Source organism: Pistacia vera, unplaced genomic scaffold, assembly GCF_008641045.1.
Source record: "Pistacia vera cultivar Batoury unplaced genomic scaffold, PisVer_v2 Contig944, whole genome shotgun sequence".
NCBI lineage: Eukaryota > Viridiplantae > Streptophyta > Magnoliopsida > Sapindales > Anacardiaceae > Pistacia > Pistacia vera.
The window spans coordinates 366-72,454 of record NW_022196828.1 but is presented as its reverse complement, the minus strand read 5'-3'; the positions used below and the strand labels follow the sequence as shown (position 1 = coordinate 72,454).

Below are 72,089 nucleotides of genomic sequence, written 5' to 3'. Positions count from 1 at the left end.
TTGCTTCAAGTTTAGGTTGGTTGACTTGATTTAACTTGAGGTTCGTTGAGTGGTTCAACCACCATTTTCATTCTTTCGGCATGCTTAGAAACATTTTATGTGGTTAGGTGAAGTCTTGATAGTGTTGGTGGACTCTAGAACCTAGTTGAGAAGTGCTTGAGGTGAAATTCTAGGATTAGACATTGTTGAGGAAATGATTTAGGCATTTTTCGGAACGTTTGACCCTTTCTAGCCAACCCATAAATGAATCTTTCCCTAGTCACCCATTTGAGCCCTATGAGATTATCATTGCCTTATTTTTTATTGCAAACCAAAAATTGTCCAATCCCTATACCCTAAACACTTTATCATACCCTTTAAGAGAATTCTGGACCTAATGTATGACACAAAAGAGCTTTGAGAGGTGTGTGAATAAGTGATGGACCAAAATCTTAAGTTTGGGGGTTGCAAAAAAAGGGCAGGAAGAAAGGGAAATTGACCTCATAGATGTTGTTTTAAAAAAATAATAATAATAAAAATAGAAATTTTTAGTTCAATTCAAAATCAAAATAAGAAACGCATTCGTTTGAGGGTTATAAAATGGTTGACACCTTGATTGGTGGTTGAGAAAGAAAGCGGAGATTGATGTAGCTCTTAGTGTTTGCATGAGGAAAACCGAGTTCTCTTACTTTGATTATCCTATCCTTTTCCTTGGAGCCCACTACCCAAGCCTAACGTTACAAGCTTACAGAGACCTTTTGATCCTTGGTGATGTCTAGTCCACATTAGTGGAGAGTAGTTCGATACTTAGGCTTATGAAGTCTACCACCATTTGATAAACTTTGCATTTCTGCATAAAATAATTTAGGAAAGTCGAAAAGTGGATTGAAGTGGGGATTACCTACTTAGGGGACCGATACAGAAAGATAGTAAATCAATTTATAACTTCTTGGAGTGTTAAGCATTTTCTTGTAATAATGTTTCAACAATTTTTGAGACTTGCATTGGCAATCAATTCTACGCATCTCTTTTGTTTTTTGTTTTAATTTTTTGTTTTTTTGTTGTTTTTCTTTAGTCTAATTTTGTGCCTTTTCCTCGAGAACGAGCGTACCTTAAGTTTGGGGGTATTTGATAATCCTAGGATTATACTATTTTTCTGTACTTTTTTGTAGGATTTTGGATACTTCTTAAGTCATTTTGTGCCTGAATTGCAACTTAAATTCATATATTTTACGTTTCAGGCCAAAACATGCAATTGGAGCAAAACTGAGCAAAATTGAGTTTCTGGACCCGGAATCAAGAGAAATTTAGGAATCAGGGAAATTCTGATGCGGAGTGGAAGCACTATGAAGCTTGTTCCTATCGAGGATCACGAAGATCAAAGATTCAAGTGAAGAAGCAAGCAAAGGGAAGTTTTGTAATTTCATAATAAATGAGCAAAGTTCATTGCGGCGAAGATAATTCTCTACCACTGCAAGCTAGCCTCGGGTCAGATGGTTTAGCAAGATTTCAATTCGATGCTACGGCGAAGTTTATTCTTTGCCGTGGCAAAAAATGCAATTCTTTTGTTTATTAAAACGTTGCATTTTAAATGTATTGCATTAGAATCCTAGGTTTTTGGCCGACTATTTAAGAGAGCCTTAGCTCATTTTAGAGAGTTCGGATTTTTAAAGAAGAAGATGAAGAAATTTAAGTTTGGAGCATTTTGAGTCTTCATTTAGGGAAGATTTCATTCTCTTCTTACTGTTTTAGCATGTTGATTTCCTTTCTTACAGTTTATTGTCTGAATTTCTTTAATTTAAATATGAACTAACCCACTTTTGGGTTAGGGTTTTAACCTAACTTTGATTACAATGGTAATCTATATTAGATGTTGTTTTTATGTTCTATTGCATCAGATTTTGTATTTATTCTTGTTCTTAATGAAATTGAGGTTGAGTTTTTCTTACTTCAATTAAATGTTAAGCATGATGAGACTCAGAAGTGATTCATGTATTAGCCTCTTAGAGTAAATACCATAGTTTAATGAACGCTAAAGATAGGTTCAGAGATCTATGAAATCACTTTAAGGTTCCATTTAGCTAAAAAGACTTTGAATTATTAATCTTAATTTTGTTGGGTGCAGAAGCTTAATAGGGATAAGTAGGAACATATAGCCTGAGAAGGTATGTTTTACAACATAGGGAATTCGATTTTCAATCAAGGAATTAGAACTTGTATCAACCTCAGATATCCTGGACATGTTTGTATTTAGTCACTGGACCAATGACAGGAATATTAAATTGGATTGAGCATCAACTTAATCCCATTGTGGCCACAGATTTAGTGTCATTGCCATTTACTAAATTACCCAGTGAGATAACTTCTCCCATACCTAGGAGTGATGAATCCTTTGTCGATCCACCATAGTCTCGATACACTTTGCAATGTAGCCAATCATTGCTGTATTGATAACTTTGAATAGAACTATGTTGGGCTAGTGTCAAACTATACCAATTGGTGCACAAAGTGCTCCGATGATCTCAAGTCTAAGGATCACATGCACTACCATTCGTTAGAGGATTTATTCTATAGACACTAGGGTTACCATCCATATGGAATCCTCTGGTGGGTCTGTCCAGTGAACTTGCCTCTAGCAAGCACCCATGTGTTACACCAGTTGTCGACAAACAACCTTAACAAGTAAGATCAGTCACTGCCTTTCGACATGGTCATTCAATACTATGATAGTCTTACCATATTATCTATGTCCTTGGTCAGAATAATATTGGGGCTACGGACATTTTTAGAATGGCCACCATATGTGATCATAGGGTTCTCACTATCAAGATTTGAAACACTTGATGCCCTCATCACGGTTCTACCATCTTAAAGACATATATCATTACATACACGGTATAGAAGAATATGTCTTTTATTGATAAATAAACATTTATTACAGAATCAATTTTACAATAATTGATTAGCTCTAGGGCACCTACTCTAACAATCTCCCACTTGCACTATAGCCAATCATTCATGTATTTAATACCGAATGACCTTAACTATTTTTCATGCTTCTACTGTGACAGAGGCTTCATCAATGGATCGACAAGATTGTCATCAGTATGCACTTTACTAATCTGTACATCTTTCCTCTCAACCATTTCTCTGATGAGATGAAAATGTCTAAGTATGCGTTTGGACTTTTGGTGAGACCATGGTTCCTTTGCTTAAGCTATTGCTCTATTGTTATCGCAATAGACATCTATTGGATCAACAATCATGGAGACCACACCAAGTTCGATGATGAATTTCTTAATCCAAATTGCCTCGTTGGCCACATCGAATAATGCGATATACTCAAACTCCATTGTAGAGTCTGCTACAGTGGTTTGCTTGGAGCTCTTCCAACTCACTGCACCCCTATTGAGACAAAATACAAACCCGGATTGTGAGCGATAATCATCTTTATTTGTTTGAAAACTAGCATCATTGTATCCTCTTATAATTAGCTCATCTTCCCCTCCATAAATTAAGAATATGTCCTTAGTCATTTTCAAGGTACTTAAGAATGTTCTTAATAGCTATCCAGTACGCTTACCTGGATCTGAATGATATCTACTACAAGTGCTTAATGTACATGAGACATCGATTCGAGTACATAACATGGCATACATGATGGATCCAAATTCTGACACATATAAGATCCTCTTCATTCTATCTCTCTCATCATGTGTTTTAGGACACATATCCTTAGAGAGGAAGACACCATGTGACATTGGAAGAAATCTCTTCTTGGATTCTTCCATACTAAATCTTTTTAATACCTTGTCTATATACGTACTTTGATTTAGGTCAAGCAATCTACGCGATCTATCACTATAGATCTTTATTCCGAGGATATAGGCTGCTTCTCCTAAGTCTTTCATGGAGAAGCACTTGGATAACCAAGTCTTTACCGACTGCAAGTTTGGTATATCAATCCCGATCAAAAGTATGTCATCGACATACAACACCAAGAATGCCATTGTGCTCCCACTTACTTTCTTGTAAACACAGGGCTATCTTTGTTCTTAATGAAACTGAATACTTTTACGGCTTCATCAAAATGAATGTTCCAACTCCTTGAAGCTTGCTTGAGTCTATAAATGGACCTCTGTAACTTGCATATCTTATCAGCTTGTTCATCAAGAAAGAAACCATCGGGTTGTGTCATATACACATCCTCTTCAAGGTTTATGTTCAGCAAAGCTGTTTTGACATCCATCTGCTAAATCTCATAGTCGTGATATGCAGCAATCATAAGCATAATCCGGATGGACTTAATCATGGCAACTGGCAAAAAGGTTTCTTCATAGTCAATACCGTGAATTTGTTTGAAACCTTTGGCACCAGTCGTGCCTTATAGGTTTGCACATTGCCATCCATGTCAGTCTTCTTCTTGAAAACCCATTTTACCCTTTCAAGTGGATCTGCCAGAGACCATACTTGCTTTTGGTACAAGGAGTCCGTCTCAAATTTCATGGCTTCAAGCCATTTAATGAAATCTGGATCCGATATAGCGTCTTTGTAGGTTTTGGGTTCATTGTCTTGGTAGACTAGAATGTCACCGTGTTGAGTTATGAGAAAACCATATCTCTCGGGCTCACGATGTCTTCTTCCAAACCTACATAGCTCATGTGCTACTTGAGGAGGTTTACTTTGATCCACAAATTATGGGGTAACCTCCTCATGATGTTCAACCATTTCTTGTGGCATATCTTCCTGTCTTTCGTCTAATGTATCTTGTAGTTCTAGAACTTCATCGAGTTCTACTTTTCTCCCACTAGTACTTCTTAAGAAAAATTCTTTTTCTAAGAAGACACCAGTACGAGTAACAAAGATTTTGCGCTCTTCTGGGTGGTAGAAATAATATCCTTTTGTCTCCTTAGGATACCTTACAAATATACATTTGTTAGATTTCGAGTCTAGCTTGTTCGAAGTCAATTTCTTCACAACCCCAAATCCTTAGATAAGACAAGTTGGGTTTTCGCCCACTTCATAATTCATATGGAGTATTATCTATAGACTTTGATGGCACATGGTTCAGTACGTGAGTCGCAGTCTCTAGGGCATACATCACTATGGATAATACCTAATGGTTCAGTGGCCCTTCCACTTTGTCTTGTAAAAGGTGACTTGGTCATCTTGCCTAAAAGGCATGACTCGCATACCTCAAATGATTGAAAGTCAAAAGGGTCCAAAACTCTATCCCTTCGAAGTTTTGCAAAGCAAGTCTGATTAACATGACCTAATCTACAATGCCAGAGTTACGTTTGGATTTGATCGTTATGTTTAGCTTTCTTAGTTTTTGTTAGTAAATGACCCATTTCCACAACGGAAAACAAAAACATAAACAACATGGATCATTCCTTAGAACCAAGATCCGGGTACAAATTTACAGTTTATACAATATATATTAAATCTGTAGAAAAATTAGTTCAAGGTTTAAGAAATCATACGCACGTTTGGAGGCTCCTCCAAGTTGTCTCTGAATGTATTTTGCTACCAACCCAAGTGTAGGATCGAACCGACGTAGTCCACATAAAGATAATCGCAAGGAACTAAAAAGGGATTTGCTAGATCGTCTTTAGTCTTAAGAAACAAAGAAGAAGATGAAGAATATTTTGATTTTCAATCAGAACCCAAAACTGGCGTGTGAGAGTGAAAAATGGTTGTGTGTTTTCTTTCTTTCAATGAATGAATGAAATGAATTTCTTAACTTGTTTCTCAATTAAACTTTTGTTTAAATAGTCAAGTTTAATTGCCTTATTCCCATATGGAATAGGCTTGGGCTCCAACCCAAACACCCCTTGTTTCCAAACACTCCCAATTAGATATTTATTTTAATTCATCATTATCTCAATTAAAATCAATTAATATATATTTAATATATATATTAACATTTAACAATAATGATGATTTATTTAAATATATGCGAGCACATATTTAAACGTAATTTCATTTATTTAATTTTTCTAACAAATTAAATAAAGGCTACGACCTTAGCAAATTTAATTGCACTGTGAAATTACCAAAATACCCTTTTGCCTAAAAAGACGAAAACGCCTTTCTAACTTCCTGACTCTTAAATTATCTTCTATATGTGTGACCCATAGGCTCCTCATCATACTGACAGTGTATAGTATCGCGATTAAGACCAATTAATCCTCTCACTATACACAGACCAAGATTGGCCCCTAGCAAGGCATCATAGTCACCCAATAGATTCAGATTCAGCAAAGTAGCTACCTGTCAACGATATGGTTACCGTACAAAACGATCATTTCATCATACGTTATCTCGACAAGACGAAGGCATAGAAATACTGTCAACCTCCAGTTACTCACGATATTATGTATTGAGTTACTGGACCAATAACCTGTATTATAAACTAGATAGAACAATAACTCAATCTCACTGTGGCCACAGTTTTAATGTCATTGCCATATACTGAATTGTGCTATGAGATAACTTCTCCCGTACCCGGGAGTGATGAATCCTCTATCTATCCACCATAGTCTTGATACACTCCTTGATGCAGCCAATCACCACCGTATTGACAGCTCTGAATAGAACCACATTAGGCTAGTATCAAACTGCACCAATCGGTGCACAAGGCGCTCCAGTGATCTCAAGTCTAAGGATCACATGCACCACCATTGATTAGAGGATTTGTTCCATAGACACTAGGGTTACCATCCATATAGAATCCTCTAGTGGGTCAGTCTAGTGAACTTGCTACGGTGTATTTGCCTACAGCAAGCACCCATGTGTTACATCAGGCTGTCACCAAACAACCTTGACAAGTGAGATCAGTCACTGCCTTTCGACAGGGTCGTTCAACACTATGATAGCCTTACCGTATTATCTGTGCCATTTCTTTAGAATAATACTGGGCCTACAGATGTTTCTAGAATGGTCACCATATGTGCTCATAGGGTTCTCACTATCAAGATTTGAAATACTTGATACCCTCGTCATGGTTCTACCATTCTAAGGACATATATCAATACATATTGCAATAATAATGATTTACGCGATATAGAATAAAATGCATTTTATTGATTAATGAATATTATTATAAAGAGTCAATTCTACAATAATTGATTGGCTTTAGGGCATCTACTCTAACAATCTCCCACTTGCACTATAGCCAATCATTCATGTATTTAATACCAAATGATCTCAAGTGTCTTTCATGCTTCTGCTACAACAGAGGCTTTGTCAGTGGATCTGTGAGATTGTCGTCAGTATCCATTTTACTAATCTGCACATCTTTCCTCTCAACTATGTCTCTGATGAGATGGAATCATCTGAGTATGTGTCTAGACTTCTAATGAGATCGTCGTTCCTTGGCTTTAGCAATTGCTCCATTGTTGTCACAATAGACGTTTACAAAATCAACAATCGTGGGAACCATACCAAGTTTAGTAATGAACTTCTTAATCTAGACTGCCTCCTTGGCCGCATCTGACAATGCAATATACTCAGCCTCTATTATAGAGTCCGCTATAGTGCTTTGCTTGGAGCTCTTCCAGCTCACTGCACCCCCATTGAGACAAAATACAAAACCTAATTGTGATCAATAATCATCCTTGTTCGTTTGGAAACTAGCGTCACTATATTCTTTTACAGTGAGCTCATCTTCCCCTTCATAAACCAAGAACATATCCTTAGTCTTCTTCAGGTACTTAAGAATATTCTTGACAGCCATCTAGTAGCGCTCACCTGGATCCGATTAATATCTACTACAAGTGCTCAAAGCACATGAGACATCAATCCGAGTACATAACATGGCATACACGATGGATCCAATTGCTAATGCATATGGGATCCTTTTATCCTATCTCTCTGATTTTGTGTTCTAGGACACAATTACTTAGAGAGATAAACACCATGTGACATCGAAAGAAATCCTTTCTTGGATTCTTCCATACTGAATCTTTTCAGTATCTTGTCAATATATGCACTCTGACTTAGGCTAAGCAACCTACGCGATTTATCGCAATAGATCATTATACCAAGGATGTAGGCTGCTTCCCCTAAGTACTTCATGGAGAAGCACTTGGATAACCAAGTCTTTACCGACTGCAAGTTCGGTATATCATTCCCGATCAGAAGTATGTCATCGACATATAACACTAGGAATACTACTGCGCTCCCACTCACTTTCTTGTAAACACAGGGCTCATCTTCATTCCAGCTCCTTGAAGCTTGCTTGAGTCCATAAATGGATCTCTGCAACTTGCATACCCTATTAGTTTGTCCATCAGGAACGAAACCATCAGGTTGTGTCATATACACATCCTCCACAAGGTTTCCATTCAGGAAAGTTGTTTTGACATCCATTTGCCAAATCTCATAGTCATGATATGCAGCAATCGCAAGCATAATCCGGATGGATTTAACCAAGGCAACCGGCAAAAAGGTTTTTTCATAGTCTATGCCATGAATTTGTTTGAAACCTTTGGCAACCAGTCGTGCTTTATAAGTATGCATGTTGTCATCCATGTTAGTCTTCTTCTTGAAGACCCATTTACACCCTATGGGTTTTACCCCTTCAGGTGGTTCCACCAGAGACCACACTTGGTTCTGGTATATGGAGTCCATCTCAGATTTCATGGCTTCAAGTCATTTAATGGAATCTGGATCTGATATAGCGTCTTTGTAGGTTCTGAGTTCATCGTCTTGGTAGACTAGTATGTCACCATGTTGAGTCACGAGATAACCGTATCTCTCAGGCTCATGGCGTACTCTCTCAGATCTACGTAGCTCTTGTGCTACCCGAGGTGGTTCACTTTGATCCACAAGTTGTGGAGTAACCTCCTCATGATGCTCAACCACTTCCTGTGGCACATCATCCCATCCTTCATCTAGTATATCTTGTGGTTCTAGAACTTCATCGAGTTCTACTTTTCTCCCACTAGTACTTCTTAGAAAATATTCCTTTTCTAGGAAGACACCAGATCAAGCAACAAAAATTTTGCACTCTTTTGGGTGGTAGAAGTAGTATCCTTTAGATACCCCACAAATATACATTTATAGGATTTTGGGCTCAACTTGTTCGAAGTTAATTTCTTAACATAAGCTTTGCAACCCCAAATCCTTAGATAAGACAAGTTGGGCTTTCGTCCACTCCATAGCTCATATAGAGTCTTATCTACAGACTTTGATGGCACACGGTTCAAAACGCGAGTCGCAATCTCTAGGGCATAACCCCAGAATGATGCAAGTAAATCACTAAAACTCATCATGGACCTAACCATGTCAAGTAAGGTCATGCTTCTTCTTTCTGACACTCCATTGTGTTAGGGTGTATAAGAAGGGGTGAGTTGTGATACTACCCCACATTCCTTCAGGTATTCTGAAAACCCTGAGTTTAAGTATTCACCTCCTTGATCTAACCGAAGAGCTTTAATAGGTTTGCCCAACATATTCTGTACTTCATTCATGAATTCCTTGAATTATCAAAGGCTTCAAATTTATATCTCATAAGGTAGACATAACCATATCTACTGAAATCATCAGTAAATGTGATGAAGTATGAATATCCACCTCTGGCCTCAACTGTTAGTGGACCACATACATCACTATGGATGATGCCTAACAGCTTAGTAGCCCTTTCACCTTGTCCTGTGAAAGGAGACCTGGTCATCTTGCCTAAAAGGCATGACTCGCACACATCAAATGATTGAAAGTCAAAAGGGTCCAAAACTCTATCCCTTTGAAGTTTTGCAATGCGAGTCTTATTAACATGACACAATCTACAATGCCAGAGATATGTTTGGTTTTGATCGCTATGTTTAGCTTTCTTGGTTTCAATATTGAGAATATCTTTATTGTTTAAATCAAGAACATATAATCCATTATATAACCTTGCAATTCCAAATAGAATACCATTCAAACTAAAGGACAACAATCCATTAGATATCTCAAAATGATACCCCATATTATCCAAAACGGATACTGAAATAATATTTCTAGAAATAGAAGGTACGTGATAACAGTTATGTAGTTCCAACAATAAGCCCGTAGGCAAAGATAAACAATAAGTCCCTACAGCTAATGCAGCCACATGTGCTCCATTTCCAACTCGTAGGTCCACCTCTCCCTTGGCGAGCACTCTACTCTGCCTTAGTCCCTGCACATCAGTACAAATGTGAGTACCACATCCTGTGTCCATGACCCAAGATGTTGAGGGAGAGAAGTTAATCTCAATCATGAAAGTACCTGAAGTCGTAGCCTCTGACTTCTTCTTACTTGCGAGGAAAGCCTTGCAGTGTTTCCTCCAGTGGCCAGGCTTGCCACAAAAGAAGCAGACTACCTTGCCCTTTCCTATGCCACTCTCAGGCCCAAGAGCAACCTGTCCTTTGGGCTTAGGCTTGGGTTTGGCCTTGGCCTTACCCTTGCCGTTACCCTTTGCTTTACTGGCAGCAACCAGTAAAACAGGCTTGGACTTTTTCAAGTCCTGCTCTGCAGTCCTCAGCATGTTCAGAAGTTCTGACAGGGTTTTCTCCATCGTGTTCATATTGAAATTCATTATGAACGGAGCATAAGAGTCAGGCAAGGATTGCAGAATTAAATCCATTTGTAATTCTGCATCCAAGCCACATCCCAAAGTCTCAAGCCTCTCTATGTGCTCGATCATCTTGAGCACATGAGGACCAACTTGGGCACCCTCAGTCAGACGACTCCCAAACAGTGCTTTCGACACCTTGTACCTCTCATGTCGAGCATTTGTTTCGTAAAGCTCCTTGAGGTGTAGAATTATGGAAGAAGCATCCATATTCTCATGCTGCTTTTGCAGCATAGGTGTCATCGATGCTAACATCAAGCATTGTACGCTATCAGCATCATCAAGGAACTTTTGATAAGTATCCTTAACTTCCTGAGTGGCATCAGGATCAGGCTCAGCCATGTATGGCTTTTCAAGGATATACAATTTCTTTTCTAACTTAAGTATAATCCGAAGATTACGATACCAGTCTGAGAAATTGGATCCATCCAACCTGTTTTCTTTCTTGATTATCGATCGCAGGTTCATAATGCTCATTTTGGTGAATCTACAATTGTAGAAAAATAAAGTCATTATAAAGTTCATTATTATTTAATATGGTCTTTTATTAAATGATGCTCCCACTATTTTACTCAAGTCAATAGCCCTTACTATTAACTCGGGAAAGCCCGTTGACTTTCCTAGTGGACTGAGATCCCATCCGGCCCATTGCAAACCTTCGCTTTGGTGAACAAGCCAAAATGAGTTGATCAGGTAGGCCAACAAACTTAATCCATACCAGTTGATAGCTCCTACTATCAACCTCAAATGTGAAAAAGCCAACAAGCCAATCACACAATCCAATGGCTCCAACCATTGTCCTCAAGTGTGATTCTCAGTATCAGTAAAGTAGACACTACATGTCACCACGTACACACAATATGTGTACTTCTCTACTATGCCTATGACATGTTTATCAAACTTCGCTTTGACAAACAAGCAAAACCGTCATTTTAAGTCGACCCATCACCATTAAGGAAAACTCTAATGCATTTTAACCTCTCACTAGTAGAAGTGTACCCTTCGCTTTGGCAAACAAGGTTTCGACGAACAATGGTTTGATTAAAACCATGGTGATGGAAGTCTCACGTGACTTAATATCCTTTAATTGAGGGTTTGTTATTTAATGTCTCACTAGATTATTATCTTTGTTAGAATGACATTGTTTGACATGTTATTCAACATTCAACCTTAGCATGCATTCTAAACACAACATTAAAACGTGCTAGTACATGGCCCAACTAAAACCGATTTCCTCGAGCCTAGAGGAATTGGTGGGTCACCTAGGGGTCCTGTAATAAACATCTTGAGTCTTTAAGTATAGTTGCCTCGTCCTTTGCTCCGTCTTTAAGTACATTACAAATACATCATTCTAAATTTACAATAAGAATAATTATACAAAATTCTTTACATCAATAAATTTAGAAACCTCGATTTACATTCGAGGGGAATGAGATGAGAAGAGAGTGTACATTGAGAAGAGGAGAAAGGCAGGACACGCAGGCCCTATTTAATAAATTATACAACCATACATACCCAAAAATATTTTAAAACATTCACCATAGGTCTAAGGCTCATGAACCGGGCACCATGCAATATACAAACAAGTACATAGCATACATTTAAAAAACAATCAATTTTTGAATCGGGTGGGTTATTTATTAATTACCCTCTTAAATGTGTAGAATGATCATTGGCTTTATAGGTTATTAAAACTGTAGTTCGGTCCCTTCGCAAAAAACACAAAATTGGGGCAGCAGCCACATCGCCGCGGCGAAAATTTCCAGGGAGCACGTTGCCGAAACCTGGAAATCCCCAATATGAACAGTTCAAGTTTTTTGCAGTTTTTGTGTAATAACACGAATCCAAATCAAATCAAATGCACACACGTTCAACCAGGACATCAACTAACCAATATAACATCCATCAACACATTATTAAACCAATTTATCATTTGAATCATTCATCCATAAGCAGATTCTTCAGATTTTGCAGATTTCTCAAAAATAACATGTTATCAACCAAATACATGTTATAGTTCATTATATAAACTATAAAAAATTGATACCTGAGGCTCTGATACCACTGTTAGTAAACGAACCATTTGCGTAGCGGAAAACAAAAACATAAACAACATGGATTGTTCCTTAGAACCAAGATCCGGGTACAAATTTACAGCTTATACAATATATATTAAATCTGCAGAAAAATCGGTTCATGGTTTAAGAAATCATACGCACATTTGGAGGCTTCTCCAAGTTGTCTCTGAACGTATTTTGCTACCGACCCAAGTGTAGGATCGAATCGACGTGGTCCACACGAAGATAATCGCAAGGAACTAAAGAGGGATTTGCTAGATCCTCTTTAGTCTTAAGAAACAAAGAAGAAGAATGAAGAATATTTTGATTTTCAATCAGAACGCAAAATTGGCGTGTGAGAGTGAAAAAGGGCTATGTGTTTTCTTTCTTTCAATGAATGAATGAAATGAATTTCTTAACTTGTTTCTCAATTAAACTTTTGTTTAAATAGTCAAGTTTAATTGCCCTATTCCCATATGGAATAGGTTTGGGCTCCAACCCAAAAATCCCTTGTTTCCAAACACTCCCAATTGGATATTTATTTTAATTCATCATTATCTCAATTAAAAATCAATTAATATATATTTAATATATATATATTAACATTTAACAATAATGATGATTTATTTAAATATATGCGAACACATATTTAAACGTAATTTCACTTATTTAATTTTTCTAACAAATTAAATAAAGGCTACGACCTCAGCAAATTTAATTGCACTATGAAATTACCAAAATACCCTTTTGCCCAAAAAGACGAAAACGCCATTCTAACTTCCTGGCTCTTAAATTATCTTCTATATGTGTGACCCATAGACTCCTCATCATACCGGCAGTGTATAGTATCGCGATTAACACCAATTAATCCTCTCACTATACACAGACTAAGATTGGCCCCTAGCAAGGCATCATAGTCACCCGATAGATTCGGATTCAGCAAAGTAGCTACCTGTCAACGATATGGTTACCGTACAAAACGATTATTTCATCATATGTTATCTCGACGAGACGAAGGCATAGAAATACTGTCAACCTCCGGTTACTCACGATATTATATTCAGTTACTATACCAATGACCTGTATTATAAACTAGATAGAACAACAACTCAATCCCACTGTGGCATTGCCATATACTGAATTGCGCCGTGAGATAACTTCTCCCGTATCCGGGAGTGATGAATCCTCTATTTATCCACCATAGTCTTGATACACTCCTTGATGCAGCCAATCACCCCCGTATTGATAGCTCTGAATAGAACTGTATTAGGCTAGTGTCAAACTGCACCAATTGGTGCACAAGGTGCTCCGGTGATCTCAAGTCTAAGGATCACATGCACCACCATTCATTAGAGGATTTGTTCCATAGACACTAGGGTTACCATCCATATGGAATCCTCTAGTGGGTCAATCTAGTAAACTTGCTGCAGTGTATTCGCCTACAGCAAGCACCCATGTGTTGCACCAGGCTGTCACCAAACAACCTTTACCAGTGAGATCAGTCACTACCTTTCGACAGGGTCGTTTAACACTATGATAGCCTTACCATATTATCTGTGCCCTTTCTTTAGAATAATACTGGGCCTACAGACATTTCTAAAATGGCCACCATATGTGCTCATAGGGTTCTCACTATCAAGATTTGAAACACTTGATACCCTCATCACGGTTCTACCATTTTAAGGACATATATCAATACATATTGCAATAATAATGATTTACGCGATATAGAATAAAATGCCTTTTATTGATTAATGAACATTATTACAAAGAGTCAATTCTACAATAATTGATTGGCTCTAGGGCATCTACTCTAACAGCTTCAACATTGAAAATATCCTTATTGTTTAAATCAAGAACATATAATCCGTTATATAACCTTGCAATTCCAAATAGTATACCATTCAAACTAAAGGACAATAATCCATTACAAATTTCAAAATGATATCTTATATTATCTAAAGTGGATACTAAATAATATTTTTAGAAATTGAAGGTACGAAATAACAATCATTACGTTCCAATAATAAGCCTGTAGGCAAAGTTAAACAATAAGTCCCTACAGCTAATGCAACCACATGTGCTCCATTTCCAACTCGTCAGTCAACTTTTCCTTTGGTGAGCAATCTACTCTACCTTAGTCCTTACACATCAATACAAATGTGAGTATCACATCTTATGTCAATGATCTAAGATGTTGAAGGAGAGAAGTCAATCTCAATCATGTACATACTTGAAGTCGAAGTGTCTAACTTCTTCTTATTTACGAGGAAAGCCTTACAGTGCTTCCTGTAGTGGCCAGGCTTGCTACAATAGAAGCATACTATCTTCCTACCTTTCCTAACGCCACCCTCAAGCTTGAAAGCATCCTATTGTTTGGGCTTGGGATTGGGATTGGCCTTGGCCTTTCCCTTGGCCTTTCCCTTGCCCTTACCCTTTCCTTTACTGGTAGCAACCCGTAAAACAGGCTTGGACTTTCATGTCCTGCTCTACAATCCTAAGCATGTTTAGAAGCTCTGATAGGGACTTCACCATCATGTTCATATTGAAGTTAGTGGCTACAAAATTAAATCCACTTGTAAGTTTGCATCCATACCAAACCCCAAAGTCTCAAGCCTCTCTATGTACCCAATCATCTTGAGCACGTGAGGACCAAATTGGGCTCTGTCAGTCATACAACTCCTAAACAATGTGCTAGGCACCTTATACCTCTCATGACGAGCATTTCCTTGGAAAAGCTCATTGAGGTGCAGAATTATGGCACTTGCGTTCATATTCTCATGTTGCTTTTACAGCTCAGGTGTCATCGATGCTAGCATAATGCATTGAACACTATCAACATCATCAAGGAACTTTTGTAAGTATCCTTTGTTTCCTAAGTGGCATCAGGATCAAGCCCAGCAAGATAAGGCTTATCGAGGATATACAATTTCTTTTCGGACTTCAATACAATCTGAAGATTTCAATACCAGTCCGAGAAATTAGATTCGCCCAGCCTATTTTCTTTCTCGATTATCGATCACATGTTGGTATTGCTCATTCGGGTCCATCTACAAATTCAGAATTTAATAAGGTCTTTTATTAAAAATTGCTCCCATTATTTTCTTCAAGCCAGTAGCCCTCACTATTAACTTAGGAAAGCCCGTTGGCTTTCCTAATGGATTGAGATCCCATCTAGCCCATTTCAAACCTTCACTTTGGCGAACAAGCAAATGGGTTGATTAGGTAGGCCAACAAACTTAATTTACACCAATTGATAGCTCCAATTGCCAACCTCAAATACGAAGTAAGTCAACAAACCAATCACACAATACAATAACTGAAGTCATTGTCCTCAAGTGTGATTCTCAGTATCAGTAGAGTAAACACTACATGTCGCCACATACACACAACAAGTGTACTTCTCTATTAGGCCTATGATATACTTATCAACCTTCACTTTGGCAAACAAGAAAAACATATCATTTGAGTCGATGATGCGTGATTCAACAAACATGCATATGTAGCAAGTGCACTAGTCGCAAAAAGTAATACAATGGTGAAGTAGAGTATCGTTCCCATAAGGATTGCATGCTAAGTACTGAGTTTCCTAATTCTATTACTAATTGAAGAATACAACATTTTTGGAATTTTGGGGGAAAGTAAAGCTAGAATTAAAACACAAAATCAAACAACTAAGATTAACACTAAACTAATCAACACAAATTCAAATCCAGGCAAAAGAGGTTAGGGTTTGACTTCACTAGGACACTATAATTTAACCTACAATTTCTATAGCTTCCAAATTCACATGCAAGGATTATAAATTGAATTCCTTAAGTTGTAGACTATACCTTCTCAGGCTATATTCTCCTACTTATCCCTATTAAGCTTCTGCAGCCAACAAAATGAAGATTAATAGTTCAAAGTCTATTAAGCTAAATGGAATCCTATAAAGATTTCATAGATCATTAAACCTATCTCTAGCATTTGCTTAATCTACGGTGTTTGCTCTAAGAAGTTAACACATGAATCACTTCTCAGTCTCATTATGCTCAATATTCAATTGAATCAAAAACCTAACATCCAATTGCATTAAGAACAAGAATAAACACATAATTCAAGCAATAGAACTAAAAAACAACACAAATTTATAGACTAAACCATTGTAATCCAAGTTACATCAAAACCCTAACCCAAAAGTGAGTTAGTTCATGCTCAAAATAAAGAAAAACATCACATAAACTGTAAATGTGGAGTTCAACATATTAGAAATTGAAAAAGGAATGAATTCTTCCCTAATTTGGAGACCCAAATTCTTCAAATCTCCTTCTCCTCTTCCCCTTATCTAAAAATGTTGACCTCCCCTAAAAAATGAAGTAAGTCTCTTTTAAATAATTGGCCAAAACCCTAGGAACTAATACTATACAAGTAAAATGCAACGTTTTACAAAAACAGATTTTTGCAGTTTCGCCACGGCGAAGAAGATTCTTACCATGGCATTAATTTGAATTTTGTTGAACCATCCATCCAGAGGCTAGCTTGCCGCAGCGAAGAGAGAACCTTGTCGCAGCGAACTCTTGCTGATCTTTGCTGAAATTATGAAACTGCCCTCCGCTTACTTCTTCGCTTGAGTCTTCGATCTTCGTGATCCTTAATAGGAACAAACTTCACAATGCTTCCAATCAGTATCAGAATTTCCCCAATCCCTGAATTTCATTTGATTTTTGGTCCAAAAACTCATTTTTGCTCGGTTTTGCTCCAACTACATGTTTTGGCCGGAAACGTAAAATATACTTTTTTAAGTAGTAATTTAGGCACAAAACTTAATAAAAAGTATCCGAAATCCTACAAAAAGCATTAAGAAAATAGTATAATTCTAGGATTATCAAATACCCCTAAACTTAAGGTATGCTCGTCCTCAAGCATCAAGCACAAAATGAGACTAAAGAAGAACAACAGAAAAAAAAAAAAGATTGAAAAAGCAAGGGAAAATTTAAACCAAACACAAAAGAAATGCCTAGAATTGATTGCAAATGCAAGTCTCAAAAATTGTTGATACATTATTACAAGAAAATGCTTAACATTCCACGAAGTTATAAATTGATTTACTATCTTTCTCTATCGGTCCCCTAAGTAGGTAATCCCCACTTCAATCCACCTTCTGACTTCCCGGATTATTTTATGCAGAAATGTGAAGTTTATCAAAGGGGTGGTAGACTCCATGAGCCTAAGTATCGAACTACTCTCCACTAATGAGGACTAGACATCACTAAGGATCAAAAGGTCTTTGTTGGCTTGTAACATTAGGCTTTGGTGAGTGGCTCAAAAGAAGAGATAGGAAAAACAAAGCAAGAGAACTCGGTTTCCCTCATGTAAACACAAAGAGCAACATCGACAAAACCCATTCTTTCTCATTTTCCAACCAACTTCTACAATCTTTTTCACAACCCCCAAACTTATGCATTTCTTATTTTTTTTGTTAGAAATGCATAAGGAAATCTAAAAGCTTTAAATACCACTATATACATAGAGTTTTTTTTTTTTTTTTTTTTTTTTTGGTTTTTTGAACTAAAAAACAATTGAGGTTGCTTGCCCCCCCTTTTTATTGCCCTTTCTTACAACCCCCAAATTTGAACTTTTTAATCCATCGCTTCTTCACGCACCTCTCAACTCTTTTATGTTTATAGGCATTTTGGCTTTTAGGGTACATTTAGGGTGGCTAATTAAAATGTGTCCCATAGTTTATTATTATCTTGAATTCGACTTTGAAATTCTCTATCCTATGTGGCATCCAATGTAACCCTATATAAAGGGGTCTTCTCCTTCATTGTAATACAAGTTGAGAGTTAAATTTTTGGAAATGAAAATGTGAGAGCTCTTGAGAGAGTTTTATTATTTTTCCTTTATCCAAGTTCTTGCCATTCTTGGTGGTGGAATCCAAAACCGGTGGCCATGCTTTTACATTTTGGAGACCCTTTTGCCTTTAAGCCTTGGGAATTTGGCTTCTATCTTGTTAGTGATGTTCCATAGCCGGTGTTATAGCCTTTACTCTTTGGAGATCATTGGCACTTATCTTTACTTTATCTTGTTATTTGTTGTGTATTATCTTTAATTTATCCTTTACTTTATCTAGTTCATGTATTTTAGTGTGTTTTGTATGTTTATGTTGTTTAGAGGAATTACAACTCACTCTAAGCCTCTGCAAACGCATCAGGATGCAAAAACATTTTGATATGAATTCTGTGGCAATTAAACTCTCTACGACTTGCAATTTGCAGAACATTTGTGGTACTGCAAAAAGTTATTGGCATGATACTAAGCTATTTGGAGTTCTATGTTGAAATTATTTAACTCTGTTCCACATGATATAAACTTCACTGGAGGAGACAAGAATAATGGTCTAATTTTGATGTTCATGTTCATGTAAAATCAAATAGTTAGAAACTTGGTTTTATTTTCTACCTGCTACTTAAATTAAAGCACTACCTTCAATGTATTTATAAATGTGGCTCCAACAACATATGCGGTGGAAAACTGAAAATGGATATGTTGTTGATTTGTTTACTAGCTTCAATTGAACCTCACATTTTGACTGATCCATACTCCTTGCTTACAAAAGAGAAAATAACATGACGGATTGAAAGCGGGGGTCAATTTGCCGCTGCTGTTCTCTGTTGTGTTGGTAAGGAGTTTCCACCCCACGAATCAAGAACTGATTTCATTGAAGATATTGTCGGCCTTGTAGCACTTATTGGAAAAGCTTGGACCATCAAGCTTAGCAGGTCACCATTATGTTATTTTCTTCAAATTTCTTAACTGAAATGATTACTTGTCCATCAGTCTTCTGTGGTTTATAATCTCTGGTTTATCAATCTTTAGGATGTTAGCGGAGTACTTGGGTGAAGATGAAATACTTGCTTTGGTTTGTATATCCTTCAGAGCAGCTTGTGCTCTTGAAGAGTATGAACAAAATGGAGAAGTTAATTGTACACTTGGACTACATGGAAAAGCAACTGAACGTGGAAAGTCTATAGTTGGCGGATTTCTTGTTATATGCCTTGAGGATATGAGGTGCTATACACAGTGTGCTGGTTTCAATTTAGAAATGGTATATTGTTTTGATTGTTGATTTGAGTTAATATTGGTTGATTTTTTATATGTTGATGTCAACGATGGAGGTAGTTAGTAGATCTCACTGGAGTTGGAGCAGTGACTAGAGCCCGGCACGGAGAAGAAAAGGGGTTTAGAGAGGAGAGAGTAGATTTGAAGGAAGTAAATGGTATTTTCGTCTTTACAGTGATTGTACCTTGTCAATTAAGAGATTTCACGAACAGATCTTATCAGTGGGTTGGAATTTTTTTTTTTTTTTTTCAAACCTTTCAGGTGGGAAAACTTACTTATGCCAAACCTTGGTTGGGAAATTGTCATTCTCCCTTTAAAAACTTTTATAGTGACTGTTAATACGAATTTCCTTCCAAAGCTGTCAGAAATATTTATAAAAAAAAAAAAAAAAATAATGTTTTATGCCTTGGAACTTCTCTATATTATGACTCAATTTTCAAACATGATTATTTGTATAGTGCTATGAAAAAAAAAAAAAAACCTGTGTATCTGCTTATAACTAGTTCTTTATTCGCTTTTCAATTGGGTTGATATATGTGGTTGTTTCGATACATATATTCAGCTCACTCAATTGTCATAAGTTGCTATAGCCTGACTCAAATGTCCTTTTACATGTTAATGGTTGGTATGGGATAGTCATTTTAATATCTTTGCAGTGTGCATATTGCGGAGGATAGGATATCAATTTTTTACACTGGCTCAGGAATGGATAGTAGTGAAGAAAACTCTATAGTTAAGTGGTATGTTATAGATTTCAATATTTACTTACAAACTTCCCTTCTTCTTTTAGTGCCTGTGTGTGCTTGTTGGATATTTCAGAGGTTGGAACGGGGCTTAAGCTTCATTTTCGGACAATAAGGATAGGGAAAATTTGTGACTGCTACATTTTCAGCTTTGGCTTATTTATTTTACAATTTCATTGAATATTGATGTAGTTCCTTGAAAAAGTAGGAATGAAAAAATTTCCAAGGGTTTACTTTTTATAAATGATAAGAAGAGAAAAATTAGTTTGTTCGGAAAAAGGAACATAAGCTTACAGCCAGGTAGAGGAGCAACTTCCTATCTATCTCTCCACCCGAAACCAAAATTTTGGGAGAAAGGAGAAGGAGAGACTGACAAGAAAGAATAGCTGTTTAGTATATGCTATTTGTTTCATATATGAATTTATAAGAATATCTTACTAGGGTAGACTGCATAAGCATTCATCGATTTTCTTGCATGTTGTGTTCTATATTTATGTAATTTCTAAATGTTAGATATAATTGTTCTTTCCCCACCGTGCACATTTTTAACACAGCTCTGATTTACATGAGGTTTTTTCCTAATTACCATTTTATTCTGGCTGCCTCAGTCTTGGATTATATATTATTCACGGCTCATATGTTTAGGGGAAAGATGGGTGCAAACCTCCATACTTAAAGGTAAAGTGTAATCTTGTGAATATTTTTGCATCTTGCCTTTATAGTATATACATATATTTAGTAGTATTGTTTATTTTTATTGCAGATAAATATGCAGTCTTTCCTTCACTGTCTGTCCTGGTTTCCAATATTAACTTTGATATTAGTCATATTCTCTATTGGAAGCTGTCACTCTTTTTGTTTACAATATTCTTTGTTTCTTTTGGCGACAATACAACCTTTTTTTGGTATGTTTGGATATGGAGGACCTATTGTGTCTATGCATCTAGGAAGGTATTATCTCTCTTGAGCTCCTTTTTTTTCCTCTCTTCCCTTCTCTCTCAATGAATGAGTATTTTTTTTGTCAATGACGCAATGACTTGCGTGCTTTTTTTTAGCTTTTCTTAATTTTACTGCTTTCTTATAGTGTGCTCTAGTTTCTTCAAAGACAAAAGAATCTAATAAAGTCTTTACATTGCATCTTGAGAGAGAAGCTCTACTCCAGTGCTCAAATTCTGAACTTACTTGGCGGGTAATTAAGTCACCTTAAGCAAATTATTGTCTTACTAATGGACATTTGTTTCTTTTGCACAAGTTTTTCAACTCTTGACAATGTCATGTTTTTATTATTATTGTTATTATAATTATTATTTTTGGTTGTATTAAGGTTGTGTTACTCTTTTATTTTTAGACTGATGGTGGCATTAGGATTCCTTCAGAAGATGAAAGCACATAATCACCTCATGGATGTGATCTCTATTTCATTTTGCCTAGCACTTTGTATTTATTCTTTAGGGTCAAGTGTTGCTTACATTTCTGAGCTCTTCATTTTAAAGTTAGATCATGGTCCTATAATTGAATAAGTGATGCTGATCTTTGTAATTTTGAATTTTTATTTTTGCGACACTGATTGAATTAGTTTGATACTTGTTATGTTTCTCTCCAGTTTTTATGTCCAGCTGTTTTGGATTGTTCTCATTTTCCTTGATACAGTTTGCGTTTCAATTTGATTGATCGACAAAATGATCAAGTCCCTAAGGATAGCATAATCTTTCATATGAGTTTTGATAATAATCAGTCAAGCAAATATTTTGTTCAATTAATGTCTTGAATTATCCTTCATGTATGAAAATACTTTCTGAGCTATGTTTTTCTTTTTTTTTTGATAGGAAACACTGGTATATTGATGTATAAAACAAGATTTATGATTGTTCATGTAAAGCTCTAACTCTTTCCGAGCTATGTTTTAACAATTTTTTTGTCAAAAATTAAATATTTTTGTCTTACATACCTTTATTACCTATACTATTGTAGAACAATATGCATTTTATGAGTTCAATTAGACTGTATAGCTGCAAAACATCTGTAACACAAATATCCCTAATTTTTTTCTTTAATACTTTTCCTTTATAATCTGTTGTGTTGTCAGGTTTGTTTCATTGTTTGGAATACTTACTAGGACTTCGATCGGTGAAGGTTTAATGAGCTTATCACTTTGATTTATGAATTCCTTTTCTCCATTGGGAGATGGACGTCAGTGAAATATTCTGAGGCTTAGGACAATCAATGGACCTTGATTGATGTTCAATATAACTAACGTCAATTATCTTGCAATTTCACAAGCAAACAAAGATAATATTTTTGAGTGTCTAACAAGTATCATATGCCACAATTAAAGTTCCTGGAAGACTAATCCACTAACAAGCAGAATTGTCGAGTGAAGTTCTGCCAGCTCCTGTAAATGGTTAGATACTTGTACCCACCACTAAAGAAAAAAAGGAAACCCCGCGACCATTTTTAATTGAAGTTATGTTCTGCTTCTTCTTTTGAAAAAAAAAAAAAAAGTATGTGCTCTTAACGTAGATCTGGAAATGCATGTTGAAGAACCAAGATTGGACACAAAAAGTAAATTGGCTTGTTGGTTTATATAGTTACTACCTGATAAATATTTGAACACAAGTTCAATTCTTCCGACCATGTCTATGACATAGTGGCCCCGTGATCAATATATGTATTATAAGAAACAAAACATGTTACTAATTCATTAAAATGTTATTAGTAAAGGCAAACTAGAAGTTTAACTTATGAACAGAGATTTACAAGTCAAACCTTCTCATTAAACAAGGAAATGAAGAATAATCTGCGCAATACAACCTACCAAATCTCATGAATAAGAGAAAGAAGAATGCTGAATTGAAGGGTTCATCACTTATCTTTGTAGTTGTACAACTTCAATGCTAACTTTTGGTTGTTAATGTCATTTATAATTTTTTTTTTTTTTTTCAAAATGTAAATTTCTTCAAATCTTCACAATTTTTGCAGTATATTTTTCCAGAGTTTACATATTATCTCTCTTTGTTTTTTTAGATGGAATTTCTTCACTTATGCTACACATTAAATGCTTATTCATTTTGAATGTAACTGTAAGGAATATGGGTGATTTTTAGGAATAATGAAATGTTGACTTAGCCCGAGAAAGTCAAGTTTGCGATTGGACTCCTTCTTTCAATTCTTGGATGGTTTAACTATTAAGTAGTGGATGATAAAGCGGGTACAGTGGTAATTTTGATTGCCAGTATTATGTGCATACATGAGTAGGTAACTCTTTTTTTTTTGTTAGCATATGACTCATTGCATGCCTTGTTATTGAAACTTTAGCTAAGAGAATATTTGGTATCTTAGATCTTACCTGATGTTTTGATCATTAAAAGTTTTAGACACTTGACAATTCTGCTTGTTAGTGGATTAGTCTTTCAGGAACTTTAATTGTGGCATATGATACCTGTTAGACACTCAAAAATATTATCTGTGTTTGCTTGTGAAATTGCAAGATAATTGACGTTAGTTTGTAGCCATGGCCCTCATACTTCACTTTTTGAACAGCTGACCAAATACAACATAAATGTGTATGTATGCACAATGTATGCGTCACTATATCTACAAACTTGAGCATTGCTTTGTCTACAAACTAAAGAAGAATATATCTTACCGACAAAGAGATCCTAGGTGTTGTTAGTTGAGGCTTGTGTACTAGTGTTAGCAAAGTCACTCTTGAGTGTTGATGCAAGCCTCAAATTTGAACTATCCGAAAGAAGCTGCACAAACTTCCAGAATACTAGGCTCCGTTTAGTTCACTTTTTTACACTTTTTAGAAAAGTTTTTGGAAAAAAATTAAAAAAAGTTGAATTTGGCGGGTATTACGATGTAGGATTTGAAAATAAATAAAAATACCCTCTATATTTGTTTATTTACTAAACACTCCCCTATGTTTGTTTATTTACTAAAAACCCCTATAATAAAACATTAAAAGTTAACAAAAACACCCCCAATCCACCCATTAAATATGGACAGCTAGCCACCATCGCCGGAGGGTGGCCGGAGTCATCGTATTGGTGCATGACCGACTAAATCTTGCCAGTCTTGCACCGATATGGCCTTTTCCGGCCAGATCCACGGTAGATCTGGTCGACAAAGGCCAGATCTACGGCTAGATCTGGCCATTGATAGCTAGATCTGGCTATTAACAGCCAGATCTAGCCGTAGTTGCTCGTCAACGATGGCCAAAGATACGGCCATCGTTAATGGTCAATGACGACCATGTGTTGGCCGTCGTTGACGACTGACTACGGCAAAAGATCTGGCCGTCAATGACCAGATCTTTGGCCTTAGATCTGGCCTTTTCTGGCCAGATCCATCGTGGATCTAGCCAGAAAAGGCTAGATCGGCGCACTACCGACCAGATTCAGTCGGTAGTACGCCATTATACCAAATTCCGGCCATTTTCTGATGGTGGTGGCCGGAATCTGGTAAATATGGGTTGCTGGGTTTTTTTTGCAATTTCTAAAAAAATATTTAGGGTTATTTAATTAAATTAACAAATTTGGGGGGTTTAAAAAATTGAATAATATTGTGAGTTTTTGCAATTTTACTGTTTAACTTTATTGGGAATACTAATAGTAGTACTCCCAAATGTGAGCCAAACAAAGCCCTAGAAACTGACAGAGATTGGGAGAACTTTATTTTTGGAAGAGTATAAGCCAATATTTTATGGCTTTGTGGGCTGTTGAATTCTCTTTCTTTTTGGTGTTTATATTGCATAGTTTACACAAGATTTTGAGTTATTGTGAAGATCTAACTCTCTTGCAATGGACATCTAGTCCACCTCTGTATCTTTGTTCTCTTTTTTAGTATATTGGTGTTTCTACAAAAAAGCAAAAAAAAAGCGCCTCCAAAATAGTCTAAATTCATGGAATAATTTTCCCGTAGAAAACTTTATTTATTGTGTTTGCTTTTGAAAGTTGTTAAAACTTTGTTTATATTGTTGGGTGCCCTACCTATTAAATCTAGACTTTTGGGATTTTTTGAGTCTACAACATGGTATCAGTATCAATTTGACCTAGGGCTATAAGCGAGCCGAGCCGCGAGCTACTCGAACGAGCCAGGTTCGGCTCGACTTTTGTTGAGCCGAGCTTGAGCTCGAGCGGGTCGAGTACTCTCTCGAGCCGAGTTACGAACCACTCACTACTCGGCTCAATAGGCTCGTGAATGGCTCGAAAGGGTATAAGTGCTATTTTTTTAAGTATTAGGGGGTTATATGTAATTTACTCTATCCAATATAAATTATCCCACTTCCTAAACCCTATCTTCTTTGTCCAGCGCCTACACTTTCTCCTTCCCTTTTCTTCATCTTTCTTCTCCTCCTTTTTCCTTCTTCTTCACCTTTCTTCTTACTTCTCCTTCGCTCTTCCATCTCTTTCCTTCTCCCTCTTTGCTTTTCTTTTCTCTCCTCTTCTCTTTTCTTCTATCTCTCACAGTCGATGGAATTTTGAGTCATATATTTGTGGTATTTGGCTTTGGATCTGATGATGGTTGGTGATAATTAGTGGGTTAGCTTTGGATAGGGGTTATTTTGAAGGATTGTTGGTGGACTGCTTTGGATTGAGGACTCATAAACGAGCGATTCGCGAGTTGAATTCAAGCTCAAAATATTTAACGAACTCAAGCTTCAAGCCTGGTTTTCAGAGCTCGTCGAACCCAAGCTCGAGCTCGAGCTCGTTAAATTTTCACAAGCCAAGCTTCCAACACCGTCGTGTTCAGCTCGGCTCGGCTCGTATACAGCCTTAATTTGACCTGGATGTTTTACCTCATACTATAGATTAAAACCATGAGGAATGCGTTTGAACACAATCCATATATATATATAATATATCTATCTATATATATATATCAATTATTATATATATTATATTATAATATTTTATGTTTGGGAATTAATTCACTAGTACTTTTTATAACTAGTCTAACCTATGTTTATATATAAATCCGCTTCTGAGTTGAGTTGTTTATTCTGTATCGTTCATGTTAAATTTATTGAATGCTAGTGCAAACTGCAAATTTAGCAAATGAACATGTATATTAGCTCGAGTTGAGTTCTGTATTCTCTATCTTCAAAGTTAAATTTTCAGAATGCTTTGTGCTCATGAATTTAGCATAAACTTTAGGGGGCACCTGAACGCATGACGACAGAGGTGTTTATTGCCATGTCAAAGGCACTAAATTTTATTAACCCTAATGAATTGTCAATGCAATGTGTATTGATTGCTTTAAATCGATTTCTTCAGGTACAGTAATCCTCTTTCTTTTTTTCCTTGAATTTTTTTTAATCTCTTAATTGTCCACCAGAAACTTTATATTAACATCAATATCAAAATAATTTAAATGATCTTTGGTGAAGTCTGGCTAACGATCAAATGTTGAATTAGTGTATAGATGTAAAACTGAACATATCAAGTAACATATTATTTCTATTTTGTTTACCATGACCAAATTCACTCTCAAACATTTTTTGCTACTCTCTTTGTGTTTGAAAGGTTTTGGGGTATTTGGTGGCATTTTGCGGAAATGATTTCTTATTTTCAAAGTCTAGAACATGGATACAATGTGTTGATTAACAAATTTTAGGAAAATGTTTCATAAAACGCAAAACATTTTCTAACTTTTGTAAAGGAAATGACAAAACACTTATCTTGTTTTCACCATTTTCATGTTTTGTGAAAAACCAGAAAGCATTTTCGAGCTTTTGAATTCTTATTAATATGTTTAATATTTTTTTTTTTTAACTATTGGCTAATTTAATAAGTTATTCTAGTAATAATATATTGAAAACATATTTTTTTCCTTCCAAAGACCTCTATTGAACACATTTGCATTATTTCATTTTCATAATACTGTCTTTTGAGAATGATACTACACGTTCTTGAAATTTGAAAATACAACATTTAGTTTCTTGTTTCTATTTTTCAAATTTATCTCATAAAATAATGCCGAACAACTGTTTAGAACCACGTGTTTTGATTACCCTTATTGAACTGTAATTTTGTGGCAATCCACCATGTGTGATATATAAAGTACTGCTTGTTCTCTCTGTACATTTTTTTTTTTTTTCTTAATAATATTTTAAGCTAGAGAAAATAAACACATACACAACAATGTACCTCATTTGCTACCTTCAACTTCTTTATAGATCCATCTACATAATAATTACTTTTCATCTTACAAGACCAATATCAATTAGAATATAAATCAATATTTCCCTTTTTATTTAAAGAATGCTTTCATTCTCCTTTTAATTCTATTTTAGATTGACATAGGTAGAATGATCTATGGGTCTTTCATCAAATTAAGTTAATTACTTTTCTTTACTTTGTTTTACTATCTAATCAAGTCAAATCGGAACCTAATTTAGTTTTCTCATGATAACAACTAACATATTGTTGTGAGTATCATGTGTGTTTTGGTCGTATCTGTGTATATGAATATAGGTATAATGTGAATAAGCATTGTTGTTGATATACTATTGGATATACGTTTCCAGTTATTTATACTTAATATACATAAACGAAATTATGTAGAGTGGCTGATTTAGAATGTATTTTTATTATGTTTAACAGTAGAAGCATGGTTCCAAGATGGCATTCTTAACAGTAGAAGTTGATATTTGTTTGCAACCTTGGTCAACATTTTCCAGCGCGTTTGGTTCATTATTATTTTCCATATTCTGGACCGGATTATTAGGATAGCGTTTGGTTCATTTTTTACATAATTCTATCCCCAAAATACAATCCTGACACAATTTTGAATTCTTCACTGCATCTTCACAGCTTTCTCAGCTTTCTGAGTATCCATTTTTTACCGTTACAGTTTTCATTTTTCTTCACTTTTCTTCACTGCTTCACCATTTTCTTCACTGCATCTTCACATGCTTCACCATTTTCTGCACTGCATCTTCACAGTCGCTTTACCATTTTCTTCACTGCATCTTCACATGCTTAACCATTTTCTTCATTGCATCTTCACATGCTTCACCATTTTCTTCACTACATCTTCACAGTCGTGAACCCACCTCAGCTACTGCATCTTCACAGCCGTGAACCCACCTCAGCCCCCCAGCTGTGAACCCACCTTAGCTCCCCACCGTGACCCCACCTCAGCTCCCCAACCACCGTGAACCCACCTCAGCTCCCCAACCACCATGAACCCACCTCAACTCCCCACCACGAACCCACCTCAGCTCCCCAACCACCGTGAACTTAGATCTATCAGACACCCACTTTAGGAACCGGTATCGACCAGAGAACCAAGAGTGCCCTGCAATTTCAGCAAAAATTAGGGGCTATTGTAATTTTATGGTTTAGATATATTACGAATTCGAGTTCAATTTCTAATTTTTCTGTTATTTGTCTTCCTCTCATGTTCGCAGATCGCAAGCTGTGAAGCTGATTTCTCTCTCAATTCCATGCCATTGTTCTCATTCTCATTCGGCTATTTTTATACAAAGGTCGTTGATTAATTTTCTTCGGCGAAGGTATTTTTCAGTTTTTTATTTCTATTTCTTTGACTTCGTGTTTGGCAATTGTTGTAATTGGTGGTATTGAACTTAATGGTAATGGATGTTTGTGATAATAGAGTGATTAATGATGTGGTATGATAGTGCTGGTGGCGGATCAGTGGTAGTGTTGGTGGTTATGGTGTGAATAAATTTGAATATTAGGGTTCAAATTGGGGGTTTTAAAATTTAGTCCTTCTGTCGCAATGTTTACTTGATAATGGCTCATATTTTTTACAAAATCTGTAAATTTTTTTTTTTTTTTTTTTGACTAATGTTGTTGGTAGATGATGGAAACTGAATAATCATTAAATGGTGAATGTGGTTCAATGTTAAGGGGTTTGGATTTGAGATTGGGGGTTGAGTTTTGAAAATCAATGATTGATTCTCAAGATTTGTTGATTCAGGTTTTGATTCGAAGAAGAAGAATCAATCGAAGAAAGTGTTCTGTAGATTCGACATCGTTCTTTAATCGTAACAAGAAATTATGCTCATATGCACAGATGTCAGTATAATTTGTTTCGACGTCGTAGGATTGATTATTACTTCCAGCAGAGGCGAAAGTTTTGACGTTTTTCCAGACTCGGAGTTCGTCATACACCCTGTTGGTTGACATTGTATGTATCTTGCCCTGCATTAGCGTTTTCAAGCAGTATCGGATCGAACAAGGTATAAGTTTATATGTGTTTAGTTGATTACATTAACATGTAAGTATTATATTTTGCAATGTGATTGGTGATTCGTATGGTGTCCCAATGTTGGTTGTCCCTGACCATACCGTCCTTAGATGAGTGATTATGTGGGCTGGTCTACTGAGATGACCCACAGATTTCTGGTCTTGTTATCTGAGCGGGCCAAAACTTTGCACTATACTGCAATAAAAACAGCTGATTACCAAGAAATGTTGGACGAAATATCATCACTGGCTGGCAGGAGACTCAACGTCACACAATTAACCTCTAAGTTCTTTCGGCTGCGAAAAGTTTATCAAGCATGGTGGAAATTGCTGTAACACACGGGGTTCGGGTGGGATCATGAATCACAAAGTCCAACGTGTCCCATTGAGGTTTGGCAAGAATATGTCAAGGTATATTTTCATATTTTTTAACTAATATTATTCAACGACACCGTAAATGTGCGCATTTTTTTCGGACTGCTAAATATTAATATTTATTCTTTTAACTTACCAACAAAACCCATTGGCGCAACAATTTTACCACAAGGGACTTCCTCACAAGGAGCTTTATGAAATAATATTTGAGAAGCAAACTGCCACTAGAAGATATGCGTACACATCTACATCCCAACCGGTGGAGACCTCCAGTTATTCCAATCCCGGCGCGGTTCCCATGGATGATAGTGACTTTGAACCTGATCTTGATCGAACGACAAGGGAAAAACAGTCAAACACATCTAGCCATGGAAGAGCGAGAAATTGGAGGCACAGATGCAGCCCGGGACAATCAATTACGGATGCCATTTTTAGCTTGAGGGACCAACTTGCGGAGAAGCGGACTATGGGGTCAAGGGCTAGCAATCGTAGTGCAGATGAGAGGGAAGAAGAGAACACCAGTGCTCCATCTGATCCTTTTTCCATGAGCAACTGTATTGACATCATGACGGCCATGCAAGTACCGACACAGTTTTACTTGTCGGTTGTCACGTACTTATATGAAAATCCAATGTGGCGGGAGATATTCGTAAAACTCCCACTGGAGGAAAAGGCTAACTGGATTTATAACAACTTTCCCAATAAGTAGATTACACTATATTTCATAAGTGTTTGGCAACAATTTTGTATGCATCAATGGGCAGTTGTCATTACAATTACAATTTATAACGCTACTGTATGAACATATTTATGTGAAATTACATGTGTAAACACCGTTTTCGATTGTCATTACAATTAAATATTGACTTTTATATTTTGCTAAGTAGTACAACAACTGTTAATTGCTGATAATTGTTGATAAATGTTTTACAAATGTGTAGGTTTAAATGGCGTCGTCTAGCCGTACAGGAAGAAGACGACATGCTACAGATGAGAGGGACGAAGAAGAAATACTGACAGATATAGCCATTGCACTTTGCGATGCTGTCGCGTTAGAAGCAAATGGGTGTGAACGACGACATACATCTATATTAACTGGTTATCAGTACATGTTGGAAGTACTCAATGGTCATCCTGACAAGATCTATGACAAGTGCCGCATGGAGAAAGACTGTTTTACATTGTTATGTGAAATTTTGTCCGATCAAGGCAAATTGCAACCAACCAGGATGACAAGTTTGGAAGAACAAGTTATGATATTTCTAACAATCGTTGGAAAAAACGAGACAATCAGAACGATGATGGAGGATTTCCAACATTCAAGTGAGACGATCTCTAGACATGTTACTGCAGTTTGCAACGCTATATGTGAGTTGAAGACAGAGTTTATCAGACCACCTAACTTCAATGATGTTCTATGGGAAATATCAGCCAACAGAAAATATTACCCTTTCTTTAAGGTACTGGTTCATTATGTTTGCTATTAGTAGATAGTTAATTTCATTGTGTTATTAATTTTTATAGTAGGTTAATATGAGTAAAATTCAATTTCCATGATAGGACTGTATTGGAGCCATGGATGGCACACATGTATACGCTTCAGTTCCACGTGAATTTGTCGATAGGTACCAAAATCGCAAAGGATCGATGTCACAGAATATAATGGCTGTATGCGACTTTAAGATGATGTTCACTTATGTCGTTACTGGATTGGAATGATCTACGCATGATTCAAAAGTTTTAAATTCAATTATTGATGATCCTAATTCTGGATTCCCACATCCTCCACTAGGTATAAGTATTTTCTTGACGTATTATAGCGTATTACCTCCACTGTTGAGGCCTTGTAATTCAAATAAAATGTCTGATATTATTACAGAGAAATACTATTTGGTTGATGCGGGTTATCCAAATAGAGATGGGTTCCTCGCCCCTCATAGGCGAGTGGCTTACCATATTTCTGATCACCGCCGTAACCGAAAGGGGCTACAAGAGTTGTTTGACTACACACATGCTTCACTCCGCAATGTTATCGAGAAAACCTTTGGTGTTTTGAAAAGACGGTTCCGTATTCTAAATGGAATGAACAATTACCCGTTGGACAAACAATGGAAGATTGTTATGGCATGTTGTGTACTTCATAATTTTATCAGAATGTACAATATGGACGACCATATCTTCGACAAACCAATAATAGTATGGGTAATAAGCAAGTATATTGTGATAGTCAAAACGGGGCAAAATGGCCGAAATGGAGAAGGACCGAGTCAACCGCAACAAGGTATTATAGACAACATGACGACTGTACGGGATAACGTAACGAATGCACTGTGAGCAGCATAGTAGACCATGTCGTAGTTGTTAATGGAGTATACGTGTAATAATGATTGTAAGGGTTGATAGTTAGTACTTTTGTCATATATGTATTAATGTAATGTTTTTAAACAGTTGGATTAGTACTTGAAATTAATATGGGTTTTTGTTTTTTAATATCTACGGGTGACAAAATTACCAATTAAATATTTAGTATTTTTAAAATGTAACTTGATAAGTTATATATATAATAATACATTATTTTAACAAAATATTATATTAATAAATCATTTATAAAAAAATATATTAATCAAATATTCAACACAAATATCAAGATCAAAATGCTCAACCAAACACATATTCTATAAATCCAATTCTCGTAATCATAATCCTATCCAACTATCCAATACTATCCCTAAAATTCTATCTAAAATAATGAACCAAACGCACTCTTCAATATTCTCAGAAAGCTTTTTTTCTTCGTCAATAATCTTGGAGGTAGTAATTCCCTTGCTTTTCATTTCAAGCTTAATGTATTTTATCTTGGCATTAGTCATTAATTATTTAAATAGAAATTGTAATTATTCAAATTATTAAAAAATAAAAATATTTAAATAAATAATTATAAAGTTATTTAAGAAATTGAAAATTAAAAAAAAATTATTAATTACCGACAGGGTTGTTGACTATCAATTGTCGCCAGTGATGAGTTAAGTAGCACCAATGACGTGATTGGAAAATCTTTCTTCAAAATTTCCTGCAAAATGCAATTTTTACCGCAGAAATACTATAATTACAATACTTTTATACAACATATCTTATACAATATTATATGATAAAATATAATTGATTGATTTTAAATTAAAATTAAACTTTCACACAATCATCTTTTACCACATAATATTGTATGTGTAGTATTATTCTTTCTAACGGCCTTGTTGCTAGCATTGTTGGGTAGATCACTCAATAATCTACCCAACAATGTTAACGGTGTCATTAGACTTGTCATTGACACCAATGACATGTTTTTCCTTTCAACCTTTTTTGGCTTAAGGGCGTTTGATCCATCCCGCCTAACCTTGATTGCAGCATATACAAGTTTCAATTTGTTCAATTTACGAACACTAGATAATAACTTTGTTCAACTGAGGGACAAAACATGCACTAATTTCAACTTGTTCAACTTAGGGATACTAAATAGTAACTTGTTTAATTTAGAGTATCTTCAAATGACTCTTTATATGACTCAAACTCTTTATTATAAAGAGTTTATCCATAAAAATAAAAGTCCAACAAACCTTTTATCATTTAAATATAAATTAAAGAGTGAGTTTGACTTTCTACATCTAGAGAGTCAAATTTTACTCTCTGTCTTAATTTTATTTAATAAACTATAAATTTTTATGTATTTTATTTATTATTTCTTTCTCCTATTAAGTTGCTTTCTTGAAAATAAAAAACATATTCGTTAATTTAAAGAGTTTATTGGATTTGAATAAAAATTTGTTCCTTATATTTAGAAATTAATAAAAATACTCTTTAGATACTCTTTAAAATAAAGAGTACGATTGGAGATACTCTTAGGGACCTTAAGGTTAACTTTAACATAAAACACCAAAAAGACTAAGATTCCCCTACTTATTTATTTGGTTTTAGATAAATATTTACAAAGTTTGTTTAATTTCAAAGTTTAAATATTAAAATTAATAAAATAATTTAAATAAAAAGAAAAAAAATGCTGTTTAAAATTAAAAAAAAAAAGGGCAAAAAAAGTTTGCATAAAAAAATTGACAACAATTTTTATTAATAAATTAAAAAATTAATAAATAAATGAAAAATAAAAATGAAAAAACGTTGGCTTACCCTCATGCCAGCGTCGCTGGCCAAGTGTCCAGCTTTTCCTTTAAGGTATAACCCTGGCAAGGATGGAATAACATTAAATTTTTGAAAAATGTTAAAAATCAACTAACGGCTCTTTTATTCATACAAGACCCACTGCTTTCTTCTTTATGTAAGTTACGCTTTTTTGTTGCTTGTGAACCAGTTTCATTTAACTAGTTTTGGCTTTCAATTACAGAGAGTTTGTGTTCTTTGTTGGGATTCAGAGAGTCACGAATATGGTGTTTTTCGTGGATAATGTGCACCTTTTGGCTACTATGAGAGTGGAGGGGCGAGTTTATATTTGGAAGATATGTGAAGGTCCAGATGAACAAGATAAGCCACAAATTACAGGCTTTCTTTCTTAGTCAATTCCATTTTCTCTCTACTTTATTGGTGTATTTACGTTTGTGGGTGGGCTTAGTTTCATGTAACTTCGATTTTCTGCATCTGGGTTTTGTTATGCATATGTATGGCGATTGTGTTTTGAATCTTTGGTTGTTTTGCATTTTCAAATGTTTTTTGGTTATCCTGTTTTATAAATTTTAGGCATAGGGTGGGTTTTCCTATTGATTTGAACGAGTTTGTATTTTTTTTTTTTTTTTTTTTTTTTTTTTTTTTTTTTTTTTTTTTGGGGAATGTATTTTGTATCATGAGGATGCATTAGTTGTAATTTTCCATGTGTGGGTTTTGTTGCATTGCCGAGTTCCTGGTTTTTTCTATATGGGTAAGACCTTTATAAGTTTCTATATGACCATAATCTTACTAGAAACTTGCAAGCTATTGTAGTTAGGAAGATTAAGAATTAGGATGTATGTATGTCGTGAGTTAAACTTTATTGATTATTTGATTGTTTATTTGGGAAGATTAATTTTCTAGATATCATTTTCTTTGATTTTGTTTTTGGGGGTTTCTGTTTTTAAAGAGCAATGTGGTTTTTCTGGTTACATATGGATCAAAATAGTTAAACTCCTGAATACTTTTGTTTCTTGATCTGTTCACTCTATTCTTCTCCTTTCTTCTCTCAACTTTGCATGGTGATTACTATTGTGAATTTTGAGTAAGTTTCTTCTAGTTGTCTAGTAGGTGAAAATTAATATTTTAATGCAAACATTTTTCTTGATTTTCCTATGATTTTTTCATTCGAAAGACTTCAACGATTGAACCACAACAGGTTATATATAAAGTCCTTAGAGAGCGATTTGTCATGCCCAGAAGATTGTTGATGAGTGGCACACCTATCCAAAATATGTTTTTTGAACTTTCGGATTTGATGCCGTTTTGTATGCCTTTAGTGTTTGGGACACTGGAAGAGTTCGTTTCTACTTTTAATGAAGCAGGACATTGTTTAACATGTTATTTTCTTATTTCTTGAGTAGGCTGTGCAACATTGATGAAAAATGTCCTTTACTTTTTTCCGATTGTAATTCCATTATGGGTAATTTCACTAGTTGTGCTAAAAAAAAAAAAAAAAAAAAAAAAAAACCTCTTTGCCCCCATGATGCTATTACAATAAGAAACAAGACATCTTAGACATGAACTGACACAAAAATAATATTAGGTATTGGATACTAAAATCAGGGTTATATTACATTGTTCATTTTGTGTTTCTGCACCCTCATTTTGAAGCTCAAATTGGTAGATTGATGCATATGCTTTTAATTACTTTTCTTTCCTAAGTTAAATCACTGAACCTACCATGTACTATTACCTTTTTATTCTGCTTCTTCTCGGGAAGTTGGGCATATGCTCCTTTTTGGTGCAACAAAATCTATGAATTTTATATTGTTACCTTATTTATGCAAGGACAAGATTAGTGCTTGTGTAATTTCATATTTCTTTACTGGGTATTTATTTATATAATGACTAAATCTCCATTTTTATCTCCCTCTTATACACTTCTATAAAAATTGTTGTCTTTGTAATAATCGAATAATTTTAAATCAGCCAAGGAAGGGTCTAGGAGTTTGAAATGTATATTGCATGCCTTCATGCTTTGGCGAACAAAATTTAAACTGATTTGAGTCTGGAAGTTGAAGGTTGCCACCTCTTACTGATATAACAGTGTAGGCTTACTATTCTTTTTTGAATTTATACTGGAGTGTTTCCTCTTGGTTCCTGTTGTAACTACTCATAAGAGATTATTGGACTTGGTCATGACAGGATGGCTCCAATGGTCTCGTTGGAAAAGAAAGTGTAATCTTCAATATTGAGGAAGGAGCTACCAAAACTTCTTGCATTGTCTTTTGGTGTTTCTAACCATCAGTCTTTACAGAATATTGTATGTGTTTGTTGCTCGAATTTACTCCTTGATGTGTTGTTCTTCATTGTCCCACATATACTGCAGTAAGACTAAATGCTTTCTTCTCTTGGAAAACTTATAGAGCAGGCTATTATATATCTAAGGAGAAGTTAGGTCGACTCATGATAATCTTATTTTTCTCATGCTGAAAGAGTTTGTGTGGAGATTTATGCACTTGATGACTTTCAGCCAAGATTCTTCCTTTGAAATATTTAGTTCCATATGGACTTTGGTGTAATTTAGATGACTATTCACTGGAAAATTTGCTGGGTTGGGCCTTTGTTCAACTTAAAGATAAATCTGCTTATTGGATTCGTCACCTTGTTTCTCTACTTATTGGATATCAATGCTCATAATGTTTTAATCATTAAATCTTCTTTCCTTTTCTAGTTAATACGACTGCAAAAGGTTTGTAGCTATCCGCACCTCTTTCTTGGTATTGAGCCCAAACCATTTTTAGAAGGTGAACACCTGGTTCAGGTAGCCTTCTCATCTAGATTTTGTAGACAAAGGATCATGAATGTGGAATTGTAATCTATCTACTGCTTCTGAGTCTGCAATTTGTATCTTTCTTCAGCCATATCATATTGTTCCTTGTCAACCAAAATGTTGTTTTTATGACTTCTTTATCAGGCTAGCAGTAAACTTGTAATTTTGGACCCACTACTTCGATTGTATGCTTCTTGGCATTGTGTTCTTTTTTTTGCTCAAATGACCCATACGCTTGATATTTTACAGGTTTGTTTTTTGAACCTTAATAATGTTAAAAGTTTATGTCTTCAGCTCAAGTGCTGAATGCTAGTTGTTTTGACAACTATAGGCACTACTTTTCACATGCAATGTATGATTTTTTAGAGTTATGAAACTATGAACGTCTTGATGGATCAGTTTGGGCAAATGAGCATTTGATCAGTTCGGGCAAAGGAGCGTTTAGCTGCTACTATAAGAAATTTCAGTGCTTCATCATTTACGGGGAGACTCAATTATGAAGCTCACGGAAATAATCGTTTGTTTTTCTGATCTCTACAAGAGTTGGGGGAGTTAGTTTGAATCTCATTTTTTAGTCTCTTTACGAGAAGCTAAGCTTCAGTTGCAAGAATAAGAGTCCTTCAAGTCATATCTATCGATGAAACATCTGGTCTTATTTTTTGTCAACTGAAATTGAAAATCTGTATTGTGGGATTATGTACTTTAGTGCCACATTTTTTTTCTAGTATTTAGAAATATTTTGCTTCTTCCTCCCCTAATCACATTATCACTAAATATCAACCTTTTTGTTTCTATGCATAGAGGACAGTGAGGAGGGTAGTATAAACAATGCTTGTCAATTAGTGGCTTTTGCTTTTGTGCAATCATATAATCCTACGTGTGAAGTCCCTTGGAGTCATTTATCTATTCCGGAACTGAAAGGTTGTTTATCAAAGACGTCATTCTCAAAATTCTGGTTAGTTATTGCAAACCTGGTCAAGTCTGACTTGAATTCAATATGTTTTAATTTTTCTTGATAATTGATTAGGTGGCCTAGTTGCTTCATGTTTGAAGAATCAAACTATTGTCTTCGTTTTAATATTTTATCTTACCTATGAATTTTCACAGATAGGTAGATTCTCACTGGATGTTATTACTTCATTTTGGACATTATATTATTTCAAGATACCTCATTTCTTTTCAGGGCTATTTTAGTAATTTTATGACTGCTTTTAATCCATTTCTTTTTACATCAACAGGTACTCCAGTATAGGATCTCTTATCTCATTAGACTTGATATGTGATTTGTCTTTTCTTCTAAACGAAATTGTTCATTTAATGTTTATAAGAGGGGCTTCTTTTATCCTCTTAGGTTATGGTAAAAGTATGGACTATTGGAAGCATGCATCTTCTGCTGCATTTTCCCCTCTTAGGAAAGCATTGCTTATAATTTTTCAAACACAGGGCAAGAGATGGGTTAGTTATAGAAACAAGATAGACTCACCAATTAGGTTGTTGATACTGAAGTAGCTATAGACTTTAGAGAAGTTTACTTTATTTAGAGAGTCCAATTATTTATCACTAGAATTATAATTTGCTAAATTATTTTTGCCTCAGTGGCTCACTCTATTATTATTTACTCTTGGAAGTCTTTTTTTTTTGAATTATCATCCTTTTAAACCTAGGATTGATATTACTGCTGGGATGATAGCAAAACAATAGTTTAGAATGTAAGTTTCTACTTCCAAAAGCTCTCTTTGCTGTTGTGCTAAATTTCCTCACTTTGAATTTTTTTGTATATCCTTTTCTACTGATGGGAGGGCATACCTACAAGGAAATATGAAACAGGATGCTTCAAGTTGGTTCACCGGAAGTTTTCACTGTAAGCTAATTATAGAAATGATTTGTATCCCCTTTCCTTGCTTTTAATAATTAGTAGTCTACTCTTGTCTTGTTATATTGGTTGAAATTTATATATTGATACATGTTTTATTTCCAGGAATTTCTTTCATCCTTATAGAATGGTTAATGTTGATTTCTTCATAAAAAATTGGGATTCTTATACATATATAATTTACTTAACTTTGTTATTCAGATTTGTCTTCCTTTGGTGATGATGTGGACTGTGGTGCAAAGAGGTCTTTTTGGCTGTTGCACTAAAGGTACTCCTAGAAAACTACCTTGGCAGTGATGTAAGATGAATCCCATTGTTGCGTTTCTGTGAGTGGAACTCATACAGTGTAGGAACCACGTATCAAGCTTTATTGTGTTGATAGGTGTGTTCTTGCTGGCTGACTAATATTATCTTGTGTCTCTTTTAATCATTCTCACTTAATGTATCTTGTTTCTCTTGTTTTTGTATATCAATGTCTTGATTTTTTAATCTTATATCTTCTTTTTGTGTTGAGGAAATATAATTATTCTTCCCCCTTTCCTGGTATTAAGCCTGAACTATTTAAAGAAGGTGAACGCCTGGTTAGGCATCCTTTTCATATCAGTTTGTAGACAAAGGATGGAGTCTATGTGTTCCTTTTGCCTATAAAAGGAAAAACTTTTGTTGTTTTTGTATGCCTGCAATTTGTATATTCCATACTGGGTTCTTACATTATTTCCTTCCAACAAAAATGTTGTTTCAATTGGCTTCCTGGTCAGGCTAATGGTAAAGTTGTTATTTTGGGACCTACTACTTAAGAAGTTGAATGTTTCTAGGCATTGTGTTCTACACTTTGCTCAGATGACCCATGCTTGTAAACTTACAGGTTTGCTTTCCAAATCCTAATGATGTTAAATTTAGATCTTCAGAATGAGTGCTGAAGCTAGTTGATTTTGACAACTATGGTTACTGCTTTTCACATGCAAAGTAGGAGTTTTTGCAGTTACGAAGATATTTCAAGGAGTGTCCTCACTATGCACCGCACTTGATTGATAACTGATGATGATTTGTTTTGAATGATTTGTGGCTTATTGTTTGGTGCTGATAATAAATATGTTTCAACTGAAGCTGAAATGAATTAAAAATCTTCCACTTTTTGAAAGTTATCTTTGTGATCATGTGTTAGCAATATGTACTTAGGGCTCCTATCTTCAAAGACTTAATTTAGATAATAAGTTATTCGGCCGTTTGGCTATTACATATTTATCAATTACTGTTTGTCAAGTGTCAGTTTATTAAAATTTGAGTATAACTTAGTTCTATTTTATTTATTTCTGCATGAACAATAGTATAGTGATAAACTTTTGTTATAGCTTTTCCATACAGTAGTTGAACTGATTTTTGTGTTAATTATTTGTAATGCATTATCCTTGAAGAATGTCTTATATGCTTGAGATCAGAATATATGGGATGGCTCACCACGGAATATTTGATACATTTGGTGGGCTATTGAATTCTCATTCTTGATTCTTTGAAGTTTATATAAGGAAACCTACAAAAAGGCAGCCATTTACTATGAGGAAGGTCAAGGCTTCACACATTGGTCAGGCCTTAAGGATATCAAGCATTATAACTTCATTCAAATGTTAAGCCACTTATGTAGGTTGCAATATATACATGTGAAGATTGTAGTTTTGAAATCTACCAGGTAACTGATTACAGGACCTCTAATTTCACAAAATTTGGATATGACTTGTCTATTCTTCTACACCTATTTGTCTTTCATTTAATAATTGTTAGATAGAAAGCAACTGCCTGCATTTGACTGCCCGTCCAGACATTGTTATATAAAATATAACAAATGGGAAGTTGATCCTTAAACTCAAAGCATCAAAGTTTCAGGAAGTTTTCAATTTAGTTTGGTTTCAGTCTTAGAATGGATTAATAGCAAGCATGATTATGTAATATTAGATGATGTTTTTTGCTAAGAAAGAGTTGGCTGCGCATGTTCCAAAAGGTCATGTCTCTCAGACTATGGCTTGTCATTTGAGTCGAGATCTTATAGGAAAGGTTAGTGGTTGTGTTTGATTTCCAAGAAACTTAGGAAGCTATATCTTGTATTTCATTTTGGGTGTGAAAAGAGCACCTAAATCTCAGTAGGTAATGTTAATATGCACCAAATTGGTACTAATCAATTTTACTGTAGTCTGATTCTTTTAAAAACTTTGGATAAAGCCATGAACTCAAATTTGATGAAAAAAGGGCATTACAAAACTAATTCATCCCTTCGCTTATAAATCTATCTCAGCTAAAAGAGAACCGCAAGAGAATGTCATTACATGGGTTTAAAGTAATTGCTGAGTGGTGTGAATAATTGCAACTTGCAACTGGTTCTTACGATACTTTCTTTAAAAAATTGCATTCTTTCATATAGTTCATCATCTTATCTTTACCAAAGTTGTAACTCTTCATCGTAACTTTTACCTCTCTGTTTTTCTGTTCACAGATAGCTCCACGTGATGTCGTTGAATTATTAGGAATCCTTCTTCCTCATCCTTACTTTGGTTTTACAGCATTTCGTGCCGACTTAGTTGTAGATATATACTTGGAGGCCATGTGTGTCACTCATTTCAAGAAAAATATGATAAGTAAGCCTTCTCCAGTAATTAGTTACCGTTAGTGAGTAATTTCATGTATCATAGTACAATTTCATTGTTTTTAAATGTGAACAATTTGAGAAATAATGCTTGTTTCCTGAATTTAGTTTGAAGAACATGCACGTTTTTTTATTGGTCAGTTGTGGGGACTTTTTATCGAAGTAAATGATGATTTGGTTTATCTGCTCAATTCTACTGCAAGTATGAACTCAAAGGAGATGAAGAAAATACTTAGCTTGTTTAATAAGCAGAGGAGGGTGATATCTACAACAAGTTGGCAGTCATTGGCCTTTTTCACTCACTCATTACATATGATTCAAATTTCTTTCTTCTTATCTAATGAAAAAATATATGATGTTACACTAATAATTTTTGTGGTACAGGAATTTTTCTGCAATCCAAGTAATGGAACATTTCTACATCAATTGCAAGGTTTGTTAAATGATACCATCGGCTTCGGCTGTTGCACCGCTCTCATGTTCTCAACTTTACCGGGTGATTACTAGTGTGAATTTTGAGTAAATTTCTGCTATTGTCTAAAATAAGACTAGATCTGAGTAGGTGAAAATTAATATTTTAATGGAAATATTTTTCTCAATTTTCCTCTGATTTTCTCATTTGAAAGACTTCAATGATTGAACCACAACAGGTTCTATATAAAGTCCTCAGAGAGCGATTTGTCATGCCCAGAAGATTGTTGATGAGTGGCACACCTATCCAAAATAATCTTTATGAAGCTTGGCTTTGATGCGATTTTGTATGCCTTCAGCATTTGGGACACTGGAAGAGTTCCTTTCTACTTTTAATGAAGCAAGACATGGGTTTATCAGGTTATTTTCTTATTTATCAGGTAACGGTAATGGATTGAGATTCCTTGGAATTACGCTTTCCTGTACATATTAAAAATCTTTTTCACATCCTTTTATGGTTTGGACTCACCATGTTAATGTAGACTTAAACCCGTTTAGTTGTCTTTATGATTCTTAATATCTGTGAGCAGGGATGTAAAAGCAACAGCTGCTCTTGGGCATTAGACGAGACAGGCAACCTACCAATCTTTCATCATCTGTACTGTCAAGTGACAGTATGCATATTGGAATCCTCGCTGCAGCGGCACATGCTGCTGCAAACAATAGCCTCTTCACTGTTTTTTGTAATCCAAGGTCACTTCTTCGTTTCTATAGGGTCTTACTTTAGTGATTTGGTTTTTTCGTGTATGCTTTGATTTATGCTCGATAGATTCTGTGATCATTGGATCAGTGTATGTAGGATGAATTACATATCTGTGGGATGAGAAATCACCCTAAATAACATCTTCTAATTCTGGGCTAGTCCATTAGAGTTTGTTGTCCCTTTGGCCAAGTGCTATAAGGCAGTTTACAGCAACCAAATCTCACTCGCATGCTGATGAGCACCAACCTTCCAGATTCACGTTTGATAGCAAATAATAAGAGAAAAAGCAGACACTCAATCACAAGCGATACTCTCAATTGGAAAACTGAAATAAAACTATATTGATGGAATGAGTTCGTAACACTGGAATGAAAACAACAATAGAAATTGAAAAGAGACTTAACACTATACTGAACTTCGAGGGTCAGTTCCTCCTGTACAACTCTCTACTAATTTTCCATATCCATCCTATGTTTTTGCTCCTCTTTTATCCTTGCGCTAGATTCCTTTTCCAACAATTATAACAAATTCCAGGCACCCGTCACCCTTTCATTGCACCAACCAATTGATTCATAACAAATTCATCACACTCGTCACCCTTTCATTGCGTCAGCCAATTTGCCACCCATCAATCCTTCCTTGCTGCCATCTGTCAACAGTTTATTGTGCCATTTGCTTCTTTCTTTGCTATTGTGCCACCTGTCCAGCCTTGTCAAATCTTCCTTTCCCTTTTTGCCTTGTTCTGATAAACCATTTGGTCACCGAGGGTCCATCAAGGAGTGCCACCTTGTCCTTAAGGTGGAAAGAGGGAAATTGGTGGCGAATAACGTCGTAGGCTCCCAAGTGTTGTCACAGGACTGTAAATTCTTCCACTTAATTAACACTTCATAACTACCATCTAACAGACGTCGTTTTTTTAGGACATCCTCAGGTTCAACTTGTAACATCAGATTACAGTCAAGGATGTCGGGGAGGGGTTGCGGTGTAATAGGGCGGGAGGTGGCTTTCTTGAGTTGTGAAACATGGAAGACGTCATGTATGCGGGTTGTAGGGGGAAGATTTATCCTGTAAGCAACTTGACCCACATTTTCGGCGATCAGATAGGGACCGTAAGACCTGGGGCTGAGCTTCTCATTGACTCTGCGTGCCAAGGATTTGAGACGATAGGGTTGATTTTTTTGATAAACAGAATCCCTAACGTCATAAGGAATTTCTCGCCTGTTTTCATCAGCATAACTCTTCATACTCTCCTGGGCTTTAGCCAAGTTGGCCTTCAACTCTTCCAAAATGAGATTTATTTCCGTTAATTGTTGGTCGACATCATTGACAGCAGAACTGTTCTTATTATACTTGAGGATAATTGGAGGGTTTCAACCATATAAGGCTCGGAAGGGGGTCATGCCCGAAGAGCGATTGTATGTGGTGTTGAACCAATATTCTACCCACGCCAGCCACTTGGGCCAATGTTGTGGTTGGTGGCCCCTGACACAACGCAAGTAGGTTTCTACACAACGATTTACTACCTCTGATTGATCGTCGGACTGTGGATGATAGGCAATAATCATATGAAGTTGTGTTCCTGATTGTTTGAACATCTCTCCCCAAAAGATGCTCATGAATACTCGATCCCGATAAAAAACTATAGTGCGAGGGAACCCATGTAACCGCACTATCTCCTGAAGGAATAGGTTGGCCACGTCTTTAGTGGTGTAGGGATGCCGCAAGGGAAGGAAATGACTGTATTTTGTGAGGCAGTCTATGACTACCAAAATAGTATCTACCTGATGAGCTTTTGGAAGTCCAACTATGAAGTCCATGGAAATGTCCTCCTAGACTTGGGATGGGATAGGTAGTGGTTGTAACAGTCCGGCCGGTTGAAGGGCTTCATACTTATTTTGTTGGCAGGTAGGGCAAGCTTTTACAAATGCTTGGATGTCTCATTTCATTCCTCCCTAATACACCACATTTGCTAGCCTTTTATAGGTTCGAAAAAACCCGGAGTGACCCCCCAAAGGAGATGAATGAAATTCCTGCAAAAGTTGTTGGGTTTGTGGGCTTGACTTAAGGAGCACCAAACGATCATCATAGTACAATTGATGGCCAATTAGCTTAAAATGCGGATAATTGTCAGGATCCATAATCAGGGGTGCTTTACTATCTCTTCTCGTCTGGATAAGGCATCTGTCGCTATATTTTCCAGCCCCGGCTTATACTGTATTTCATAATTTAGCCCCAACCAATGTTCTGAAACCCAGACCAGACTGGGTGATCGAACCGGTCCGACCGGGTTTTGGTGGAATTTCCGATTTAAAGGGAGTAAAAAATCAAGATTTCACATTGGACCATTTCAAACCGTTGTTGGACTGTCTCACTATAGCAAACTGACGGTCGAACCGGTATAACACACAAATCCGATCTAACGTCAAATCCGGTCCACTAACAAATTACAAAACCCTAAAGTCAAACCCCCAATTTTTTATTTGCTTTTGCGGTTCACAGCTGTTTGGCACTTTGCTTTGATTGGCGCATTTGCTTTTTCAGTTTTTTAGTTTCTTTTTGGTTTGCCTCCTCCAGTCTAGTCCTCATCCTCCATTCACGATCTTCTTCAAGCTTCAACTTCAGCCTTCAAGTCTTCAAAGTTCAACCTCTTCAATCATCGTTGGTCTACTACTCTGCTTCTTCCTTGCAGTGGTTGGTCTGCTACTCACTCGTCAGTCATGACTTCAACACTTCAGTTCAAAGTCTTCATTCTTCAACTTCAAGTCTTCAACGGTTCAAACTCTTCAATCATCGTCGTCGCCATCTAAAAGCCTACCTCTTCCTTGTCATTGCTGGTCTGCCAGATTCGTCAGTCACTACTTCAACTTCAATTCAGACTTCAACCTTCACATATGTCGCCGCCTGCTGCCGTCGACCAAGTAAAAAACTGCTGTAAGAGACTAAGAGTCATCCTATCTTTCTCTGTCTTCTATTTCATATCATGATTCATGATATTGTATTATTGTGATGTGAATCACTGAATCTGTCAATTTAAATTTTGAAACTTTTAAATCTAATTTCTTATTGTGAATCTGTCATTTGTCAATTGAATTTATGAAACTCTAAAATGTAATTTCTCATGGGAAATTAAAAATTGATGGTGAAAGTTTCACCATGAAGCTTCATTACAGTAACAGAGTAATTGAAAGGGGGAGTTTATTCATGTTGTTATAATAACATAGATGTATTTTCATATAGTTTTTCTTGGCTCCACTACTGGAATTTGGCGAATAATAATAACCAGCGGGTGTGCTTCTAGTTGCTGGGAATAGTTTGTAATTTTTATTAACTTTTATAAGACTTCAATGGTCTTAAAGACAACTTAAGATTCAAACAAGCAAGTTAGTTTTCAGTATGACAACACAGGTATTGATTGGGGTTATCAATTTGCTTGGTTCTTCCATTTAGTAGCATGAAATGCTCTTGACTGAAAAACTCTTAATCATGGGTTATTGTAACGCCCACATTGAGGTACGTAACTTATTTATGTTTTAATGCCCTTAGTTTTACTTGTTTCAAAGTGAAAGATTGAAAAATTAGAATTTGCAGACTTCGTTGCGGCAAAGGAGTTTTGTCGCCACGGCCTTATACACACTGGCCAATTGAGTTCTTAGAATTGCAGTCTTTGTCGCGGCAAGGAAGAAAGTTCTCCGCGGCAACATACACTCTAGAATGGTTCACCGAGGCGAAGAAAAAGCTTCGCCGAGGCAAAGAACTTGGTGAAATTTTTGAGAAAATTCTAAAAAACTTCCTTAAGGGCAAAATGGTCATTCCACCCACAATTAGTTGTAAATGTGGAGAGTGAAAAGTAGTAGAATGCAATGGAAGTGAGGGTATTTTTGTAATTGACTAAAGGACAAAGATGGAATTTCATAGAAAGTACAGGGGCAAAATGGGAATGTAAAAGCAATAAATGAGATATTAAAGGTTCAAGAATGAAAACCCTACCATTCTCTACTCCCTCACACGCCACTTTCATCCCCAAATTCTCTCAATTTCTTCATCAAATTTCCAAGGGAATTTAGAGGATTTTTTGTTGGATTTCGGTAGATATTCAGTCCTAAGCATCCAAAGGTAAGAATTCTAGCAATAAGATGTGAGATTATTTTTTTTAAAGCGTTGAATTCTTATCGTTTATATGCTTAGGGTTTAAGAAGAAGAGGAAGTCTTCCAAAGAGAGAGATTCTAGTTTGGAACTACCCAAACTCAAGGTAAGTAAATCCAACCCTAGCCCTTGATTTGAGCAATACTTGAGTAGAGAATTTTCTTATATGTATTTAAATGCTTGAGTATTGAGAGTTTATGATGGAATTGATGATGACATCATGAGGAGTGATGATTGTGTTTATAGAAATTGATGGAAGTTTGGATGAGTTAAGGAAGAATTTGAGTAGAATTACGGAGTGTAATTTTCCTGGCCAGGTTTGAAGTTGATTTTAGAAAATTTATGCTCTAAATTTTCGGTAGCTAGAAAAAGAGATAGAAGTGTAGCTAATTTAGTGCTTGTTTGTGCATACCACTTGTTTGATAAAATTTCAAAGTGAAGTGCATATACGCTAATGCTTGTGTATTATCTTGAGAAGAGTTTGTAGGTGGAAGAGAAAGTAGAGAATGACATGTTCACATGCCATCTTGCATTCTTGCATTTAATTATTTGAATTGAGAAAGAACAATAAGAAAGTCCATCTATATGCATACATGCATATAAGCACACTAAAGAATATAGAGAAAGAAATAAAAGTGCTAAAGAAAAGAAATTGAATATTAATCTCTAAAAGAAAGATAAGAGAAAAGAAAGGTTGTTGCGATGGGGAACCCGTGAGTGACAAGAAGAAGAATATCGCCACATGCATGCCGCCTTTAGTGAGCAGCCTAAGAATAAGAAGAAGAATTTATACTGTCCGTAAGAGTGCATGTGGATGAGGGCTGTACCCAGAAGAATATACCTACATGCACGCCGTCTTTAGTGAGCGGCCTAATAAGAAGAAGAATTTATGCAGTCCGTAAGAGTGCATGTAGATGAGGGCTGTACTCACTCACATGGTCAGGGTTCCGAATCCATGCCTCAACCGAGTCTAATCGGCAATGAATAAGAAAGAAAGAAAGAATAGAATAGAAAGAAAAGAATAAGAAAGAAAGAAAGAAAAGTATAGAAAGAAAAGAATAAGAAAGAAAGAAAATAATAGAAAGAAAAGAGAGAATAGAAAGAAAAGAAAGAACAGAAAGAAAGAAACATAGAAAAAAAAGAGAGAGAAAACAGAAAAGAAAATACATATCTTATGCATTTGTGCATTTTCATCATACTTAAGCATGATACCATGCCAACTATCATGAGTAGTGAAAAGTGAGAGATTAGAAACAGAGAAAGAACAGAGAAAAAGCAGAGAGAATAGAGAAGTATGATGTAAAGAAAGAAATTTAAAATATGAGCAACAGAGATGGAAGAATAGCATAGCGGATTTACTTACTGAGCAACTACTGCTCACCCCGTTGTTTTCAATGTTTTTGTAGGAAATAAGTGAGAAGCAGTCGGATGGAACGTCGAGAAGCGGAGGGGAATGACACTACTGTCTACTGTATTTAGAGATTATGTATATGATACTTTTGTTAATGTAAAGAATTTGTTTTGGGCCCACTATGTAGTACTTAGATACATTTATATTTTCCATGATATATTTAGTGATGTCATATTATATTTCCCAAAGTATACTAGCTAGAAAGAGTTATTACAGTTATGTTCTGAATTCCGACGCTAAGAGATTTTTAAGCTTCCTTGTTTTGAAACCATGATATAGGATTAGGATAAATAAGAGGATAACTTTTTGTTATACTTTCAATTTGTGCGCAGCATATTGCCAGTTAACTAGGTACCAAAACTCATCGCTAATGGCATCTCGATCACATTATGATCAGAACACGCGGTAGCTGCTCTTATTTACTGTCACTTGTATATTAATCCCGGCCATGGCTTATGAAATATGAACTGAAACTGAGTTATGATCAGAAAGTGATTGCTATTGAGATTTATATTTAAACATTTCAATTGTAAAAGTCAACTGCAACCGAGAATCCAACATGAGTAACATGACGAGTATAGAAATTTTCTCATTTACATGCTGCCATAAAGTAAAATGCTATTAGATTATCTGTGAACTGTAAATTAACTTAATAAAATTTCTGATTTTTCTCCTAGTATTTAGTACTTAGTATGTTTATTCATAATTGTTTCTATATATATAATATGAATTGATTTTATATTAATTTAAAGTTATATCTTATAAATTATAACAAATTGATTATTGGTTGCCAATTGCCAGGGGAGTGAATGTCATCATCTTCGTCTGCACATAACTCATTAGCCGCATCCTCCATTTCCTCGTAATCTTTTCGAGGAAAGACCGATATAGCATGGGGACATGTTCTTGAGACTGTTGATAAAGATGGAAAGAAAATATTATCTTGTCTTCATTGTGGCAAGGTTACTAAAGGTGGTGGTATTTTCCGAATGAAGCAACACCTAGCAGGAGTAAAGGGAGATATTGGAAAGTGCCCAAAGGCTCCATTTGATGTTAAATTCAATATGAATGAATCACTAAAAGAAATAGAGTAAAGAATAAGGAAAAATAAGATTTCTGGAAGCATGCAACTCCTTTTGGTGCTACAGTACATGGATTTGAGGGTGATAAGTTAGATGAAGAAAATGAAGAGATTTTCCCATCAGAAATGACCATGAATGAAGGTGGTAGTAATGGCGGTAAAAAACAATTTACGAGCAGTAAGAGAAAGAAACCTACGGGGGTTAGTAATTATTTTGCTCCATGAACTACTTCTGGGTCTCAGCCTTCAATTAGGAGTGTTTTGGCTGGAAAAGATGCAAAGTGGAGAGCAGACATGTCTGTTGCACAATTCTTCTATAATGCTTACATCCCGATGAATGCTTTAAACTCAATTTATTTTCAGCCTATGTTGGATGCTATAGCTGCACCCTGGGTATAAACAACTTACTTATGATGCTATGCGTGTGAATTTATTGAGAGATGCTAAGACGGAAGTCCAATTACTTGTTGACAATTATAAGAGTATTTGGGAAGAGGTTGGATGTACATTAATGGCTGATGGTTGGACTGATACTTGCCATAGGTCATTGATTAATTTTCTCATGTACTGTCCTAAAGGTGTTTGCTTTATAAAATTAGTGGATGCTTCAGATGTTGTAAAGGATGCCTTTACATTGTTCAAGTTGTTTGAGGAAATGGCTTTATGGGTTGGACCAAACAATATTGTCCATGTTGTCACGGATAATAGAGCAAATTTTAAAGCTATTGGAAGAATGTTGTCTGAGAAGTATGAGAATATTACTTGATCGCCTTGTGCAGCACATTGCATAAATTTATTTTTGAAAGATATATTTGAGTTGGAACACATAGTGCATCTTGCAAAACATGCTTCTGAAGTAACCAAGTTTGTGTATAATCACACAATTTTGATAGCTTGGTTGAGGAAAAGAGAGGTAATAGCTTATAAACCTTTGACTCAAGTTTTTGTCAATTTATTACATAATAAACATTTTGTAATAATTTACTAACATCTATTATGTATGTATCACTTGAACAGGGTTGGAAAGAAATCATACGACCGAGTGCAACTCGGTTTGCTACTACTTTCATTGCATTAAGAAGTCTACATGAGCACAAACATGACTTGTAAGCTATGGTGACTGATAGGTTTTTGGTGGACTCTCTATATGCCAGAAGTAGTAAAGGCAATAATGTTATTCCTATAATTCTAGATAATGAATTTTGGGATGACATGGGTTACGTCTCTAAAATTGTGGCTCCTTTGATGCATTTGTTGCGGATTGTAGACTTAGATAAGAGACCTGCAATAGGATATGCGTATGATGGCATGTATAGAGCCAAAAAAGCCATCAAGAAGTTCTTTAAAAAGAAAAAGACATTGTACAAGCCTTATACCGAAATTATTAAGCTGCGATGGGATAGGCTTTTGCGCCGTGACATTCATTCTGCTGCTTATTATTTGAATCCAGCTTTTTAGTATGACCGTGCAACTTTCTGCAGGAAACCAGAGGTTATGCGTGGTTTCGTTGATGTTGTCGAAAATAAAGTAAGTGCATTCAAGTTGAACAAGACAAAGTTAGTGGACGAAAGTAGAATATATCGAGACCGTGAGGAAAGCTTTCTCTTGAGCTTGCCTTTCAAACTTGCAAAACCACACGACCTGGTGTGTGATACTTATTAAATTTCTCAATTTTAAGTCCAATTTCTAAGTTATGAATTTATGTTTATTTCATATGGTTATCACTTTAACTTTCAATTAGATGAATGGTGGAGGACATATGGGTATAGTACTCCACAGTTACAACTGTTTGCAATTAAAATTCTGAGCCAAACTTCAACCTCTTCGGGATGTAAGCGAAATTGGAGTTTTTTCGAATGCATCCATACAAAAAGAAGGAATAGATTGGAGCATCAATGGTTGAATGATTTGGTTTTTATCCATTATAACTTGCGTTTGAAAAATAGGTATAAAGCATTGGCAATTTTAATATTTTTATTATCTCGTATTTTTATTGATATTTTTATTTGGCGTGTCCAACCGAGAAAACCGAAAACCAGGCCTTTGGCCGAGTCGACTCCCGGTCTAGTTTTCAGAACATTAGCCCCAACAACTTGATAATCCATTTCTGTTGTTCCTCCCCTTGTAACCGCTGCTCGTTCAAATAGTGTAAACTACGTTGATTGGTCCTGATGATGAAATGTCTTCCTAACAGATAGTGTCGCCATTTTTAGACAGCTAGTACAATGGCCATTAATTCCCTTTCGTAAACGGACTTTAACCTCGACCGTGTAGAGAGTCCCTGACTGAGAAATGCTAAGGGTCGACCTTCTTGCATGAGAATAGTTCTGATTCCCGGTCCCGAGGCATCTGTCTCAATAACAAACGTCTTATAGAAATTAGGCATGGCTAAGACGAGTATTGTGGTCATGGCTCGTTTGAGTTCTTCAAAGGCTTTCTGTGATGATTCTGTCCATATGAAGGCGTCCTTGCGAAAAAGATTGGTCAAGGGTAATACCTGGTCAGACCAAGAAAGCCACGGAGTGCCTTGACATCTTTTGGAACAGGCCACTTCAGTATACAATCCACTTTAGAAAGGTCAACTACAACACCTTGAGCTGAGATAAGATGGCCTAAATATTCCAACTGAACCTGGGCGAATCAGCATTTCTTTTTATTTAACACTAGTTGATGTTTCAAAAGCACCTGAAAGGTAATTCAGAGGTGATGTAAATGTGTTTCCAGATCAGAACTATAGATTAAAATATCATCAAAAAAGACCAATATGAATTTCCGCAAGTAGGATTTGAAGATGTCATTCATGAGCGCTTGGAAGGTTGAAAGGGCGTTTGATAACCCGAAGGGCATGACAAGAAACTCATAGTGCCTTTCATGAGTTCAAAACGCGATTTTGTGGGTGTCCTCCTCCCTAACCCTTATTTGATGATATCCCGATTTGAGATCCAGTTTTGAAAATATAGTGGCTCCTTCTAACTCATCAAACAATTCGTCTACGGTTGGAATGGGAAATTTGTCAAGAATGGTGATCTTGTTGAGTGCTCGGTAATCTATGCAGAAACGCCATCCTCCATCTTTTTTTCTTACTAATAAGACCAGGCTAGAGAATGGGCTGACACTTGGCTTAATAATTCCAGAAGCCATCATTTCTTGCACAACCTTTTCTATTTTGTTTTTCTGATAATACGGATACCGGTAGGGCCGAATGTTGGGTACTGGAGTGCCTCGTTCAATCCTGATGGCGTGGTCATGTGCCCTGGCTGGTTGGAGCCCCAACTGAGGTTCAAATAAAGCCGCATGGTTTTGTAACAGTTTGTTGACGCGACTATCTGCGTCCGTCTTGTTTTCTTCCTATAACTACAAGTTTCCGAACTCAACTAAATACCCTTGTCCTTCAGTCCGCAGTGTCTTAATCATTCCTTTGAACAACACCATCACCTTACTCAGCAAAGGATCTCCGACAAGAGCCACCACCTTTCCGTCCATATTGAACTTCATGATATATTTTTTCCAATCAGTTATGGTTTCTCCCAATGTCTCTAACCATGCAATTCCCAAAATCACGTCAACGCTGCTCATGTCAAAGGGAAAAAAATTTTGAACCAGTGTGATATCCTGTAGCCTTAGACTTACTTCACAGCACTCTCCCTGGCACCTTACGTAAAACCCATCTCCGACTCTGATGCCAAAAGCCTTTGTCTGAACTACTAGAATTTTTAACTTTTCTGGAGGCTCCACTGTCAATGAGCATAATGACCTCTCTGTTCCCGATTTCTCCTCTTAATTTTAATGTTTTTGGCCCCTGTATTCCAACTACAGAAATGATTAAGAGTTCAACCGCGCTTGGGGCTTCTTCTTTGGTCGACTTTTCTTCAGCGACTATCTCGTTCACCTCTGGGCTTTCTTCATCCACTAACAATACTTGAAACATCTTATCACTGCACCGATGGCCTAGCGAATACTTGGCGTCACACCGAAAGCACAGTCCCTTCTCCCTCTTCTTTTGGATCTCAGTTTCAGTCATCTTCTTATAAGGATAATCTCATTGGGAAAAATTTGGCCGGAAATTGACAGAGGACGATAAGTTGGGGCTAGGTTGAACTTTGTTTGGATTTTGCCGGAAATGGGATGGATTTGGACTTGTTGTACGGGTCAGTTCAAGTGGGTTTGGTTTTTTGTTAGGTCATCAGGTCAGGTTAGATAGGTGTAGGTTCTTGGCCCAGTAGTTGGGGTAGCCCACTTTCCTTGGCGGCCTGGCCCAGTTATGGCTTCTTCAACTGCAGAATTTCGCTCTTCCACCCTTTGGGCTAAATGGGTTACTTGGATCAAAGAATTGGGGTTGGTGAAAATATCTAGTTGTTGCAATCGGATCTCAGCCTTGAGTTCTGGTTTTAAGCCATTAAGAAACATGACAGTGAGCACCTCCTCTCTTTCCCTGACTGTTAAAGCTGCCACTTCCACAAACCGGCGGCGATACTCCAGCATTGTCCCCGTTTGCCGCATTGCCATCAATAACTCTAACGGGCTAACCTCCTAGCCTCCACTAAAGCGCTGGCAAAGAGAGACTTTAAACTCTGCCCACGTTGTCATTGCTTCCCACGACTCCATCCATTGATACCAATGGAGGCCTTCTCCCTCCATACATAGAGCCGTCGCTGACACCCTTTGTTCATCGTTGACTTGATTAATGGTGAAATAGCGCTCCACACGAAAGATCTATCCATACGGGTCTTCACCGGTGAAGATGGGTAGCTCTAGTTTCCTGCCCCACCATTCGCGGTGACCCCAAGCTTTTCCGTTGTGGTATCTTGTGTCCCGATGAAACTCATGTTCATTACGTTCCCCACTGTCCCTGTGAATCTCCTGCTCAGCTCGTCCTCCACCGTGGTCTCCTCCAGTTTCCTCATGACATTCTTGTTCGTTTTGGCCTTCCCTGCCTCTGTTCGAATTCCTAGATAAGTTCCTCTTGCGTTCTTCTTCTTCTTCTTCATCTTTTTTACGCATCCAACTCTGCATATCCATCAAGATTTCCCTCATCGAGTTCGCTATCTCTGACACTCTAGCAACATCTTTCTCAACACTGTCCATCCTACTCTCCATCCTTGTACTAACCATGCCCTATAATCGCTGAGCTCTGATACCAATTGATGAGCACCAACCTTCCAGATTCATGTTTGACAGCAAATAATAAGAGAAAAAGCAAACACTCAATCACAAGCGATACTCTCAATTGGAAAACTGAAATAAAACTATATTGATGGAATGAGTTCGTAACATTGGAATGAAAACAAAAAGAGAAATTGAAAAGAGACTTAACCCTATACTGAACTTCGAGGCTCAGTTCCTCCTATACAACTCTCTACTAATTTTCCATATCCATCCTATGCTTTTCCTCCTCTTTTATCCTTGCGCTAGATTCCTTTTCCAACAACTGTAACAAATTCCAGACACCTGTCACCCTTTCATTGCGCCAGCCAATTTGCCACCCATCAATCCTTCCTTGTTGCCATCTGTCAATAGTTTATTGTGCCATTTGCTCCTTTCTTTGCTACTGTGCCACCTGTCCAGCCTTGTCAAACCTTGCTTCCCCTTTTTGCCTTGTTCTGATAAACCATTTGGTCAACAGGGGTCAATCACATGCGCCTTAGGATAATGTTGGAAATTGAAGAGTCAAAACTAGAAGGTAGTTTTGTTTGAATTAATTTTTTTAGATTTGATGATTGCTCGATAGAAAAAATGCTCGTTAGAGAATTATTTCTAGTTGTTTCATATTTGAAAAGATCAAAATCTTGACATTTGAATCTCTGAGTTCTTTAATAATAAATAGAGCTTAAAGTCATTGGTTCTTGCACTCTCATGAGTGTTAGATGCCAAATTCCCTTCCTAGATTTGAACAAAATGCTTTGGAAAATTTATTGAACAAGAAATAATTTTGAAGCAATTAACGAGAAGTCGTCTGATCTGCAGGTATATGGGTAAAATTACAGGAATCAATGATCTGGATCCTGTAAGATGGAATAACTCACAATGGCGCAATTTGCAGGTACAAACTTTGTTTTTCTCAGCATTTTCATCTGTTTTATTTACTTTATTTTAATTTTATTTGCCGTTATTAAAGCAAATAGCCATGAATAGTTGGTTGGGATGAGTCAAAGGCTGGAGAAAGGCGTAATCGTGTCTCAATTTGAGAGATTGAAGCAGTGACTGCTCTGTTTTTTCTCTGCCCTACTCCATTCTTGAGATCCAAGCATCCAAGACAACCAGGAATGCCAGGTACTAGGGGTCCATTTGGTTTATTATTCTAATAGTTTTTAGAATAATATTTTGAAAAAAGTTAAATTGGACAGGTATTACGATGTAAGATTTGAAAATTAACAATACTCCATATATTTGTTTATTTACTAAACACCCCTATAATAAAATATTAAAAGTTAACAAAAACACCTTCAACCCATTCATTAAATACGGACAGCCGGCCACCACCGCCGGAGGGTGGCCAGAGTATTTTTGCAATTTCTAAAAAAAATATTTGGAGTTGTTTAGTTAAATTAACAAATTTAGGGAGTTTAAAAAAATTAAAAAATATAAAATAATATTTTGAGAATAATGACATTTTACTGTTTAACTTTATTGGGAATACTAATAATAATATTCCCAATAGCGTAACAAACGAAGCCTAGATGTGCTATTCAGGTGAAGTTCCTTGGTTATAACATAAGTTCCTTGCTCCGATGTAGCTTAAGTTTCTCCTTGCATAGGCATTTCCTTGATGCTTGTTTGTGGTTGTTACTACTGTTTATCATGTGTAATGTGGAGTTGACATAATAACAAAATGCAGATACAAATACATAAATGGACACATGGGGCTAAGGACCTTTGGTCAAATATTATGTTAACCATTTGAACCCGAAACTTTAGCTAGAAGTAGGATGTTTCAGTTCTAATAATTGTGTATCATTGTTTCCTTTTAGTGGGCCCACCAAGGAGTTGGAGCTGATTCTTATCGATTTTCTCACCAAAATCGACCGGAATCATCACTTTATCATTTTCCAAGTGTTTTCCAAGCCTTGATAGTCTTTGATTTGGCCGATTTTTTACAAATCTCGCAACCTAGCTCCACCACGTTCGACAACCATTTCCGGCCTTTTCGGCATATACTTGGCATTGTTGGCCTTCCCCAACAACACCATCTTCCTTCCTTCAGCCTTCTCACCAAAACCCCTATCATACCTCATATATTTACTCTGCCATAGCCAGCCATCGATACCTTTTGGGCCGTGACTTCTCAAGTCTTTTCTAGTCAATCTTGGCATTGGAAATCACCCATTTCACCGCCCATCACTTCTCCAGCATCTACTCTCTAAAACCCCCACCAACCTAATCCTGTTAGTCCACCGATCGTCGTCCACCTTTTCTAGTGATTTTGCATCTCAAAAGGCAAGAAAAATAAATTTGAAATAATTTTTTAATATATCCTTATATTATTAGAAGACCCCCAAAGTAACTTTTGCCTAGGATCACAAATGTTCTAGAGACGGCTTGCAAATACCTCAGCCAAACGACTTGCAGTTTAATTCCCAGAGGTCACCACAGAAAGTTCAACAGATTGGTCAGCTGCCACAGCTTCCATCAACCATGAACCAATTAGGCTCCATTATACCGCCACCACAACAATTAGGTGATATAACTCAACAATCAAGGCAAAATATGATTACTCAAACTTTATCCCCGGGTCAAGTTCAGGTCCAAATGCTTCAGCCACACAATCTTGTACAAAACAATAATATTCTTCCGCGGCAACCATCTATTCAAAACCCTCCACTTCCAATTAATATTCCTCCAAACATGTTATGGGCCAGAACCAACCGCAAAACCTTATGCAGTCCCAGCTTCCTGATCAAGCAAACCAACATTTACATATGTCTGACAAGCAGCAGATTCAGCTTCAGCTGTTGCAGAGACTTCAGCTACAACAACAATCACTTTTAGCACAGCAGTCTGCACTTCAACAGCCTGCTCAACTTGCTCAACTCCAAGATCAGCAAAGACAACTTTTGGATGTTTCCCAGAGCTTTTCTAGGTCTGTGACGGCCACCCAAATGCTGGACATGCCGCAAACGACACCCACCTCACTCCCTCAGGCCAATGTTACCTCACAGCAAATAACTAAGGGTAATAACATGACAAATGTTCGATTTTCCTATGATCCTATCCTCCACAGCAACTGAAACTTCAGCAACAGCAGACTGGTCTGCTGCTTGAAATGCCTGGACATGTGGCTCCCCTCCCAGCCCAAATTAGTAATCAACATTCAACAGCTGGTGGTAGTGTATTAACAGGAGCTGTAGGAGCAGGGCATTCTGTGATTACTGATGATGTTCCTTCTTGTTCCACTTCACCGTCCGCAAACAACAGTCAAAATTTGATTCAACCAATGGCAAATAGTAGGCCCAATCGGAGCATGGCAATGGGAGAGGACATAGCTCAGTCTGCCTCAACTCTCTTGAGTACCAGTGGTTTGGAAACCATAGCACCTGGCATTAACTTGGTCAAAGATTTTCAACCCAAAACAGATATTAAGCCTTCATTGAACATCTCTAAGAATCAAAACCAAGGTTTTTTTTGCCCCACAGACATACCTACATGTACATCTTCCCAGGCTGATTATTTGGATACGTCTTCTTCAACTTCAGTTCGCCTTTCTCAGAATGATGTCCATATACAACAGAACAACAGTTTGTCATATAATCCTTTGAGAGACACAAGCCAAGATGGGGAAGTTCAGGCAGATCCCAGGAGCAATGTTCCATATGGGAGTAATATTGATGGCCCATTGGTTTTACCCAATCATGACCCGTTGCTAACAAAAAGCATGGGCGTGGGGAAGGATTTCTCGAATAATTTATCTTCAGGAGGGATGCTTGCTAACTATGAAAATTCCAAAGATGTTCAGCAGGAACTTTCGTCCTCAATTGTTTCACAGTCATTTGGAGTTCCAGATATGACATTTAATCCAATTGATTCCACGATAAATGACAGCAGTTTCATGAACAGGGCTCACTGGGCACCACCACCACAGTTTCCTCCAAGAATGTGGTCGTATACTAAGGTTTATTTCTGGAGATATATTTCTGTCATTAAGTCTCATTTTTCCTTCTCTTGTTCATATCAGTTAAGGTTTTAAAGCTAGATTTATTTGTTATGAAGGTGTACAAACGTGGAGCCGTGGGGAGATCAATCGATATTACACACTATTCTGGTTATGATGAGCTGAAGCAGGATCTTGCTCGTAGGTTTGGTATAGAGGGGCAATTGGAAGACCGGCAGAGGATAGGCTGGAAGCTTGTGTATGTGGATCACGAACATGATGTCCTGCTAGTGGGGGATGATCCATGGGAGTAAGGCCTTAACTCCTCTACCAATGTGTTTTTCATCTTTGAATTCTCTCCTCTCCCTTTACTTTTTTCTTTATTTGAATCAGCAAGATAGTAGTGATAATGACCCGAATATTTGACTAATAATTCCCCATGTCCTCCTGCCTTAATCCTTTACTTGTTAATTTAAGAATTCTAACCATGGCCAGGCCTAACTTTACTGCGGTCTTTGTTTTATATATATATAATCATGTAGACTGATTTAAAGCCCCATATGTATCACTATAGTTGGTTTATCTTTACACAATTTGGTTTGGGATTTTTCAAGGAGTTTGTCCGCTGCGGTCTCTGCATTAAGATCCTATCACCACAAGAAGTACAGCAGATGAGCTTGGATGGAGATTTCAGGAATTACGTTCTTCCCCATCAAGCGTGTAGCAGCTCTGATAACGGGAGTGCTTGAAAGATTGTCTTTCAAATTCTAACAGTTTTTCTTTGCGTTTGGATCCTATATTAGTTGTGGGGATTCTGTTCATATAGTTCTCTATGGAGTATATATTGCTACATCTGGGTTTTTCTTCATTTTGTTTTATATATTTTTTCCCCTCATTTCAGAGCTTATAGCAAGAGCAAGCAAATGAAGACATGAATGATCCTTTTGCAGTTTTAACACTTGAAACTTTTGACAACTTTAAGTGGAAGAAACAGAAACTTATTACCAGAATTTGTTATGGGACTAATTAGTCTCAACTGAAGTGCCAGCAGAATATTCCAGCTTTAATTTGGCACCCATTTTGGTATCTCTTTTTGAGTAGAGGATTTGTCAATGCTGTTGTCGGTTTGTATTCTTGTCATTTACTTATTTGATACACCCTTTAAGGTGCATTGTAGAAAGCAAATGCCAGAAATTTATATGCTCTAGTTTTGACTTTTGTTTGTATAAATATGTATATTTCCTTTATGGGTTGTTTTTTTAATGTATGAGATTCAGGGTTAGGGTACCCTTTAAGACTGCCCTTCTTTCGTTTTGCAATGAAATTGGTCCTAGATATAAGGTTGCCTCTGTTGGATTCTTCAGTTTTGGAAATTCGCGGTGCCAAAGTTCGTTACCTTCTTGTGCTTGGTCTTTAATAGACATAAGAGGTGAACATAGAATATTAACAATTGCAAAAATTAATAGTTCATATATAAAACTTTAAGCTCGTTCAAGAAACATTCAGATAGCTTAGAGTGTGTTTGTTTTATTATTTTGGCTGAGATTTTTGAAATCCTACCCAAAATACATACTTGTTTCCCTATTCTAAGAATTCAATTTTATTTTATTCAATTTTTTAAACCCCTAGGTTTGTTAAGAAATTGACAAAAACACTCTCATTCACTCACATTTTCCATATTCTGGCCACCACTGTCGGAAGGTGGTCGGAATCTAGCATAATGGTGCACTACCGGCTGGATCTGGTCAGTAGTGCGCAGATCTAGCCTTTTCCAGCCAGATCTACTGTAGATCTAGTTGGAAAGGCAATATCGACGCACGACTAGCCAGATCCAATCAACCATGCGCCATTACGGGGACTTCCGGACACCCTTCGGCGGTGGTGGTCAATTGCCAACATTTAATGGGGGTGTTTTTGTTAATTTTTAATATTTTGTTGTAGAGGTGTTTAGTTAAATTAACAAACTTAAGAGGTGTTTTTGTTAATTTTCAAATCCTATCTCGTAATAACCACCCAACTCAACTTTTTCAAAAATATTATTCCAAATAATAAACCAAATACAGCCTTATAGTTCCCTGTGCTCTATAGAAGTATAAAGTGTAACGAATCATATATCGAAAACGTATTGTGGAGGTCTTAGGCTTATAAAGGGGAGAGTCTTTCAACTTAATAAGTTAGCTTTTTGGGTGTGAAACTTCCAACTCATGACAAAAGGAATCGGTGAAAAAGTCTAGGGTGTGTTTATTTATGAATTTTATGTATAAATTCTTAGTATTTTTTAAAATATTGAAAATGATTGAAAAAAAAAATGAATAGAAACATCTCCGATTTGTTTATCTGAAAATAGTATTTAAAAATGTGAAAAATAAAAAACATGTTCGATATGGTTGTCTGAAAACACAAAAATAAAAAACGAATGAAAACTATACAACTGCTAAAATTTATTTAAAATACCATTTATTTTGAGATATATATATATATATATATATATATATATATGGAGCCAGCCTTATCTCTCATGACAACCATTTCCTCTCTTCTATGCTTTAAAAATTGTTGAAAAAGGTGTCCAAACACAAATTTCGTGGCAAGAAAAACGAAGCCTTCGTTTGGTTGGATTTTGGGAATACTACTTTTAGTATTCCCAAAAAAGTTAAACAGTAAAATACCAAAAAACTCACAATATTATTCAATTTTTTTTAAACCCTCTAAATTTGTTAATTTAATTAAATACCCCTAAATATTTTTAATGTTTTTATTACGGCGACTCCGACCACCCTCTGGCGGTGGTGGCCGACTGTCCATATTTGAGGGTGGATTGAGGGTGTTTTTGTTAATTTTTAATGTTTTATTATAGGGGGTGTTTTGTAAAAAAATAAACATAAAAGGTATTTTATTAATTTGTAAATCCTACATCGTAATACCCGCCCAATTCAACTTTTTTTTAACTTTTTTCAAAAACACAAAATTGTGAACCAAACGGAGCCGAAAATAAAATGGAGTGTTTGGAGGAAGGTCGTCCCGTACGCCAAATTCTTGTTGATCGAATAAAAATTTTGCCTAGTTCTTGGTTCCGTTGGTTTAGGCCACGTTTGATAGGCTTTTTAAATAGCATTCTATAATAAAATAGTATTAATGAAATAGAATAGGATAGAATGTATTTTGGAAAATATTTTCTAAAAATATTTGTATTCTTTTTTAACCTTTTTATATTTATTAATTTAACTAAACACCACCTACAATAAAAATTTATAAATTAAGAAAAACACCCTTATTCACCCAACTATTATCTGTAGTCGACGACCATCGTCTAAAAATATTTGTATTCTTTTTTAACCCTTTTATATTTATTAATTTAACTAAACACCACCTACAATAAAAGTTTATAAATTAAGAAAAACACCCTTATTCACCCAACTATTATCTGTAGCCGGCGACCATCGTCCGACGATGGTCAGAAGTGCCAGAATAGTGCACAACTGGGTGGATCTAGCCAGTTATGCGCCGATCTGGCCTTTTTTTTACCAAATCTACGGCCAAAGATCTGGCCATTGCCGACAGTCATATCATCGGCCAGAAATCTGGTCGTCAACAATGGCCAAGATAAGGATGTTGTTGATGGCCAAACGGCCAGATCTTTTGTCATGGATCTAGCCAGAAATGGACAGATCGGCACACTACCAGCCAGGTCCAACTGGTTGTGCGTTGTTATGGCGCCGACGTCCAGCAGTGGCAACGACAACGGTAGCTGCTAGCGGGTGATAGTGGCTTGGGTGGGTGGGTGGGGGTGTTTTTGTTAATTTATAAACTTTTATCGAAAAAATAATTATTAATTATTTTGAGTTTAATAGAATAAGATTGAATTTTGAGTTGAATAGAAAAGTTAATTATTTCATTGGATTGGATAGGATAGTGAAAAAAAAGCCTACTAACCGCAACTTTTATTTTTAGTTTTATTTTTATTTAATGGTTTACAAATTACAAAGACTTGATGTATGAATTATGATGCTCAATTGTTGGTGTATCTCTAATTATATTAACAATTTCTTATTATTTGATTATGATTTATGCTCCCTTACCAATTTTTTCTTAAATTTAAAAAAAGTATTAATCATATTGTTATATAAAGGTTTTTTTTTTTTTTTTTAACTATGTTCGGGGAAAATTCCCCGTCAAGATTAATACCAATAAATCCCCGACATACCTGTCTCAAGGACGAGTATCCCCCATGTTATGCCTAAAAAACAAGAACTGATTAATCAAACAACACAATCAAATCAAGAAACACAAGAAATACCGCAGATATCAAACACACAGAACACGCCACAATTTTACCGTGGTTCACTTATCCTTTTATGGATAAGCTACATCCACGTTGAGCTCAAGAAAGGTATGAGCTCGCTGCACTTCTATTACCAGAAACCAGTCAAGATTACACAGACTCCACTCACTAGATTTACTCGTTTTACAACAGCACTCAGCCTTACAAGATACTCTTAGAATATCCCAAACCCGAGAGAACAACACTCTCACCTGAATGATTAAATCCCCTAATCACTCGACTGATACTCACAATCTGGAATTGAATCTGAACCCTAACACAGAGAGAATAGCCGACTCAAAGAATAACCCTAGCCTCTTTTGTTTTCTCTCTCTCTAGAATGACTGTATCATGCGCTTATATATGGTTGACTCTGTGAGTGATCCTGGCCGTCCAATCTGAAACGAATCCTGTGGTCTGCATTTGCCCAAACTAATACGCCTGAACGACGCCGTATTAGAGTTACTTAAACGACGCTGTTTTCAGGCTTCCACATTTAACACCCCAAGATGTCGAGGAAGGGGTTCGAGGACTCCATTCCTCGGCCTGCCCCACCCGCGCCCATCTCTACTTAAAACTATTGTCGACGGTCTCCTCGTCAATATCATTAGATAAATTGTTAGACGATCTACCCAACGACATCGATGATGTCGCTAGATGCACAATTGATGACAACAAACACTATTGTTGGCAACTGCCAATTGGGACTCTGTCGGCCAATTCTAAACTTATCTTAATATTATATAAATAATTATTTAAACACTATTTAAAACAAAAATTGTGTAAAATGTTTCAAAATTATTCGGTGCATCTAAACTCGTAAGGGGTTGGGGATTATTTGATGCATATTAGAGCCCAAGATTTTCAGTTTTAATTTTGTCCATTATGGTGAAAAACTTAGCCAAACAAAACAGTGCAGTTTAACTTCTTAATACTATCTGATACAGACAACCAGGCACATGCCAAAGGCTTTAAAGTACTTATCTCTTAGGGGGCGTTTTGTTTGGAGAATGTTGTATAACTTAGAATATTATATTAATATAAAAAAAGATGACCTTGAAGATTACTAAGAATATTTAGAAAAATATATTTGGTTAGGTTGGAATAAATTAGTGGGTATGTTATATTCATATGTTTGGTTGGGAGGAATAAATTGGTAAGTATGTTATATAGATTACTAAATTGCCATTTTTTTTAATATTAGTATACTATTATTTTTATTATTATTATTTGAATTATTCTTGTAACCTCCTACATTTGAGATTTTGCTAAAACACTATAGCCAAATTAAAATTAAAATTTTAACAAACTCACCCCCACCCACCCAAGCCGCTGTGGGCCGCCAACCACCACCGTTGGTTACGGCCAGTAGTGGTCGGAATGACACACGATCGGCCAGATCTAGCTAAGCGTGTGGGATTTGGTGGTTTCTAGCCATATCTATTTTGATCATTTTCAACCAAATCGATGGCTATTAACGACCATGGATCTGGCCATTTCCGACCAAATCTATAGTGATTTGGCTAGAATAGATTTGGTCGGAAACAACGCACGACTAGCCGAGCAGATTCGGATGGTCATGCGTTGTTCCGGCCACGTCGACTGGCGATCGACGATGGTGGCCGACGACTGGTGGTTGGGGCCAATGGTAGGTGGTGGTTGCCGAGGGTCCTCTTTGATGGCTTGTAAATTGTTTTAAAATCAATGGCATCACTATCCAAAAATTTAATTACTTAGGGATAGAACTGTAATAGCCAATTCATGTAAATTAATTTCAAAAAAGGGGTATTATTATCCAAAAATTTTAATAGTAAGAGTTAAAATTGTAACAAAATAAGATTACCAAGTAATCTCTGAATATATAAGAAAATTGTGGTATTCAGATTATCACCTATATAATCAATAGTAATTACTATTGATTTTGGAAGATTACCATAATCTTATGTTACTTGACAACTAAACATGGTAATGTAAATAATATAAGATGATATTACCTTAGAACCAGAGGTGGGCTATGCCGTGCCTAAAAATTCAAGACTCATCGTGTCGTGGGTCGTGCAATGCTAAGGCCCATAGAAATTCATGCCTCGTTGTGCCAAATCTGAAAGGCCCACAACACAGTCCGTCGTGCTGTGGGCCTAGCACGCAGGGCGGCTCGCGTGTTTTGTTGGTCAGCCTACAATTTTTTTAATATTTAATATTTATAAATTATGGTAATTTTGATTTATTATTATAATATTTTATATGTTATATTTAGTGACATTCTGTATTTGTATTAATTAAAAAATATATATATAATCACTATGAAATATAATAAAATAATTAAACATTGAAATATTAATTGAATTTCAACACATTTTATTACCTATAAGTTATAATTATAAATTACAAATACAAACTTAGAAATTAGGATTAAGAATTAAAATTAATAATTACATCTCCATTAAAAATATAAATATACAAATATAATATAACTATCTTAACTTCGATTCTAGTTTACAAATATTCAAAGTAAATGATTAATTGAAAAAATATCATACATATTCATTTTTATTAATTTATTTGAATATTTGTAAATTTTAATCAAAGTTGATATAGTTGTATTATATTTGTAAACTTGTATTTCTAATGAAGATGTAATTGTTAATGTTAATTCTTAATCCTAATTTCTAAGTTTGTATTTGTGATTTATAATTATAAGTAATAAAAAGTGGTAAAATTCAATTAATATTTCAATGTCTCATTATTTTATTATATTTTATAGTGATTATATATTTTTTTAATTAATACCAATACAAAATGAGAGAGAAAGGAGAATAAAGATATGAATTGGAGTGTGAAAAAATAAGAGAAATAATGGGGTATTTAAAGGAAAAAAATTCAAAAAATGTAAAATAGCTGTTCTTAATGACTATTTTTTTTTTAAATTTTTTTAGTAGGCTACGTCAACTAGCATGCTTTTTGTAAGGTTCATAACACGGCCCGTATGATCATGGGCCTTATCATGCCGTGCTTTTTCTAAGATGGGCCGTGCCAGCCCACTGCCCCTCTACGTAACCTCAATAATGGGGACAACCGAACCAAACATGCCCGGATTCGACCCTCCGAATTAGGTGACAAGTGAAACGGATGAGTAGTAGGAAAGTAGAGTGAAAATGGGTTCGTACCTTGGCCAACGGTTACAAACAGTCGCTGCTTTGAATGCAACTTCAAAGCTTTTAGTCTCCAAATCATCTTTAACATTCAGTTTTCATCACTATCATCGTTCCTATCACACTTCCCCTTCTGCTTGTGTTGCTACCAAACAGCTCAGAAGCCCAGACCTTGTAGCCTTGGAATATGCTGACCTCAATCTCTCTGAAAAAATTTCTGGGGTATATATATATATTTTACTTCTTAAAAAAAAAAAAAAAAAAAAAAAAAATTAAATTGTGGGTTTTTATTCATTGTTGTTGTTTTGTTGCAGGAGCTGGGCCATGTGAGAATCAGGCAGCATGTCAACCCTCTGAGTTCATCGTTCTCTGTATGGAGTCTGCTGAGTTTGTTTTTACTCAGTTTATAATTGTATTGTGTTAATAATGTAATTAATACGGAATTGTTTTGTTTTAATTAGGCGCCAGTGCAAGTACCCGATTGGAATGAAGTTTACAAGGACCCAACTTTGCCACTTATGGTGGATATTGGCAGTGGTAACCCTTCACCATATATATAATATTTGCATATGTGCTAAAGTTTAGGATTTGTTGAAGCTATCTTTTCTGATAGAAGACATCTTGAAAGAAAAAAGAATAAGTTTGAGCGAAATGTCATGTGATGGTGCTTGTTTGCTTATTTTTTTAATAGAATAATGATTGTGAATGTTCAACTTCATTATTATGAACATCCCAAAAAGCAAATAGCACCAGTCCTAAGATATCTTGTGTTCTGGTCTGATTAGCTCATCTTGTTACATGAGAATCTTACATGGGAACTTGAAACATTACATTTTCCGTTTCAGCTCTTACAAATTCCTATTGTATTAGGCATTGTATGGGACGATAAATTTGAATATAAACAGAAAGTACTGTGTCACAGTTGATACCTTCAATAAGTTGAATAGCCTTCCCTTGATTACACTTGAGAGTAACCAAGTTGCAAGAAAAGGCATTTCTCTAAGCTGCTTTCTTGAAGGAGGTTCCTAAAAGAGATGGTCCTTGCCTTTAAATTTGCATAAGTGCCTCTTTTATGCCTTTGCCCTTGGCTGTTCTAAATTTATACCCTTGACAAAACACTTTCTGTTCTATGCGATGAGAAAAGACAAATGGATATTTTTACTATTGATGACATTTGTTAACTATGTGCTTTACTATCAAGTTTTGGCTTATGGAATCAGCTTCAATGATTGATTTTTTTTTTTTTTTTTAAATAATTATCATCACTCTTTATTATTCCTGTGGTAGTTGTGAATGCTGTAATCATTGTTGTTACTGATTGTTGGAGAAAGCGCTTTTATTTCAAACATGTATCTAACAATATAAACATTCCCCAGGTAGTGGCCGATTTTTAATGTGGCTTGCAAGAAAAAACCCTGATACTGGAAATTATTTGGGACTGGAAATCCGGCAGAAAGTATGGGAATGAACTCCTTGGGTTACTTCTAATTCTCTCAAGAATTCTTCTGACTGAATTAATGTACATTTACGTGGTCCTCTATTTTATCCTGAACTTTGAAGACAGGGTACTTATTTCTTATGTTATATTACTCTTTCCATGATGCAGCTTGTCAAACGTGCAGAATTCTGGGTAAAAGAGTTGGCTCTTGATAACATGTAAGGCTTTGAAATTACTTTATAGGTTGAGCAAATAAAAAAGCTGACAATATCTATCTTATTGGTGATTTAAAAGAATAACTATTTGAGATCTGTTGCAGACATTTTATATTTGCAAATGCCACACTTTCTTTCAAGCAATTGGTGTCCACATACCCTGGACCCTTGATGCTAGTTTCAATCCTGGTGAGTGCAATATGGCAAGTGAATATTCAATAAGACAATTAGTAGATAGTGTTTCAATGCTAAATAGTTTTCGCTCTCAATGCTCAGTGCCCAGATCCCCATTTCAAGAAAAGACATCACAAGAGAAGGGTTGTGCAGAAAACTTTAGTAGATTCTATTGTAAATCATTTGATGCCTGGAGGAAAGGTATATGCTCTGAGGCAGAATTTTCTTTGCATGGATGCTTTTTTCTACCTTTCTTTTCAGTTATTTGATTTGAAGTTTTTCCTTAATAATGAGAAGAATTTAATTTTTAAGGTACTGTCTCCATTGAGCGAGACTTTTACTTGATAGGAATTATAATGGGAACTTCTTATGGTGACCAGATTGGTGGTAGTTCGCAACTTAAAATGACACCATATGTATTTGAGTCACCTGTTGTACTTGTTGGAAATTTATATATCTTGCTGTCGGTTGTAAGATTAAATTTATTTATATTTTTATAAATTAAGAAAAAAGGGAAAACTGCGTCAAATTTAGCTGTATAAGGAAGAAATGAGGCACTTTATTTATTATTTTGTTTGCAGTTTGTTTTAAATGGATAACTTCACCTCTTTATGTTGTGGATGCTTCCAACCACAGCATTCAATCGACTTCACCTGCATTTAGTGTTCATTTATGAGTTTATGTCAGTTGCATTGTCATCGTAATTTCAGTTTACATTTTTTCAGTTTTGTCATATGAACTATCAGGTTTTCAGAATTACTTTTTCTTCACATTATACTAAATTGGATGTTTGTTACTGGGTTGTATTTGATAACCAATCTCTAAAACTATATTTATAGAAAGTGTGGCTGTTGTTTCTTCAGATTAATCCTGCAGATACCCTTTCCTCGTGTATCAAGTTCTTGAAAATGATGTGCTTATAATGTGCTTTTATATAACAGAATATTCTACTTCAAACTTCATTCACATGCAAGCTTTAGCCTTTTAGATGTGTCTTGCTCTCTTACAAAGTTTTGGTATATTGTGATCAAACAGGTTTTTGTGCAGTCTGATGTTCATGAAGTGGCTCTTGACATGAGAAATCAGTTTGATGCGGAATCAAACGTGCTACAGCACATTGACACAATTGACCTAAGTGTGCCTTGTGACAACGAAGGATGGTTATTAAAAAACCCAATGGGGATTAGGACTGAAAGAGAAATTCACGCTGAATTTGAAGGTGCAAAAATTTATAGAAGGATGTACCAGAAGCCGAAATGAGTGAAGAATAGACTGTCTCTTTCAGCTTGGTGAGATCTTACATTTTGGCACGTAGTAGTCGTTGTAGTTGAAATGACTTTATTTACTATCACAGCAGTGGATGTCAGGGGGCAAAACTGTGTATTATTTTTTCTTGAAAATATTCTGCTAACATAATGGTTAATTAATTATAATATTGTTACAAACTTTATATTACAAGCTATGTGTACTCATTTAATAACGTCTTTACTATCTTTGCAAACTATTGTATCATTTACAAGACAGTCAACATTTTTGGGGGGGAGCTGATGCCTGCCGGAAGGTCAAGGAAGTTGGTGACCTAATGACAGGGGAGCCGGCGACTAAAGCACTTATTGCAAGAGTAAATGTTTGTCATGAATAATACTGGGTAAAAGTAATACATGGTTTTGGAGAAATTTGGTTTAAGTTCACTTAGTAAGCAAGTCATGATTTTGAGGATTGTATCTCATCCTCAGAATAAAAACTTTCTTTTAAATTATTTATTGCAGGTTTATTAATGTAAATTTAACATTCTATAAAGCCAAAATTAAACCACCCAAATATATAATTGGTGAAATAATGGTTGAGCGTTTTGTTGCATACCAAAATTAGATCTGTTCACAAGTCCTCTGTATAAAAATAAACATCTAAGTAAAGCTTAACTGGTAAGAAAATAGAAGCCTTGGCATTTGGCAACGTGTATTAGTAGAAAAATAAGCATTTCAAATAAAGCTGCCAACAAATTATCCCAGCCTTAAAATAGTTAATATTGATTGCGAAAAACATTTGGTAAGACTTAGCACTTTTAAATTTCATTTATGCAAATTAGGAATCTTGAAATAAAGAATCAAGTGAATATTAAAGATGGCATCAAATTGAAATGCAAACAAGCAAAGGTCCAAATGAGACTTAGTGATGGGGATACTTTTGCATATGGTCATAGGGGTGTTAAAAAAAATGCAAAAACCAAACCGAAAAACCGGTTAACCAAAAAAACGGTTCGGTTACGGTTCAAGAATTCAAAAAACTGGATTTTAGGTTCGGTTTTTGATTTGGGTAAAAATGAAAACTGGTTAACCGAAGCTGGTTTTTTGAACCGGTTTACTAAAATATAATAATAATAAGAATAATCTTAATCCCTAAATTTGCACAATTTCTTTTGTTGTTTTCTATTGGGACTTATTTAGTTATTTTGTTGTTTTATTATGGACGTTTTATTACGGACTTTTATTTTTGTTTAATTTCGGACTTTTATTTATATCTATTTTTAATGTATTGTTAGTTGTGGTCAATGGATATGTATGACTATTTAATTTTTATTTAGATATGTATTGTTGATGTTTACAATTTAATTTAGGAAATTTAAAAAAAAAAAAAAAAGTTTAATCCAATAAAAAGGGGAAAAACCAGTTAACTAGTTTTTTCAAAGCGGTTAATCGAAAAACCAGTTTTCCCCCCAAACCGGTTTGGTTTCGGTTTAGGAAAACTCCTAAACTGAAAAACTGATTTGGTTTAAGAAAGCGGTTAATCGATTCGGTTAACCACTTTTGAACACCCTTATATGGCCATATAGGACATGGATCACATTAACTTCCGGGTGGCGGATACCTACCTACCCTCAAAGTCAATTATGCTCCTGCCTATCCACCAGCTGGTTATCCAACCGCATACTTACTTACAACATCATTGCCCATTTATCCTCCTAACCAGTAGTAGCAGTCGCATCATATCCGAATGCTACACCTTATCCAACTTATCTTGCAGCTTTGTATCATCATTCAAGTATCTGAAAAAGTCTTAAAGGAGATGAACGTATTGTAGATGCAAAAAATCTATGGTAACGGAAATAGGGTCTGATCCCATGAGGTTGAGGCCACTGACAATTTGTTGGACCTGCACACACGAAGAGATAAGCGTGAAACTTACAAAAAACACTGGGGTGGTGTTTGCCATAGGCACTTGGACACTCAAGTCAGTAAGGCTAAAAGAGATTATTTAATAAGAATTAAGGGAAATAATGATTACCAGGAGTCTTGTCAGGGGCTAGGACTACAGCGAAGGTGTAGAAGTCTCGGGAGCAAGAACTTAGGAGCAAATAGGCGATTTTGATTTGTGGAGATCGAATCCATTATGAGAGGTCAGACCTCTGTTTATATAGTGAACCCAACGGGTTGGAATCCTATTAGGACACTAAGTCCTACTTTGAGAGATAATCTCTATCAGAAAAGAAATATAATTTCGTGCCGTTATCAGATTAAGTTTACTAATTTGAGTAAGATTTGAAATCTTAGCAGAAGAGGAAATAGAATGGGTTCTTGACTTCCTATTTATGGACTGTTGTAGGCTAATGGGCCGGAACCCATTTTAGCTTAACTTGTAGGATAACCCAACTCATAGAGTGGGTAGTTCACAAGGTGAATTTAAGCGTAGGCCCAACCAAAATTGGGTTAAAGCCTTAGGCCCAAGACGATTTTTTGCCCATACAGTTAGCTCCACACTCTCTAAGTTAAAGGGTATTTAGCTTAGAGAGTAAACTTAATTGAATGAGTGCGGGCTGAGCGGGTCAATGCTAGCAGCTCTTTAGGCCAGATGGACTGTTATTTGGAATATGAAAGTTCACTCGACTAACTTGAGTTGGGAGGAGTTTGCTCGACCAACCTGAGTTAGGAGATGGGTGCTCGACCAACCTAAGTTGGGGAGAAATATAGAGGTTCACTTGACCAACCTAGGTTGGAAGGAGTTATCACACGACTTGTAATAGAAAACCTAGGTGTTAGGTCATATGGTCGAGTCGGCATGATCAACTTATAGTTGAACTCCCAAGGCATTGGGCCTTGTGGCTGAGTTGGCGTGACCAATTTATAGTTGAAATTCAAGAAATCAAACCTCGTGGCCGAGTCGATGTAACCGACTTGTAGTTGAAAATTTTAAGACATTAGTCTTTATGAGTCGAGTCGATGTGAATTGATTGAAGGTGAACATTGTTTTTTGTTGAGTAGTACTCAATTTTTATTGAGTTGGGAGGAGCACTAAGCCAAATAGAGAAGAAAAATGCATGGGATGCATGT

At 36.0% G+C, this 72,089-nt stretch overlaps 2 protein-coding genes across 2 annotated transcripts; both read left to right on the top strand.

The window, feature by feature from the left end:
• The first annotated feature begins 40,884 nt into the window (after positions 1–40,884).
• On the top strand, positions 40,885–59,210 carry LOC116120751 (auxin response factor 19-like). The gene is given in 15 exon segments (XM_031406720.1): positions 40,885–40,980; positions 41,417–41,572; positions 41,675–41,824; positions 41,951–41,999; positions 42,337–42,397; positions 42,575–42,729; positions 42,893–42,964; positions 54,997–55,042; positions 55,326–55,416; positions 55,499–55,646; positions 56,908–57,210; positions 57,213–57,577; positions 57,580–58,482; positions 58,581–58,796; positions 59,076–59,210. Coding segments are annotated over 15 exon segments (2,946 nt in total).
• Positions 59,211–65,937: 6,727 nt separating this feature from the next.
• On the top strand, positions 65,938–69,021 carry LOC116120768 (tRNA (guanine-N(7)-)-methyltransferase-like). Its single transcript, XM_031406737.1, has 8 exons — positions 65,938–66,156; positions 66,249–66,305; positions 66,396–66,471; positions 67,311–67,390; positions 67,541–67,590; positions 67,692–67,776; positions 67,864–67,962; positions 68,797–69,021. The coding sequence occupies exons 1-8, from the start codon at positions 65,938–65,940 to the stop codon at positions 69,019–69,021; spliced, it is 891 nt and encodes a 296-aa protein (XP_031262597.1).
• Positions 69,022–72,089: the final 3,068 nt, after the last annotated feature.

Bases quoted from the DNA above. Each gene is read 5' to 3' on its own strand.
- LOC116120768 (XM_031406737.1), top strand. From the start codon at position 65,938: ATGGGTTCGTACCTTGGCCAACGGTTACAAACAGTCGCTGCTTTGAAT. The intron at 66,157-66,248 runs GTATATATATAT...GTTTTGTTGCAG, and splicing joins TCTCTGAAAAAATTTCTGGG to GAGCTGGGCCATGTGAGAAT. The intron at 67,963-68,796 runs GTATATGCTCTG...GTGATCAAACAG, and splicing joins ATTTGATGCCTGGAGGAAAG to GTTTTTGTGCAGTCTGATGT.